Source organism: Mytilus edulis, chromosome 3 (genome assembly GCF_963676685.1).
Source record: "Mytilus edulis chromosome 3, xbMytEdul2.2, whole genome shotgun sequence".
Classification (NCBI taxonomy): domain Eukaryota; kingdom Metazoa; phylum Mollusca; class Bivalvia; order Mytilida; family Mytilidae; genus Mytilus; species Mytilus edulis.
The window spans coordinates 53106594-53167541 of record NC_092346.1 but is presented as its reverse complement, the minus strand read 5'-3'; the positions used below and the strand labels follow the sequence as shown (position 1 = coordinate 53167541).

Below are 60948 nucleotides of genomic sequence, written 5' to 3'. Positions count from 1 at the left end.
TATTCATACTTGTCTTAACCAATAACTACATTTATAAACTTGTTTTAAGGAAATCAATGCTAGCACGGCATGCAATAATCCTATATCTATCAGTCATCAAATTGCCAAATATGAGAGTTCAAGGATAAAGCCTGTGGATTTTCTATAAAAATCTTGATTTATTTGTCACAAAGTCCTCTTTTTCTATTAAATGCAATGGAACAGTAAAAAGTAATGCTTTGCATCAAGTTTCCCCTTGGAATATGTACAAAATGGCCTTTCAACATTCAATTTTTTCTTTTTTTTCTTGTATCCATTTTCAACATTCAACATTCGTTTTCAACATTCAACATTCGTTTTCAACATTCAACTTTCAACTTTCAACATTCGTTTTCAACATTCAACATTCGTTTTCAATATTCAACATTCAACATTCAAATTTTTTTTCTTGTATCCATTTTCAACATTCATTATTCGATTTCAACATTCAACATTCGATTTCAATATTCAACATTCAACATTCAAATTTCTTTTTTTCTTGTATCCATTTTCAACATTTAATAATATTAACGGTACCAATTTTTCTGCACCAGATGCGCATTTCGACAAAACATGTCTCTTCAGTGATGCTCGTGGCCAAAACATTTGAAATCCAAAGTTTATATAAAAGATGAAGAGCTATAATCCAAAAGGTCCAAAAAGTATAGCCAAATTCGTGAAAGGAATCAGAGCTTTGCATGAGGGAGATACATTCCTTAATTTTTAATAATTTCAACACTCGATTTTCAACTTTCAACATTCGTTTTCAACATTTAACATTCGTTTTCAACATTCAACATTCGTTTTTAACATTCGATATTCAACATTCGTTTTCAACATTCGATTTTCAACATTCAACATTCGTTTTCAACTTTCAACATTCGTTTTCAACATTCGTTTTCAACATTCGTTTTCAACATTCAACATTCGTTTTCAACATTCAACATTCGTTTTCAACATTCAACTTTCAACATTCGTTTTCAACATTCTGTTGAATATTGAAATCGAATGTTGAATGTTGAATATTTAAATCGAATGTTGAAAGTTGAAATCGAATGTTGAATGTTGAAAATGAATACAAGAAAAAAAAATTGAATGTTGAATGTTGAATATTGTAATCGAATGTTGAATGTTGAAATCGAATGTTGAATGTTGAAAATGGATACAAGAAAAAAAAAATAAAAAAAAAAATAAAAAAATTTGGGTGTTGACGAATGTTGAATGTTGAATATTGAACCAACTTGACATCCGTCAGAATCTATGACAAACGAAACGATACGATTTTGATTTTGAAATTATAAATTTCCCCCACCGTTCAGCAATATACAAACTTCACCGGCATATGGGATATAAATTACGTATTACAAACTCAACCTGTACAACATTTTACCTTTTCAACTTCAGCAGTCAACCAATATGGCGTCGCATGTACAGCCTCTCTCTGATACACGTACCGTTCCGAACGTGTTTTAAAAGGACCGAAGTGCATCTTTCTTATTCAAGCTAATAATGTACCGTAACGTACTGTGCAGTCTATACAGTATACTTTGTTATAGCTTGAAGAAGACTAACAACATTAACAATTTTCTTCTTCAAGAAGCTAATTAATAAGTATTGTATCGGGTGATTTTTTCCATCAATATGATAGCTTAACATTATCATTTCTATGCAACACGGATGGTTAATTTTACTATATGAGTACTTTTTCTAGACTAAAAAATAATCAATCATATGTCTCCATAGCAAATAGTTAATGCATGTCTGAAGTTCCTAAGCCAGGAACCTGTTGTTTAGTGGTTGTCGTTTGTGGAAGATGTTCATAAGTGTTTCTCATTTATTATATTAGATCCTTGTTTTCCTGTTTGAATGATTTTACAAGTCATTTGATTGGTCCTTTATATCTTCCTGTTCGGTGTGAGCCAATGCTACGCGTTGAAGGCCGTATTATCTATAATGGTGTACTTTTTACACATTGTGGCTTGGGTGTAGAGTTGTCTCGTTGGCACTCATACCACATCTTCTTATTTCTATAGGACATACTAAAATACAGCTATAGTTTTGCAGGAATGTACGATTCCAAGTTGTCTGGGTTAATAAAATGTCAAGCAATTTTCTGTAATGTCATCTTCAAATGAAAAAAATATACACAAGTAATAGCAAAATATATTTTTTTTAAAACATTACAAACTAGAACTATACTACAAGTGAAAACATGTATAAAACAGTGGACGGAATATAAAAAAGAAACCATTACACCAATGAGCATATAAAACATAACTTTGTGTTTAAAAGATTTTAGACATCTGTTTTACAATCCTGCATAATTCTTTGGACGAAACATTTTTTTCTTATATATAAGGATATGTTTTCTATGTATATATATATATATATATATATGTGTATATTAATAATGTTTAATCTTACAAACAAGAGTTATTACAAAAAACGAAATCGGATAACCACATCAATTTGTAATACACAATTATCTATATTGTCTTTTTAAGCAATTCTATGAAAAAAGATAAGACCAATTGTTCCTGCTTTTATTTTATACTGTGTTAATTTCAAATTGAACATTTAAAAATTTATTTATAGACCCAATAAAAAAGATACCAAGGGGACATTCATATTCAGGCTCCCATATTCATAAGTCGAAGAAAATCTTAAAACGAAATTATAAAAAAAAAAACGAAAAACGACAAAAAGACGAAAAGACAAATAAGTCCACAAACGCTGCATAAAAAAACTTAAGACTGAGCAACACAAGCCCTACTAAAGCTCACAGGGACCACAGATGTCTAAATGTTTTATATATTGAAAAAAAAACACAATTGAAAACTCATCAACAAATTTGTTTAAATTACGTTATCTGACTCAAATATACTTCTTCTGTACGTTTCTTTCATTTTTTTTAAGGGGTGTTATTTTATGTATACTTTTAGATAGATCTTTAGATGTGTAACATGGTAGGAAATTTTTTTCAAGACACTTCCCCTTCTTAAAATTTTCATTTGATCCATGATATATTAACATTGTTCCAATAAATCAAATCAGATGGTTATGGTTTTTGTTTTGTTTTGTTTTGCTTTCATTCACAAACTTCCCAATTTCAGCAATAACAAAGAACATGTATTGATATTTGTATTTACATTTATACACATTTTCCTATGACAAAAATCTCTAATCGAATCAAAAAAAAATATGTGAAGTGATTTCAACTACACAAAGTGTAATGTAAATAAAATATTACGTTTCCTTCTTTCACATGCTTCTCAAACTTTTTTAACCGACGGAACAAATAGATGTTATCAAAGAAAAGTATGACATGCATAAAGGAAATTAAAGATCGAATAATGATAGCATGAATAGCATTAGTTATGAAAATTAAAGTCAAAGTGATTAAATGTATCAACTGTTTTTATTTGTACCTATTTTTGGTGTAACTAGGCCAAATAAAACATAAACATTCAAACTCTGATTATTTATATGATATTCTAAAAAATTATAATAAAGTTAGCGTTTTGATTAAATAGATTGTTGGTGTTTGCCTTTAGGAACCGGATCAACAAACGCATGCCTTAACACGGGTTTCTGCACGGAATCCGGTCTTTTAACAGCATCTGGATATGGCCTAAAAATTAAATTGTGTTGAAATAAATCATCTACGTATTTATTCTCAGATTATTAAGATACAATTTATATATATGTCGTGTACATATTATTATTTTGTACAGGTTATTACTTGAACAAAAATGTATACAAGTAATTACAAATTGGTATAGGTACAAAAACAATGATTTGATTAGTAGAAACATGTACTACACCTTACGGAAGCGTATTAGCGCCACACATTATTTTTTTTCTTCCTATGTTTGCGTTAAAACGCAAACCTTTGCGATATAACGCAAAGGTAACGCAAACCTTTGCGATGTAACGCAGACCTTTGCGTTATAACGCAAACATTTTACGTTATAACACAAACCTTTGCGTTATAACGCAAATATCTTGATTTCAATTATTCATTAAGTTTTGTATATATGTCCGTCTGTCATTCATTTCGGATGTGATTTACTAGTAGATAAAAAAAAGAAACTTACATACAAGGCCAAATCATTATACTAAATATGCATAGGAATAATGGAATACTTGAAGTGCAATTATACATGAATTAAGACTGATTTGTGCATCAGAAAAGTATATAATTTAACAAGAAAATAGATATAGTTTAGTATATAGTCATATTTAAATTGAAAGATTAAAAATAATGTCATACAATTGTGAAACCTCCAAGTCAAATAGACAAAATAATCTTTCTGCTTTAAAATGAATTATTAATAAGGGTTCATTTTTTTTAAATCTCAGAATATGCTCAAGATTCTTTGATAGAAAGTCATTGAATTTTCATTTCAATATAATGAAGTATTTTTCAGATGCTTGGGTAGCAATTTGAATAGAGAGAACATAATTTTATTAATAAAACATCTTCATTCTATACATTTACTGCCAAAGGGTAGCTTGTTTGAATCCAACCTACTTTACACAGTTCTCAAACCAGAGCTTACTTTGGAAGTATATTTAACCTCAAGTTACTAAATTTTCTTTGTAATATATATGTAGGACTCTAAAGTGCGATGGGGACGCTAAAGTACGATGGTCACGCTAAAGTGCGATGGTCTACGCTAAAGTGCGATTCCTCCATACGCTTAAGTCCGATGTTCTGCGAAAGGAAGACAACTAACAAATGTTTAATTCATAAGAACTTCAAGTTTTCATCCAAATGTCTAGTTTCTACATTGCAGAAAAATATATCATGGAAGTATAGTCGCTACAAAAAAAGGAGAACATTAAGCTCGGCAAACATCGCTTTTCCCTCTCATTTAAATTAAACAAATAATTGTTACATATTCCGACAATAATCGAATTTTGTATCTGTAATGTAAAAAGGACGATTGTAAGAGGATGTGTTCCCATTAGTGTAATGGCAATCTACACCAATTATCCAAATATTCAATACGATTCATTTCACATAAAATATAATATTTTGCGACACATAAATTACCTTTTTAGCAATTGTTACGTACTTTGGTCAGTCTTTTTAATTTAGAAACAATCACTTTAGCCTATCGGTAAATTATGAAGCCTATCACATATGTTAACGTTATACCTTAGCATACTAGCTTTTGCTTAAAACAAACTATGTTTAAACCTCGATGTTTTGATCCCTCTAATCTTGACTTTTTGTTCCATCGCACTTTAGCGTGAAATACCATCGTACTTTAGCGAACAAACAACCATCGCACTTTAGCGTGAGACACCATCGTATTTTAGCGTAGACCATCCGCCATTAATAACTACTGTTTCCTTTGAATCTTAAATAAGCGCAAAGGTTTGCGTTATAACGTAAAGGTTTGCGTTTTAACGCAAACATAGGAAGAAAAAAATGTGTGGCGCTAATACGCTTCCGTAACATCCCATATCATTTTTATCTTTTCAAATTTCTTAGATATGTATTTTTTCAATCATTTTTAACCAAAAAGTTGAAATGATATGCGTTTTGTTCTTAAAACAGAGAAAAATCACAAATTTACAAAATTGACATCAAAATACGATAAAACTTTTTTATATTAACACCTACCTATAGTTTTTGTAAGTCAGATTTATTCAGATTGGTCATTACAGTAATTACTTGTATGAAATGTTTGTACAAGTAATAACCTGTACAAAATAACAACATGTACACGACAAATATAAACATAATTATCATATTGATAAAAGTCTATATTTTAAATGTTTTCTCAATAACATTCGTCATGTAAGCTTTTATAGCAAAAACTTAATGGAACTAATACAGCAATGTTTATCAGAACTGAAAAACTTTTAAAGTTTTATGAAATTTGAAATAAATATGCTATAAGGTTAAACTTACTTTACTTTCATCTTCTTTGGTTGCATGAATTTGAAGATACTGAAAAGGATAGCCATGACAGCAGCAATTCCTACGATGACGCCGGCAGCTAATTTTGCTTTATCTGGGATCTTTACACTATCAGCTGAAAATACATTTTACAATGCATTCGATCATGCTGTGTATAAAATTAAAACTTTTATGTTATGTTCATGTATAGCCTTGTCAATGTATCACGTTGAGATGTTTATTGCCTTGCAACTAGAAACAAGTGGAATCTTAAAATTCATTTTTTTTTCTAATCCTAATAATGATGTCAGATTTGAAATGCTTTATGTTATTATTTTCTTAGTAAACAATTGTTTACACAAACTAGCAAAATATCAGTTGTACAAATTACTCGTTGATTTCATTTTATAAAACGTCTCATACGGGTATTGGAAGTGAAATCAAGGACAAGAAATTTCTTTTAGTTTTAGTCTCAAGTAGATTAGATAAAATTGAGAATGGAAATTGGGAATATGTCAAAGAGACAACAACCCGACCAATGAGCAGACAACAACCGAAGCAAACGAATGTGTCTTTAACGCAGCGAGAAAATCCCACACCCGGAGGTGCTCCTCAGCTGGCCCCTAAATAACAATGTGTACTAGTTCAATGAATATGGAAGTCACACTAAACTCCAAATGCATGTATATGGACATACATGTTTATCAGTATTTATGCTTTTGCTTAATTAGGATTTAACTGTTTATAATTAAAAAAAATATGTATTCAAAGAAATATAGCCGAATGTTTCTTGAATAAATATTGTCATTAATTTTTTATAAATACTGTTTCTTTTCCATAACACGAACAAAGTTCAATAAGCGGGTCATAAATTAGTTAGAATTAGTTAACGGGCATCAAAACATTAATTTAGAGAAGAAACCATTGTGTTCAATATTAAGATGTAAAATATCAGGCAGATCCATACATAAGTCGCAAATTAGTTTAAATATCTTCTATGTCTTTGGCTGAAATTTTAAGAACATATAGAAATATAATGTGATATATCAGAACCTTTGTTATCGTTAGCAGTAAACAAAATATCTCTAAAAAAAAAATTTTTTTTGCATATACGATTGTCGTAAAAATACCTCAACAAAACGTAGTATGTTTTGCCGATAAAAAGATTTGACCCCATCAAATTTCAACTTGAGAAAACATTTAAAAACATTCTAAGCTGATTTAATAGTGGAAAACTAATGACATGGTTGTCTATGATTTGGCTCGTCACATAAAACGGCTGTTCTGAGCATTTCAAAATGTCGTGTTTTATAAGAACTCTATTTGTGAAGCCACCCCAGATATTACATGTAAAGTTATGAGAAGCATGTTTAATATCAGCATGTTAAGTAGTTTCCATGTTGTACCTTTCAGGTTTATTGTATTGTCTTGTAAGGAATATTTTCCCAATACAAACTATAAACAATGTAATTTTGGTATTCAGTTTAATTTAATAAATGTACTTATTTGTATGTACTATGTTTTGCTATTTATATTTTGGTGGTCCAATGCGGGAGAATAAAAAGAAAAGCTGTAAAAGATTTTAAGAAAAACTCGTTTAATCCATCACATAGATATAAGAAGACATGGTATGAGTGCCAATGAGACAACTCTCCATCCAAATCACAATTTATAAAAGTAAACCATTATAGGTCAAAGTACAGTCTTTAACACGGAGCACTGGCTGACACCGAACAGCAAGCTATAAAATACCCCAAAAATGACCAGTGTAAAATCATTCAAATGGAAAAACCAACGGTCTAATCTATATAAAAAAAAACCAACCATATCAACAAACGACAACTACTGAACATCAGACATGTTTAGTATATAAATTGACAGTACACAAATAATACCTGTACATGATTTTCCATCACTTTGAAGTATATATCCATCTCGGCAACTACACACAAAACTGCCATTTGTATTGAAACACCCGTGTTCGCATTTGAACAATCCATCAGAACATTCATCGATATCTGAAAAGTTTATATAAATGTGTATGCAATTTACTTTTCGCTTTCTTTAACTGTTATAGATTTAATATATCTATAGAGACATGTATAATCAACATATGCCAAAATAATAAAAATTCCAAATAGAAATACAAATATAATAATGGGTTAATTTTTGAATCAAAAGCAGTCAGATGAAGCTATTTTGATTGGTAATTGCATGCATAATTAGTGTTGTTTAAAATATATTTTAAAATATTTCATATCAATGTATTTCAAATATAGACATAGCTATATTAAGAACTAACTATGGTTTAAATATTATTTTCGGACTTTTACTAATTATATTTTAATTAAAATGTAGGTAGTACTTTTTTTTTTATTTATCTGGAATGTGAACCCCATCTGATTTCGGACACAATGAAAGATGGTGTCATCCACAGTTCCATTTTTTTAAAATGATTTGCGACGAATTAGACGAATAATGAAATTGAGAATGGAAATGGGGAATGTGTCAAAGATACAACAACCCGACAACAGACAAGACAACAGCAGAAGGTCGCCAACAGGTCTTCAATGTAGCGAGAAATTCCTGCACCCGGAGGCGTCCTTCAGCTGGCCCCTAAACAATATATACTAGTTCAGTGATAATGAACGCCATACTTAACTCCAAATTTTACATAAGAAACTAAAATAAAAAATAATACAAGACTAACAAAGGCTAGAGGCTCCTGACTTGGGACAGGTGCAAAAGACTATTTACTGGGTTTGTAATAACATGAGCAACACGACGGGTACCGCATGTAAAGCAGGATCTGCTTAACCTTCCGGAGTACCTGAAATCACCCCCAGTTTTTGGTGGGGTTAGTATTGTCTAGTCTTTAGTTTTCTATGTTGTGTCTTGTGTACTATTATTTGTTTGTTTTTGTTTTTTCTTTTTTAGCCATGGCGATGCCAGTTAATTTTCGATCTATGAGTTTGACGGTCCCTCTGTATTCTTTCGCCCCTTTCTTGTATGCCAGCAAAGTATTTCATTTAATAATATTACCTTGTTTGGTATTTCACTATTAATGTTAGTCTCATTTACTTCATATTCTTACAAACGATTTATGTGTGTTTGCTAAATTGTCATCTCATTCGTGATTTATGATTTAAAATAGATCCATACTTGAAATAGGTTTCCCGGGAACGCTCAAAGTTGATGTATACAACCGAAAACAGTTGAAGAGCTTTATAATAAAAACTGACCTAAAATAATAGCCAAATCCTTTTAGCCAACTTTGCTTAAGCGTTAGTTATTTTATAATTTCTAAATTTTTAAACGGGCAAATCTATAAAGGTTTATTATTTATTATGTCATCACAATATACTGACATTTGCGCTGATAAGTAAGGCCACTAAAAACTGAAATTGATTTTAATGAAACTTACATTGTAATTCGCATTTAAACTAACTTTTGCATGTTTGTTTTCTCCAATACCATGCCTTTTAAAAATAAATAGCCAAAAAATAATTCTTTAAATATTTGCACCTTTATAATACTTTTGTAAATATGAATGATACATTACCAACACAACCCGAAATTTCTTTTGATCCCGTTGCAGATGTTTTAAGTCCTGACCGACAAGCAATACATTTTTGCTGATTCTCTTCGGGCTGATACATCCCAATATCGCATAACGAACAAATTCCACTGACAAAAAACGTACCAGGGGGGCATTCTGCGATGACAAAATATAAAATTACATTAGAGTATATGTATTGCCTCTTTAAATAACCTCAAATATCTTTTTAGAGTGCTGGTTGTCGTAACCGTAAGGTCTGCATTAAACAAAATTACCATCTGTTACGAACTAATTGTTCGTGAATTCACTGTGATATTGATTTTAAAATGTATTATTCTTTAGTTACTTATTTGATTTTCTTTAATCTTTGCGCAAAAATACCTATGAGGAGTTTAAGCAGGAAAAAAACTATATGAAGAAATTGCAATTTCACAGTGTTAGTTAAAAATACGTAAATTTACCTTTAACAAAAATCTTGGCGTCATTTGAGGAGATATTAGCAACAACATTTTCTGCTATACAATTGTATATTCCTGCTTGAATTTGTTGAATATTGCTTAGCAGTAGTACATCTTCATTGGCACCTAGAAGGAGAGTTCCATTGTGATACCAGCTAACTTTAGGTCTTGGGTCCCCTGTTACATTACAAATTATATTGATGGATGATCCTAGAAGAGCTATTTGACTCGGATCTTCAATTGAAACATTCGGAGGAGTTGCGCAAAATATGTTAGAATAATTAAGTCTGGTTAACACTTCGGAAACTTCGATAAGAAGTCTGTTTGTATCTTTGATTGATCTACTGCTGTTAAATAGCAGCTCTGCAAACTGATCTTCAAGGATAATTGTGGCATTTCTGCTGTATTCTAAGTCAGGAATTGTACCATCATCGAATAGATCATGTAAATGAGAAAACGAGTATAACACACAGTCCTTAAAATCATAGCATTCTGTTTCGTCAAAATAGTCTCTTGAAGTATTCGTCATGCCATAAATCCAGTGATCAATTACAGATATGGAATCTGCATCTGCCATCTGTGTTTCAAGAAGCTCCGCTGCGAAGCTGGAAGCATTTACCATTTGCGAGAGAGACGAATCATCAGAAGACATATCTGTAGCATTTTCAATAGCATTTAGTATATCCTCATCTGTAAGGTTGAATTCTCTCAGTGCGTAGTCGGTGCTTATTCCAAGAGACTCCGCTGTTAAATTGTCGGCTGTAATTGGGATATTCATGTCATTAATCGTGTTTTGGAACTTAATTACGTCATTGAGAGCAAAGGTGGATTCATTTGTCATCATATAAAGGCTTTCAATTGAGTCTGATAAAAATAAGTACGTGTGACGAAATGATTCACAATTGAAGGCAAAGTATTCAATCTGTGTTTTAAATTTGCTTTTGAAGTGTATTTCAGAACTGTCATCGAAGTGTTGAAAAGATCCATTTATATAATCGGCAGATTTATTGCTATATTCCGACTGATTCATCACATCCCTTTTATAAATTTGTATAATGTGATGCAACTTAGACATTGATTTGTATAAAATTGCTCTTCTTTTGCGTTTTCCAAATATGTCTCCAACGAATTCCAACAATGTTTTGATTGTAGATTTGGCTATTCTCCACATGCTGACTGCTGGATGTCTGAAATCAAATTCAAATTTAAATTTATGCCAATGAAGGTGGAACGCCTGAAGTTCACACGATACCTCAAAGGCAGCTTTGTCTTCAGTTGACAGTTGGAATTCAAATCTACAGTTTCTGACATCAAGTAGGGATTGAAGACCATATTTCACAATTAAATCAAATACATGTAATGCTGCTCCTACAATAAACTTCACGGCATCAATACCAGCCTTTGCAACCTCAAGAACCACTTTAGCCGTTTCTAGACCAAGTTTAACAACTTCGAGGACACCTTCTGCTAGAACTAGAACAACTCTTGATTTGTCTACTACAAATTGAGCAACAGATACTGCAGATTTAGCTATATCTAAAGCAAGCATTGGAACCCGGACAAAAATTTTAGCAGCTTCTAACGCAACATATGCTACTGCACGTACTGCTCTACATGCAACATTAGCAATAATACATGCTATATTTGGTATTCGGAACATACAACTGGTGGTTCTCAAGCATGGATAGCGGAACCATCCCTTTTTACATATTCTGAACTTTAGGCCAGGGACACATACCTTACGGCAAGTTTTTATTTTGCACAAATTATCCAAATGTTTTTGGGCCTTATTTAGTTTTTCGATTGCCCTTTCAAAAGGACCTTTCGCTCGATCTAAAGCGTGTTTTGCTTTGTTCATTGAATAAACAGCCGTATCAAAAGCAGAATTACAATTCCTTATCTTTTGTTGGGCGCCTGTTAGTTTCTCTTGAACTTTGGATATGCCATGTTGTGCAGATGTTAGCTTATCTTTGGCTGCATTGAAACGTTTATTTGCCGCATCAGCTGTCTTTTGTGATATAATTCGCAATCCATCTAGATAACTGCCTCCAAAATCATTCTCTCCTCTTTTTACCACTAGTTCCCCACTAACGGAATAAGTAAGATCGTACCAATGTTTACCTAGTTCTGTGGAAAGAGATAGTCGAGCAAAGTATACGTTCCACAAATTTCCTTCAAGTGCTATAAACAACTTGTTATTGCTTATAAGCAAGTCACCTGATGCCTTCATCCCCAAGACTGAAGCATGTGCATGCAAATGGACAACAAACTTATTCGATGTTATACTCAAAGCAATACCTAAAGAGGCACTGAGTTCAAATTTAAGAAAATACCCTAAATTTTTGTACTTTCCAAAGCTTTGCACTTTCCCCAATCGTTTTTGAATTGTAGGTCTGCCGAGAGCTTTTATAGATTCTTCACCATTCAAAAGTTCATACATCTTTTTAAATTTACTGCACTGACCAAGCCGGTCAACTGAATATATAAACTCAATGTCCATTTGCCCAAATCCCAGTTTTATCAGATACAAATCGACAGAAAATCTTAAGCCGAATCCATTGTAATTCTTAATGGCAGTAAGCACTTGACCACTTACTTTTGACAATAACTTATCGACATTGTGACTAATGAGTCTTTGTTCTTCTTTTATAAACCGTGAGATATTAAAGGCAACAACGTCTTTCTCAAACTCTAACAAATCTAAAACACCCTGTCCTTTCCTTTTAAAACTGTCAATATAAGTCGTCCATATATTACTAGCAATATTAGAAATGTGTTTTATATCAACTTTACCAGTTTTTATAACATTTGTAAGCATTTGAACAAATGACACCGATAATATCTGCAAGTCCCTTAGAAATTTTCGAATAGTATCAGACAAGTCCTTCCCGAATCTTTGAATTAAATCTATTAAAACATCACCAAATCTATGTATTGCTGCACTTAAATCTTCTATATCAGTCAGAATATTTATTGTAGTATTCGTTGTCGGAATATGGTTTGGACTTGAAGTAAAAAATGCATGCAATCTTACATTCATATCAAACACCCAGTCTTTTACAAGCGGAACATTTCGGAATGGATTTAAATTCGTCATGAAAGATAAAAATATCCCTTCTGGATTAGCACCATTTCCACACCAAGTCCGTTCATTTTGTCCTGAAATATATAAAACTCATCAAATTCGTGAAATAGTTCAACACGTTCACATCCTTGATCAGTGAAATAAATTTCTGTTTTAGTTTTGAAATCGGTTCAGTATCATAAATGATCACGAAAAAACCATCCTTTTACATTGTTTAATCCACATTTTTTTCTACATATAAAACGATCTCTTCGAGAAAATGAAATGACATTAGAAGTTCCTGATCATCTCTCTGAAATCTCTCATAAGATTTCATCACAAAAAACTTCAGTCATCGTGCAACATGTCGGAAGTGTTTTACACATACATTTAGAAACATTAAAATTGGAAAGGAACCCGTGATATCATCCATGAAAGTTAATTTTGAATGCACACATCTTATTCTTTAAGAAAAAAAAATGCATGTTATGTCTTCTGAATAATTGACTTAATGAATGAAAATAAAAAGACTTTTTCAGAGAAAGAATTAACAATCACTCATCAACCGCACTAGTACTGTAAAATATTATATACTGTTTCATAAAGTACCTTTTCACAGAAATTCCAGTGATGTGAAAATGATGAAATGAGTGAAAACCTAACTTTTTGATTGTGATTCAACTGTTAATTACCTTAAACCAAATATGATCCTTCAATTGAGTGATAAGGAGTTTTTTTAATCATAATCAGTCGACCTTAATGCTAATTTAAAAGTCAGTAAGAACAAAACATATAGTTGGACAAATCTGCAAAAAACACCTATTCGTATGTTAGAAAATTAAATGAAGTCAATATAAGTCTCTTAAAATTCTTAAAATATGATCATTCACACTTAAATACAGTGGTCGGAACTTTGATATTTCAATATGTATTGAAAAGCATTGGTGGTCTCGTGGTCGAGTGCTCCCTTCGATAGATGGAGGTCTAGGGTTCGATCCCCGGCTTGGTCAAATAAAAGACTTCAAAATAAGTAAGTGTTGCTTCTCTGCTGAGCATGTGACAACAAGGAGATAGAAGGATGACAAGTCTTAATGTGGACTGTAGGCTTGTGAACTAGCACATTCAACAGCCGGAACAGTCTAATATAGTATAAATAAAGGTTTATGTTCATTTCGCATAAACGTGTTCCAACATGTGTGTATATTAGGCAATCAATTTGCCGCTGAACGAATAACAGTAGCACATCAACATTTTAACTATGAATTGTAACTGTTAGTATTAACAAATATATTTTGATTTAACTTATTATTTGATTAACAAGTAAAACTACGAGCTACTTCTCATTGATGATACCCCGCCCAAATACTTGACGATAAACAGGAAGTTGTTTTGTGATGAATCAGAAAACGCATCACACGGTATAGCTGACCAAATTTCAGAAATCCTGGTCATGTAGTTCTTGAGAAAATTGTGATAAAAATTTCCAACTTCGGTGTCATGTGTAAAATGATGTAAGTGTTCGGTAAACATTAAGTTGTTGAGTGATGAATCTGAAAACATATTACACGGTATAGCTGACTTAAATAAATCTTATAATAAACCAAATTTCAGAAATCCCTGTAATGTAGTTCTTGACCAAAATGTGACGAAAATTTTCAAATTGGACGTCATGTGTAAAATGATGTAAGTGTTCGGTAAACAGGAAGTTGTTGAGTGATGAATCTGAAAACGCATCACAGCTGACTGATAAAAACCCTGAAACCAAATTTAAGAAATCCTTGTTAAGTAGTTATGAGAAAATTGTGACGAAAAAAATATTCATGGGACGAACGGACGGATGGACGGACGGATAGATGGATGGACTGACTGACTGACAGATGGACTGACGGACGGATGGACTGATAGATGGACTGACGGATGGATAGATGGACTGACGGACAGACGAATGGATGAACTGACGGCAGGATGGATGGACTGACGGGAGTATAATAATATCATTATCAACATTACAGGAAAAAAGGCTTCTATTTAGGTAGTTTGCCTCAAAATGAATAAATAGATAAAGGATAATACTAGCTTCTTTTCGTTCTAATATAGAGGTTCCTATATGCAAACGGCCCTGTATGAATAGAGGTTTAGTCTTCACGATGAGGGCTATAGTTTGTTCCTACAGGAATATCAATTATTTATAAAAAAAAAACATGTCGTTATGACAAATATATTGTTAATCAATAAATCGATAGAAATGTAAACGAACGGTAAACAAAATTTTAAAATTTGAATCCCGTTTAGATATAATACAAAGAATACTTTCGCACCGACGACTTTAGAGCGAGTATTCTGGGATAACACCTACATATGAGTTCTATCATAAAATACTTTAAAGATCTATTTAAATTGAAGAAATAAAAAAAAATCTCTAAAGAATCCGTTCAAATTGCGTGTTGCTGCTTCTGTTTTACTAAATGAATTTTAACTTTAAACGTTTATGTGTTCTACTTCCAACATCTGCAATGTCAAAGTAATGACTAATTTTGACAACTACAGTCTTTCAGTCAATGTTCACACTTTCAGACTGCAGTCATTTCATTAATAGTTTTCCCACAAGGACGCGGTGTGTCAGTGTAAGATCACCCCCATGGCCGGAGGCCAGAGGGTGATCTAGCACTGACACACCAAGTCCGATTGGGATAACTATTTTACATCCCAGCTGTTTTAGATTAGGCGAAACACCATTTACAATTCATAAAATCTAGTTTAGAACGCCACACAGCCATTATAGTATACTTTTTATATTACTATATGATGTATACCCTTTATGACCCCCGAATACGATGAGTAGATATCAAATAATGTCAACTCGCCCCACTTACCAATCGGCCCACACTATATCGCCACTTTATAAAAAAATCGCCCACTCTTGTTTACCTACTCGTCCCACTTTGAAAAAGTATAAAATCAAATTGAACAATCAGTCTGAAAACTCACTTATTAACGAAAAAGGTGAAAACCCCTCTTATAAAAAGATCTTGCTTCCTTTAAGTATATTAAATTACTGTTAGTTCGTATCCAGTCGTCCTGGTGTAGTGGTATGTGTCGTGGTTTGATATGAGAAAGGCTTGAGTTCGAATCCCAGCATATACACTGGATTTTTTCTACGTGAGTGTTGATAGATAGTCTTTTCTGTATAATTAATTATAAGTTTTATAGTGGATTTGACATTCCCGCCAAAATGTTACAGAACAAAGAAAAGCATGCATAACAAAGAAACTCAAACTGGGGTGATCTGTTAGGGGTGATCTGAGCCGGATCACCCCTAACAGATCACCCCAGTTTGAGTTTCTTTGAACAAAGGAGCTGGGATGTAAGAACAGTTTAGTAGCTATTCTTACAATTCTTTATGCTGTTAATGTTAAAAGGTAAATAACAAAGACTGATCAATCTTAACACAGACTGAACAGATCGTTTTTGACTGCAACCTTGAAATTTCTTGACAGATTAGTACATCATGATAGCGATACATAATAATAAACATAAACAATAACCTCCGATTGACAAGTAAGCTTCGATGCTGGCTGTCACTATGTCGTTCAGCGCTAAGGTTACATTCTGGTTGAACAGTTTGAATGTGAATGCAGGTGTTAGACCGAGTTCTTTTATCTGTACTAAGGCATTCCATTCGTCAACAAATAAACCTGTAAGCAGCTAAAAATAAAATGAAAACTAAATGAAAACGTATTCCACACTGCACACTTTCTGATGCATTTGTTTTAGTGAGACGATTACATATATAAAAGAGTTGGACGGAAGATTTGTGTATGAATAGTGTGTAGTGGGTGCAATCTATCTCTTTCTCAAGGACACGCGCGTAATTAAATTATTTTTTTATTCAGACACAAACTTATCATAATACACTTTATGGTTTTTTCATCTTCATTGGAAACAATGCATTGGATTGTTTTTGGTATTTTCCGCAAGTGTTTTTTATATTGGAAGTTTTCTACCAGCAGGTGGTGGTTTATGCTAAATCATAGCAACGAAGAAGTTAACACTTGCTATGACAGACACGCAAATAAATATCTCAAATTCTGGTCAAATTTTTCGTCTGATAACTTTAACTTTGCTAGTACTATAGTACATGTAGAATGCAATGATCGTAATGCCTTAGTGTGATTAATTTTCATATTTTATTTAATACTTTGATAACGAGCTAGGAAGAGAAGAATCTAATATAAGAATTTAAGAATATATATTTGGAAAGTGTGTATTGGAAAAAACACATATAATTTATACATTGTATGCATTTAATATTGATTAAACCTTATAGTTGCATACATTTGATATACTAGGCCCTGCTAAAAAGAGTTCCATGTCTCCTTCGATTTTCAAGCTGAAGAAGTCTGCCTTAAATCCCCATTCGAAATTACTATGAAGCCATACGTTAGCAGATGGGAAAACGCTGCAAACGTAAAAATCAAATTAAATAAAGAGTACAGCCATGGAAAGCTTTTAATTCAAAAACCAAAGGATAAACAAATTAAAATTGAATTTGTTTCAATAACCTTTTTTGAATGTTTTAGTTATATCATTCCCTATGAAAGTTAATAAAAAAAAAAGCGAGTCGGAAACACTTACATGTAGTCTATAAAGTGTTTTTTCTTACTTCATGGTGAACTGCTGCTAATTAACCGCTATTTCACATGCATTTCACAAGGTCTGTAGTCGGTATTGCGATACTGACATGATTTTTGACATATATGAGCATTTGATAAGATGCCCGTTGCTAAATATAGATTGTTTTTACAAACCATAGTTCAAGCTGCTACAAACAAAGTTACACTTAAATAAAGACAATAATTTCTTGGACACTATTTGTCATATAGCTCATTACCGTGTTTAGCATTGGTTTTAAAATGACTCGCATTGAGCATTGCAGTTGTCTGTCCTACGGCACTTTCATATTTTAAATATTCCTCTCATAAAGTATCCGTTCATTATTTTTTATTTTTGAAGAACTTAGGTTTCAACTCCGTCAGGCATAGTAAGCCAAAATGAAATTAAGTATTCTTGCTATGTCTCTTAGCTTCTCGCTTGTTGAAGTACTCATGCTTTTTGATATTCAAATTTGCTTGTTTATGGTTAACCAAATAAAATATTTCGGAAGCATCAACTGTATCATAGGCTTATATTTATTTTCATCTTAGTTACATGTGAAATGAACACAATAGTTGTTATCCTTTATTTCCCCCCTACCCCCACCCCCCCCCTTACATATTGAGTTACACTTGAGAACAGACATTGCTCCATTACAGCACGTATCTTTTGCTCCCAATAAAACTAATGTTTAGTGAATGCTTGAAACTATGACTGAGTACTCACGGGTATTGAAAGAAATTATCTCCATTCCATGCAATAACTTCTTTTTTACTGTGAGTTACATCTATGTTTTTCGCCAAAGACAACCCTACCCCATAAGGTCTAATGATCACTCCATTATTCTGATGTAAAGATTTGAAGATGTCAAATTTTTCGAGAAAATTCCGCGATTCTGGTGGTATGAGCAGAAATGCTGTTCCTCCATTATCCTGACAAATGTCAACTACAAGGCAAAATCTATTTCCTGCCAAAGGGGATGGTAAATGGATCTTATTCTCAAATAAAGTAATTGACATATTAGTTCCAAACCTAAATACACTGTATAGACGTCCGTCGTAAACTGGAGCCCCTTTACAGTCGGAAAAAATTCTCAATTCTTCTCCTGTCAGCAAATCCGTTTTTAAGTCAGTGATTGATAGTCCTTTTGTCCCAGATTCGCTGAAACGAACCCAATTTGGCAACACTCCATATAGTTTGTCAAATACAGTTGGTACAAAAGATGCAATTAAGGCATGTACATCCCTTGGTGTTGTTTCAAAAAAGAAACACGTATGATTGCGCCTATTGTACAACTCAATTCCATTTACTTTAGAGTACTTCATAGATCCGAAAATTAACTCAAAATTAGAGTTCGTTGAAATTACTTCTAACCCAGATATCGAAACAGGAAATGAGAAATCTCCGGATTCAACAAATACAATTCCCATGCTGAAAAATATGCTTGAATTAGTTGATAATTTGTACCAAGACGACGTGGAAGACAAAACAATATTTTTTGATATTCCTTTTTCCCCACATGATGCTAATTCAAGCACAGCACATCCTTTCGGTAGCAAACGGCGTGCTAGTTTATGAACTTCAAATAAAGTTTGTTGTACTCCACCAGTTGCATCTTTTCCCCCTGATAAAATTGAAAAATAAAATTGCGTAAGCGTTTTTCTATATTTGGGATTCAGGATGAAATAATACGAATTAAAAGGGTTCTTTTGTTTTTTAATGAACACTGCACAATTTTAATGAAAATTTGCGTTTTATACATTCAAATTATAAACACTTATTTGACTACTTTAAAAATTAGTACTATCTGCCGAGTAACCGGCGATGGTACGATACGAATAAAGTTAAATTATGCATTTTGATTATGTTATGCGGTATATAAGAGGCACGAGTAGTTTAATACTATTCAAATCTCATTAGAAAATCATCAAGTTTGTGATCGATTCTAGTTTGAAGTAGCCCATATATGTCAACATCAAGGAAATGACGAAAGTATGAAGCAAATGTTCTTGTTTCTGAAGTATCCTTAATATCTAGTTAACTGTGATATATATAGCACTCATGAAAGTAGACACTTTTAATATATCCGGAAGTGATAATAAATTTGCTTTCAACATTTGTATATAATATCTACCTGAACATCTACCATTAGCATTCAAAGACTGTCCAGTTTGACACTGACACTGAAAGGAACCAGGTGTATTGACACATATGTCATCACAACCACCATTAACAAACAGACATTCGTTGACATCTACAAACAAACTTTTCATTGAAATCGTTTAATACATGCTTTAATGTTAAACTTTGTCAAAAATAAGAATTTGTTATTTGTATGTTTCATTAGCATTGATTAGTGTGTTATCAGGCAAAACTACATATAGATTTTGTGGAAATCTGAACACAATATGTTAGATTTACATACCTCATACATACAGCATTTCATGATTGAGTAATAGCGTCATTTAAGAAGATGTGTGCTCAATTTAACATACAATGCAATCAATTTTGAACAAATTGTAGGATTTCGATGACTACGTGGAATATTTAAAAAAAGGGAGCATAAGAAAAGAAAAGAAGAATCAACACACATAAATCGAAGAGAGATAGACCAAATCATGATGAATGAAATAATGAGAACTATTCGATTTGAAAATAAGAAAATGAAAGTGTAATAAATATAGAGATTTAATAAGGGTATATATTACATATATCGTGTTTGTCTAATGTTTAAAAACGTAACCAATCGTTAAAGACAAAATTATTTCAAAGCAACCTTGTCATAAAGTATGATTATTCTGATCATTAAAGGAGGGGTATAGAATCTCATGCTACCTCTGTTGGAAATATTGCACAGAAATAACGTACACAATAGCATTAAAATGAGCTTAAATTCTGCATCAAATAATCCTTATAAAACATAAAGATGGGTCTGCTATCTAATATCGTTGTTCAATCTTACAATATGCAATAGGATACATAGAGAATAATACATGGCAAAATCCGTATCATATGTCGTATCATCCCGAGACATCAATATCAGCCCAAGGGCCTTTAGGCCCGAGGGATGATATTGGTCGAGGGTGATACGGCATGTGATACGGATTTTGCCATGTATTATACACTTTATCATATATTTTAACAGAAGTGTATTATATTATATGAACTGTTTTCTGATCCATAGCACTGGGTTACCTTCAGTTCTACTTTTGTCTTGTTTCAAAGGCCTAAAAAGAACTGCTCAATTACTTATCCGAAGCACCTGGGTTACCTTACAATTTGCGTGCTGTTGTTTTAAAAATATTTTGTTTATTATTGTATTAATTTGTGTGTTTTGTATTTTTCATAGTTGCATTTAGTATGCCAAAAAATATGAAAACTTGACGTTCGTGACGTCACATACAATTAAAAAAAAAAAAAAAAAAAAAAAAGTAGGGGTGTGATAAAGGGTAGGGGTGTGATAAAGGGTATGCGATAAAGGGTAGGGGTGTGATAAAGGATATGCGATAAAGGGTGCGCATCAAAGTTGCGCGATATGGATTAAACAGCAGGCTATTTATCACATATGTAAAACTACTGTATTTACTACTAAACATATGATAAATAATTAAAACAAGCAAATGGTATGAATAAAACATGAAAAACATACCATTTCCACAGTGTTGTCCGTCAAACCCGGGAGCACATTTACAACTGTAAGATCCAATGTTATCTATACAATGGCCACCGTTGAGACAGTTTACACCAACACAATTATCAATATCTACAATAAATCATACATACTACTGATAAAATAATTGTGTAACATACAATACTGTCTTTTTTTCTAAAAGAATATTCACAAGAACATTAATATCAGGTACGGACATCGGCCGAGTTATACATTTGTGCAAACAATACCCGTGCATTCATTGTATCCGATATTCAATTTGGGTAAAAACAAAATTTTGTCTCACTTGTCATGATATGCATAAATTAACCTACTTGTCTGACTTTAATCTCTTGATCTAACTGTAGATCTAAACTGAGTCTTTGTGTTTACTTTCGTCATCTTCAGTTCAATGTTTAACTTATGATATTTGTACCTCTCAAAAACGGCTTTGAACTTACGATGTTTGTACCTCCCAAAAACTAAATTTGATTTAGGGTTCAAACATGATTGCATTTTCTTCAAAAATCACTATTTTTTTCGGTTTGTGCATGATATCGCTTGCCCAAAAAAGCTAATCCACATTAAAGGATAATTTATATTCCTATAGAAATAGGACCAGTTTTTTTTTTACCCTGAAAGAACATACAAAAAAGAAAGAATATACAAAAACACAGCACATATGTTGAACAAAACAAATACTGTGCATAGCTGTAGCTTTGTGAATTCGTAAAATATTTTGGACATTCAAATACTATTAATGATAGTAATTGTGAAGGAAAACCCGTGCCGACAAAACAAAAAAATAAGATGGAAATTAGGTTATGGCAAATGATTCTGAAAGAAAAAAATGCATACATCAAATTATATAACAATTGATATGGCAAAGTTTAATTAACAAACAGAAATGCATGGCAAAAAATGCATTGCTCTATTGCATGGCTATCATCTCAATTATTGTTTCATGTGCTCCGTGATTCTGTTTTTATTGTTTACTAAGATCATGTTCTGAATTAAAACTCTAAAGTTAAAGAGAATGAAAGCTTTTACAAATCAAAATTTTTGTCGATTATATCTTATGGCTTCGTAATAAATGTACAAAGAAATGTGAGATGAGGACTTAGTAAAGTATATGTACATGCATTGGCTTAATAATTTTCTGATCATTATGAATTCAAAAAACTCGTTTCATATAACTTTAAGGTACTATCATTTTCTCCAATGAAAATGCATAGCCAAAACAAAACATAAACGTATAAACACCTGAGCAAGATAGTCCATCCACTGCAAGTTGGTATCCAGATCTGCAGCTGCACCGATATGAACCAACACTGTTTGAACAGGAATGGGCGCATTTTGAATTCGTTGTACATTCATCAATATCTTTAAAACATTAAAAAAAAAAGATGCTGAAAATAGATTGTATTTAGATATACACAACATTTGATATTAATTTATGAAAAATACAAATACATTAATTTATGACACTCCGGAAACGCTTAAAGCGCCGTTCATAATTAAAAAAAAACGATTTTTGAATGTTGAATATCAACGTTTACCATTAAAGTTCCTTGAAATTTTTGCTTTCCAATTTATTCTTTTCCCTCTAAAAAAAAGCATCCAAAAAATTCAAAAATAACAGTGTCTTTTAAGATTCAATAAAAATAAGAGATGTGAGGATCTTATGTATGTATTTACCGTCGCAACGTTTCCCGTCAGCACCTAATTGAAATCCATTATTACAAGCGCAATGGAAGGACTGATATTCATTCACGCATGTTTGGCTACAACCACCATTTTGTAGTAAACATTCGTTTAAGTCTGGAATATAAAATAATCAAAACATCTTCAAAGATAGAATTTGAAAAAGTATGTTGAGTTCGTCAATTGCACGGAGAAGTAACACATACGATCTTTATTTTATACGTACGGTTTGTCAAATTTTAAATCGGCCCTATTATAAAAAAGGTGTTTTATTTTGCAGATGTTATTATAGATACGTCGTTTCGAAGATGTACAGCACATCCCTTTAATGACATCAAGATATGACTTGCAACAGCTTTGGGCGACGATCCTGATCTGGAATCAACCCTTGAACATGCAGTATTGTAACACTGAATACTGACATTTTATTCTCCACCTCTTTTACTATAACGTATAAATTCATTTTCCTATTGGTATAGATGAAAAACTAATCGTCTAATATAAACAAATAAGGAAATATTGAATGATTTGCATTGAGACAATTACTCAAAAAAGACCAAAGGACAACTTTGATCAAATACAGTGAATATATTACAGCCTTTGGTAAATTTTAAGTAGTACAGTAAAAGAAAGACAAAAGATACCAAAGAGACATTGAAACGCAAAGTCTGAAATAAACTGAAAGCGCCGTTGCAAAAAAGAAAGAATCACAAAGACAAACAACAGTATACTAAACACAATATAGAAAACCCATACAATAATCATAACATACACTGTATGACATTCTAAGTAGTTGTCGTTTGTTGATGTGGTTTATAAGTGTTTCTCATTTCTTGTCTTTTATATAGATCAGACTGTTGGTTTTTCACTAGTATTTTTTGGGGGCCCCTTATAGCTTTCTGTTCAGTGTAAGCCAAGGCTCCATTTGAAGACCGTACTTTGACCTATAATGGTTTACTTTTATAAATTGTGACTTGGATGGAGAGTTGTCTAATTGGCACTCATACCACATCTTCTTATAACTAGATGTCAGTAATTCGAAGCTTAAACGTTTTGTTATATAGTCTAGAAGAGCTGGAATGTAAAATAGTAATCCAACTCGGACCTATTCGAAATACAAGTAACATTACTACTATACATTACCTTAGCCGTATTTGGCACAACCTTTTGGAATTTTTGGTCCTCCATGCTCTTCAACTTTACAGTTGTTTGGCTTTCTAATTATTTTGATCTGAGCGTTACTGATGTGTCCTAGGTGGATGAAACGCCTGTCCGGCGTATCAAATTATAAGCCTGATACCTTTGATAACTATTGGTATGTCAGTGTTAGATCACCCTCCAGCAATCTTACACTGACAAAACGCGTACCCGTGGAATACATGTCACTATGACTGATCTTTCACACCTAATTGTCACTTGTATAGACAGAGGGTTCAAATGATTAACAGATTAAAGACAAACAATGTGTTTATTGAGTCATTTTCGGTGAAGTTTCTTCTAATAAATATTTCATAATGGAGATTATTATTATTTTCAATTTTTAAAATCAATTTTGATTTTGTTTACATCATATAATTTATTTAATTTCGAATTTCAGTTGGTACAGACTTGTGACACTACCACATTCCCCTCGCGGGAATCCGTTACTTCTTGGTGACTTATAAGACACAAATGTTCAAGATTTGGTCCTTAAAGTTCTATCAGTGACAAAATCCGAAAACAATCAATGAATCTCTATATATGAGGAACAAGTGTTACTTTAGTCTCAGCTAAAAATGTTTGAGAATCCTATTGAAGTAGATAAACCTGTACCCATAAAAAATGATACATTCTGTGATGCCACAATTATTTATTTTTTAATCATCAAATCATACCTGAACATGTTTTTCCATCACTGCCAAGAACAAAACCGGGTCTACATTGACACTCAAAAGAACCGCCTTTATTAGTGCATATGTGACTACAACCACCATTTTTATCTAAACATTCGTCAATATCTGGAAATTGAGAAAATAATCAGCTATACAAATAATAACAGTGTACCTGTGCATTGTACAGAGCATACAGAAGTGTATTATATGTACGTCATGTTTATTTTTAATATAGATATTGAAATATTGATTGCTTGATTCATTGGTGTTGAATACAACTTTTAGCATTGTTGTGTAATTTCGTGGCGGCTAGTTCTGATTGTTTGGAAAACGGAGTGCCCAGACAGAATCACCGACTTTTGATAGGAAAACTGACAATCCTAAGATTGAGTCAAGAGTCGGATGTACTAGCCGCGTGCCGGATTTGAACTGACAACATCAGTGTTGACAGGCTAATGATACAGAAGTTTGACTTCTTTGAAAACCCGCTCTCTGTAAATATGGAACATAATGAAAATCACCTGTTCTGTTAAACAAAGAGATATGAAAAAATCATTTGTTTATTAATATGCTGCAACATCTACTTCAAAAATGTCATTGCCATCTTGTAAACAAACAATTCTCATTCCCATGGGAAACAACTGTGATCCTGCATCTTCTCGAGTTGTTCCCTTATTCATATCATGCGGCTGACTTCTTACGAATGACGAAAAGAAGTAAGAAGTATCCTTTAACTTCACTTTCCGGTATATAGATGATGTTCACTTAAAGAATATTCCAAAATTTGGAGACTATGTTGAACGCACCTATCCAATCGAACTTGAGATAAAGTATACAGCAGGCATTGCGGTCATAAAACTTTCGAGCACAATATTTGAACTCAGACTCAAGAATCAACCAATCAAAATGCTGGATTTTATGTTTCGAGTATAATTTTTGTGCTCGGAGCACTGAGCAAAGTTTTATGACTTCAACCCTAGGTACAGGTACAGGTACAGGTGACTGAAATGTATAAATTGGCGAGGAGGGTCGGTTGAAAAACAAACATTTACGATAAAATAAATGATTTTAGCTCCCCAATTATGAACTTTTCATTTTTATGTGGCAACATTCCAGCAGTGCCTGCATACGGAGGTTATATCTCCAAGATGTATGATATTCCAGGGCTTGTATTTCTTGAAAGTTGTTGTTCACAAGGAAACTATTGAACCAAGAATTCCAAGTGGTGAAGTTGAAATTAACCCGTCCTAATTTTTACGGGCGCCATCATGAGTTGGTTGACCGTTGTGAAAAATCTGTTTCACAAATGAAAACGGATATGTTCCAATTGTCGTTATTACGGTTCCGTCCCCTTTCCCCAAATGGTACCTATCCAATTATATTTAGTATAGGATTTGTACTAACATGAGCAACACGACAGGTTCCACGTGTACCGTAGGATCTAAAGCCTCTGAGATCACCCCAACTTTTTTGTGGGGTTTGTCTTGCTATGTCTTTAGTTTTTTGTGTTCTGTTTTGTGAACTGTTTGACCTTTTCTTTTTTTAGCTATTTACATACTTAATTTCAATAAGATAGCAACTAGGAATTGAATTATCTAAAGTTAATATATTTAGCCAAATGTGTCTGTCTGTCCTCTCCGTCTAAAGATATCTGTTCCGATTTTTTGTTCTTAATGACTGAGATAACATTTCTCATTGATTATCACACGGAAAAATACTTTTTTAAATGTATTGTGATAAATTATTTTATGTCCAAGTACAGTTTGTACATTGTTTATATCTAGCAGGTTTTTACAAGGCAATGTTATTATTTTATCATTTTTCATTGAGGAGGGTCGTTTGCAAAACGGCTGCTTTTGCTTCTTCAATATGCAGTGTTCCATAACAATCATAACTTATATAGTTTACCTTTCCATGTTCAAAATTTTGTAAAATCTTCCTTAACCCTGGTTAGGAAATTAATTATAATCGAGATCCGAAGTAGGAAGGACTATTATATAGCAATCAGTTTATCATGAATAAACAAATCAGATGTCAAGTAGACAGTTACAAAAAGAGATTAAGATAATATTCATGACCCTACTTCTTGTAACAGATAATTGCAAAGATTGGTGAAGAAATACTTAAAAATCAACATTTAAGAAAAGAAAAAAGATAGATTTCAGAGACGATGCCTTATTTAGATATTTACAAATAGTTAAGGCCTTGTGTTTTTTTATAAGACTTGTACGACCCTTAAAAAATTAATATTTTAGTCGTTTTATTGATAGAAACCTGTTCTGTTGACTTATAGTTCAAACTTCTTTTCCAATCGAAAGTAATTATGGAGGAAAAATAATGATAGCAATGCTATGGTTCAGAGGTACGATTCGGACGCTAGAGGTTTACACAGGGTTGTATTCCTTATCTTTATATTTAATTTAGTTAATACTTTATCGCGAAAGTATTTAATATATACTGTATGTAATATCCGATACACAAACTTTTTTGTTGGCGTCTTTGTTAGATTTATTTGCATGTTTGCTTGATTGTTTTAGTCAGTTGTGTTTTATTTTTATTTGTTTACACACTTGTGTTCATTCGTCGGTTTTTATATCTTAAAATACAAATATAACCGTCTGAACTGTAACTTTACTAATGGTGCCATATTCCGATGGTGACATTTTAGCTGAATATGGATTCGCATGGTGATTGATGCGTCTTGCTCCTTTTTGGCGTTTTTTTACCTTTCTTCTTTACTTATGATTGACATTTGAGATTTGAAATTGGTAAACTGTTGACGTTTAAGATTTATGATAACTGATGTCGCTTCGTATCACTATCAAGACAATGTATAAAGAATAGATTTTTTTTAGAAAAGAAGCTTGTCATCAATATTCTTTGTTATTGTTTTAATCTTATTGTCCGTCAAAACGCTTCTATCGGATAAAGAACCGACCGCTATGACAAACAAATAATCTTTGAATAAGTTCTGTGTTTCAGGTTTCTTATAAAATGAGACTGAAGGGAGAAAACGAGCTTTTTTGTCATATTTTATTTATACGGATCTTGTCTGTACACCAGCTTTGATTATTTGTAATATCTTCACTTATTCTTACAACATTTGTATAAACTTCAAGATTATAAAAAAACCGGTTTTTTTCTAAAGTGAACATTGATTGGTTAAATATTTCTCAGTCATGTCCTGTTTTTGAATTTGTTTGTTAGCTTTTTGGTCATGAATGTTTGTCTCTAATATTTAATTAACTGTGCATTTGTATTCAGATATCGCAGATCAAATTTATTCGTTCATTGTTTAATCATACGTTTTTTGATTGAGTTAAGTCTGCCAATTGATATTTTATCGTATGTTTTTCTTTGTTGTGATGTTATGCTATTGTTTCAGAAAAAGGGAGAAGGTTTGGATCCATTAAAACGTTTAATCCCGCTGCAAATGTTTGCACCTGTCCTAAGTCAGGAATCTAATGTACAGTAGTTGTCGTTTGTTTATGTAATATATACGTGTTTCTCGTTTCTCGTTTTGTTTATATAGATTAGACCGTTGGTTTTCCCGTTTGAATGGTTTTACACTAGTAATTTTGGGGCCCTTTATAGATTGTTGTTCGGTGTGAGCTAAGGCTCCGTGTTGAAGGCCGTACTTTAACCTATAATGGTTTACTTTTTAAATTGTTATTTGTATGGAGAGTTGTCTCATTGGCACTCACACCACATCTTCCTATATCTATACACCTGTGATACAACTGGTATCGTCGAAATCACAGCTGATGCCGCTTTACCATTATAAACAATTTTGACGGTTTCTTATAGGAATTATTCGCAATAATTCCAGAGAAGTCGTCATTAATGAATTGGAGTTACATAGTTTGTAATATTTACCTTTACAAGTCTTGTTGTCACTGCCTAATATATACCCTTTGTCACAAAAACATGTGTAGGAACCAACTGTGTTTGTACAGTGATGATTGCAACCGCCATTATTTGATAAACATTCGTTTATTTCTACAACAAAACAAAAGCTATTTTAGTTTTTATATTAGCTGGACGCACCAAGTACACGACACCGAGAAGACAATGAATTGGCGACAAAATTACCAATTTATTTACAGACAAAACTTAACAGTCCACTAAGACACTGGTATTAAAGAGATAATCGTAACTGCAATTACGATTATCCCAATATGGCGACGGTAGATATAGGTAAAATCTTTACACTCATTTTTCTTAAATGTAGCATGTTTTTGTCAATAGTTACTCAGCTGCAAGGTTTATCTATACCATTTCATCATATTTGAATCGTAACGGTGCACTGGAATTGTCTAAGCGCTTTGAAAATAGCCGTTGAAAAATTCGGGATGATAATCGTAACTCGGAAAAAAGATAATCGTAATTATGGTATTTAAAAATAAAAAAGATAATCGTAACTGGAAACTGTTTTATTGATATTGACACTAAAAACGTATATCTGATAGCATATTATGAAATTATGGCGATGAATTATTTACGAAACGTCCCAACATCTTATGACATTTCTTTTTATGCATATATGATTAATTGTTCTTATGAAAACAGCTACATACTAGTATATTATAAAATTGGAAGGGTGAACAAGCTTAAAGAAATTTGGAAATGGGAAAACACGAACTTTGTTAATATACAGAAATTTATTGAACTAGGTATGCCACAAAATATGTGAATGAACGATGGAAATTATGATACATGACAATAATTGTCAGGCGACACGCATGTGTCACCTTACATCAGATTTCTGATTACGACAGTAAACAAAAAATAATTTATCCTGAAGTAAATAGTAAATATAGTTAATATTGTTTAAATTATTTTATTGTATGTGGTTATATGTGCTTTTTCTGCCCCCGGGAAGCTACTGCTGATTTAATTCTAGAACATACCCTATTATGCCATAACGAAGTAGGAAAGACATTTAGTATTCGTCAAAAACCGTTTGACGAGAAATTAGTGGCTACAGTTTTCATGTCACTTCGATCATTTTTCATAGATGATATCACAACTTAAAAGTTATGATGAACAAGAGATAACTTTGAAAAGTGTTTTACAGTGTCATTTCTTTTATAGCTGACTATGCGGTATGGGCTTTGTTCATTGTTGAAGACCGTACGGTGACCTATATTTGTTAATTTCTGAGTCATGTTGGTCTCTTATGGAAAGTTGTCTCATTGGCAAACATACCACATCTTCTTATTCATATTAGCTACTTCATGACTGTCACTGAAATTTCAGTATCTCAGATATAAACTATAAACAACACAAATTCAATTTTGAATTATGATAATATGACATCCTTAAAACATTTAATGCTATATAAGACTAGAGAATGTTTGGCCCTAAATGGGATTCTTTGTGTATTATGAAATTAAGTAACGTGGAGTTCATTGACAAACATGGATTTGTGTTCTTTTATAGTTTGGCCAAAAGCCCGAAAATCAAAAAATAAAATTGATGTAGCTTTAAATTTTTTTACAAGAAATACTTATTCAAAGAATGACTGCAAAGATGAGAATAAAATGACGCATATTCCGCAAAATTAGAAACAAACTTATTAAAAATTCATAAATACTCGGTATATGAAAAGTATGCTGCATTGTGGCACCGTTAAAGTCCACAATTCCTCTAAAGTCCACAACACCGCTAAAGTCCACAACAATTTTCCGCTAAAGTCCACAACGCCGCTTAAGTCCACAAAATTTCCGCTAAAGTCCACAAAATGACCTCCGCTAAAGTCCACAAGAAAACACCGTTAAAGTCCGCAACAACAAGTACCGCTAAAGTCCACAAAAAAGCACCGTTAAAGTCCAAACATATTTTTTTTCATTATCAAAAGACAATTTTCTGTTTTTACACCCGATATTATAGATCTAATTAAAAGCACGAACTTTTGTTCTTAGAAAGTATTTCTTGTCAGCATAAATTCTATTTTGATGAATGGAAAAATTATAGTATTTGCTTTATCGATTTTTATGCGATTTTCTATCAATCAAACAGACAACATTTCTGAAAAGTTATCTAACTATTATACTCTTTTTATTCTTTAGTAAATATTTGTTCATCCACAAGAAACTCCAACATAGCGTTCTCTTTATGTATATGCTGGAGACATAATTTGGAGCCTATATTTGATATTTAAATTTCCTTTGTAATATCTATAAAATATAAGTAAGATTTCCATTCAGTGTCTGTTAGGTTCCACAGCAGCCAAAACGGTCCGTAAATCTCAAAAATAGACTTGGATCCATCATGTTCTTTTTTTAAATCAAAATAATGATAAAGAATACCACACATTCATGCATTTTGTGGTGCTCAGCAGATTTCCATCACTCTTTGGTTTGCATATAAAAAAGAAGATATGGTAATGGTATGATTGCCAATGAGACAACTGTCCACAAGAGACCAAAATGACACAGACATTATAAACAACTGTTTGTTTTGTTTTCAAAAAGGAAAATGAATTTGTTCCAGAATGAAATGCATGGAAGATATTGTAGAGAAAAATATTGAAGGTACTAAACAAGGAACATTTTTGTATTTGCATACTTGCCATATAATTAGTACTTTTCTATTAAATGAAAACATAAATTAGCCTTTCCTAATTTTCATGCATTTTTCTGAAGCACAAAATATTTGTTTTAAAATCTATAAAAATCTTTGTAATTAAACCAGTTCCGACTGTGATAATCTACATGTTTGGCCCTTTGATGTAATTTATCAATATACATATTTGTGTTTTTTTTTTCGTCTGTCAAATGCTTCGTAAGACTATAGGTAAGGCTAATAAAAACAAAAAATAAAAGTAACAATAAACAAAAGTAACAATAAACAAAAGTAACAAAAAACAAAAGTGACAATAAACAATAAACTGGTAACTATTCTAGATCCTTTACCATCCACACTGTTTAAAGAAACGTCCTAAAATACATGGGAATTTGATCAAAACATTTGAATTTAATTTTTAAAATCATATATCAGTATAAAATAGAAAAAAGTGAATCCAAAGGAAAAATATGGACGGCTGAATTTATTGATAAGAACTAAATCATCAGCGTATAATAGATATGATATATCATTATCATTTAACTTGGGTGGTTCACATGTTGAGTCAAAAATAGATGGTAAATCATTAATATATAAAGAAAATAATGTAGGGCTTAAAATACACCCTTGTTTTACCCCAACTGAGGAATTAAAAAATCAGTGATACCTTCCGAGATCTTTACCAAGTACAAAACCTCTTTATACATATCTTTCATTATACTAAAAAAAAAGGACCATCTATGTTGTAATAAGACAATTTGTAAAAGAGGGCATCTCTATTAATAGTATCAAATGCCTTCCTGAAATCAATGAAACAGGCATATATCTTTTTTGACATATGAAAATGTGGTATACGTGACTTTCATTTTGAGCAATGAATTGAAAGGATTGCACTTTTGGAATATGGGATATAGCTAATCCATCCTTTTTCTCATCAATTAGAGATATATAGGTAAATTTATCCTAGATATTAACCTGTAAGTTTCTTCATTTATTTTTATATACGTTCATATCATCGTTTAACTGGGCATTTACATTTTTAACACACAAAATACCATTGAAATGCTGAAAGACACATTTATTATGTTTCAGTTACTATTATCATATAAAGAAAATTACGATTATCAAAGAAGAAAAATGCCATAGAGTTACGATTATCATCACGAATTTTTCAACGGCTATTTTCACAGCTCTTAGACAATTCCAGTGCACCGTTACGATTCAAATATGATGTAATGGTATAGATAAACCTTGCAGCTGAGTAACTATTGACAAAAACGTGCTACATTTAAGAAAAACGAGTGTAAAGATTTTACCTATATCTACCGTCGCCATATTGGGATAATCGTAATTGCAGTTACTAATATCTCTTTAATACCAGTGTAAGAGATATGTATAAGCGTACTAGAACACTTGCACCAATATGTAACCAATATACGGACTAAATAAGTTAAACCGACGAATATATCGACCAGGTGTTGTTAGCCAATGCAGTTTAGTCAATAATGCATTGACCTGTAATTCAGTGGTTGTCGTTTGTTGCTGTATATCATATTTGTATTTCATTTTTTACATAAATCAGACCGTAAGTTTCCTCGTTTGAATTGTTATTACTGTTTTCATTTCGGGGTCTTTTGACTGACTATGCGGTGTGAGTTTTGCTCATCGTTGAAGAATTTACGATGATTTATAGTTGTTAATATTCATCAAAGGTACCAGGCTTATAATTTAATACGCCAGACGCGCGTTTCGTCTACATAAGACTCATCAGTGATGCTCAGTTCAAAATAATTAGAAAGCCAAACAAGTACAAAGTTAGCGAGCATTGGGGACCTAAAATGCCAAAAAGTTGTGCCAAATACGTGTCACCATGACAAAAAAAAAAAGATACGCTACCTTGTTAAACTGACGAATAATTGGGGAAGTTGATGTCACTCTATCATTTAAAAATGGCAGTTCAATACATGTTAATTGTGGATTTGATGATAAATTTTAGCCGATACAATTGGGGGTTGTAAAACGATTGCATTCGAGTATACCAGTATGGTTACCAGATCTTTGCAATTAGTTAGCTTAAAAATATATAAAATCAATTGCCTCAAACCGTAATATTTTATGACAGCGAGCATTATTAGGACCATTATACATTAACAATAAATTTGCAGTCGATATCTTAAGTTAAAAAGAAGATAATACATTTTTAATACATATTTTTAGTTGCATCAATTTTCATTTGACTTTATTGTTAAGAATATGAGAAAAAAAGAGAAAAAACAGACCCAAACAACTACAGTTATAAAGGGAACAATACCAATCAAAAATTAGCCTTACCATTACAAACTGGACTTGAAAATCCTAGCCTACAAGAACAGTAGTTGGGTGACGTGCATGTCCCTCCATTTGGGCAACTTGTTGATCCATGACAAACAGCTGAAAATTGAACGATGTAGGAAGAAATGAATAATTTGCATTTATCTGTCTTGTTATTTAAGAAATTCCTGCATAGTAAACAAAATGATTCAGTTTGTTATTAGTGATGAGACGGTTAAATCTTTTTTTTCTTCATGAATACGAAATTTCAAATAAAACGTTACGACGACTATGGTTGTTCTGTAAAATTTAGAACCAAGATCTTTTTTGTATGAAGTCGTGAAGACTCTATTCACCACACTTAGTTTAACCCTTTAGTCGCTCAATTAACATATATGTCCCTTGTCGGCAGACTGCGCTACGTGTCCTTCGTTTCAAAATCAAACCACGTTCACTCAACTTGACGTAATCTCTGGAGGCATAAAATCTTTGCTACATATATCCTCTGTCGATGTTAAGTGCCATTTTCAACGAGTTAAAATTGTGAATAACCTTCTTTTTTTTTTTTTTTAAATTATCTCATTACTGTTTTTTTATCTAGCTAACTATACATCTGTTGTTTAAAAAACCATCTTATTACTGTTTGTTAATGCTGTTAATCATTTTCAAACTACACCTCTTTGTGCTATCTAACCATAAAATTATTGTTGACATTTTTTTTTTAACTATTTACCCTGTGTACATGATTGTCCCGTGTATCCATCGCAGCATTTCGTTTTCTTGCACCTCTGGTAATATGAATTCTGTTTTTGTCTAAGGAAAGTCATAAACTTAAATTATGTATGCATTGACCTTATTTTAACATTTTTGTATCATTCATCAGTGAGTAATCGATAAGCTAAATTCAAAGGACATGATCGAATTCTTTCTATGAAAATGTTTTACTTGGAACTACGTGTTGAAAGGTGCATACAATGTGTGAATTGTATGAAGTCCTTATAATCTGAAACTGCATGCAGCTGTCAAACGTTTGTTTTTAAGAATAATTACATTTAAAATGTTCTGAGGGATCCAAAAATAAAAATCAATATGTCATATAATTGAGCAGACACTGTAATCTTTACTTTGAAATTTAAAGCTGTACTTAATTCATGTTAGAATGGACTGAAATATAAAGATTATACATTAAAGAAAATGCTGATAATATGTATTAAATAAAACAGATATAATATTTAAAGGATATAAAGAAGAGCAGCCTAGTATATAATTCGACTCGACAGTATATTGTATTTAATTTCATAAACGGTGACAGATCACCAAAGGACAACTGAAAAGTAGAATGTCTGTTGGCTTATTTTGCAATTCTTATGTTATAGTAGAATATAAATGTGCATATCACTATTTTCGATTGTGAAATACATATGAAATAAAACATTTTATATAAAGGTTCTAGATGACTCTCCATCCAAGTCACAATTTGTAAAAGAAACACCAAAGGTCAAAGTAAGGTATTCAACACGGAGCCTTGTCTCACAGCGAACAGATAGCTATAAAGGGCCCCAAAATATGACTAGTGTAAAACCATTTAAACGGAAAAAAACAACTACTGAACATCAGGTTCCTGACTAAGGACAGGTGCAATAAATGCAGCGGGTTTAAACGTTTAAATAGGTACCAACCTTCACCATTACCCGATACAATAGTGTAACATCTCAACATAGTAGGACATACTATAAAATATCATTTGAAATAGCTTAACTCATTCAAAAGACATGTAAACACAAGTGGACATACACTGAACGAATAAATTTGATCTTTTACACAATGTAAAAACAAAATCAATAGAATAAGGGGCGAATAAATAAAGTCAACAGTAGTATACAGCTGTGAAATATTAAATAATTACAGAAAGTATAACCTTGAACAAATAACCCTGCCGCCAAACAGACAATTGCTCACAGATGAAAGAAAATAATTTTGTTGTAAGGTGGAGAACGGAAATATTTTTTACAAAATTAAAAATGTTGGTGTTCATAGTACGAGAAACAGAAGTGAAAATTTATAGTCATACTAAACACTTATCAAAGCTGGTATATATTAAAAATAGAGAAACATTAGATGACAAAAAAACATTACAATTGTATAAACAGATCAAATTAACATGAAAGTACGATTTGAGAATACTCGCAGTTACCGAAAGCTAGTTTAAAGCCAAAATCAATTAATAAAAAAAAAAATCATGCATCAAAGACTTAATTAAATCAACTAAAACACAGAAATTTAGTATTTTAACGTCATGGACAGTCAAAGAATACATGACTTGTGCAATGACAACAATAAAAGTATCGACAGGATATAGGAGTAAACCTCTATATAGAAACATTGAACGTGGATGTGTATTTATACATCCCGCTTGTAAAAGAGGGACGAAAGATACCAAAGGGACAGTCAAACTCATAAATCTAAAACAAACTGACAACGCCATGGCCAAAAATAAAAAAGACAAACAGAAAAACAATAGTACACACGACACAACATAGAAAACTAAAGAATAAACAACACGAACCCCAATATACACAATTAATTATTTTTTAATTTGTTGATGATAGAATCGATATTAGTTCCAATGTAAACTATATTTAAAGATCTAATTACAACATTTGTGAGATAACCTTTACTAATAACTTTCTTTAAAGGTTCGAGGAGTTTACACGGTTCACACCACGATTTCCGCGCTTTAAGTACAATATCACCGTAAAATTTAGGATGTGATATACTGTTTTTTACAGGTACGTCCAAATTTACTTATCAAATCTTTCTATCTATGAAAGAATTTAGTTCAAGTTTTAAGTAATTTATGGTAACGAAAAGCCCGACATAATAATTTACCAGTGATGCATGGATTATGTTCGATAACATATATCACATCACCACACAAACGGGCATAACGAACGAGTTGGGATATATAAACACCGTATGATGTAGCCAAAAGATCATCGCCTTTTAAAACAGGAAAATTAACAATAGGGAATGAAAAAGCGTCTCTTTTGTCGTAAATTTGAGTATGGAGTTTCACTAGAAATTGAAATGCCTAAATCTAGAAAAGGACAACTACTGTTGTTTATGTTAGATTTAGTTAAAGTAAGTTGGTTAAATTTCTGTAGTTTATTTAGAGAACTCTGGATTATTTAACGAAACAATATCATCAAGGTAACGGTAGGCATTCTTGAATGCATGTTTTAATTTGTTCTTCATTAATCAACAACCATTATTGAAAATGTTATATATCATAATAGAAAGAATGTAATACGTGCATGCACTTTTGTTTTACAATATAAAAATTAAGATGTGGTATGATTGCCAATGAGACAACTCTCCACAAGAGAACAAAATGACACAGAAATTAACAACTATAGGTCACCGTACGGCCTTCAACAATGAGCAAAGCCCATACTGCATAGTCAGCTATAAAAAGCCCCGAAATGACAATGTAAAACAATTCAAACGAGAAAAACTAACGGCCTTATTTATGTACAAAAAATGAACGGAATACAAATATGTAACACATAAACATATGACAACCACTGAAATACAGGCTCCTGACTTGGGACAGGCAGATACATACATAATGTGGCGGGGATAAACATGTTAGCGGGATCCAAACACTCCCCCTAACCTGGGCCAATGATATAACAGTACAACATAAGATCGAACTATAAAAATCAGTTGAAAAAGGCCTAACTCATCAGATGGACAAAAATACAAGTGGACGTAGCCGGGTACTTGTACATCCCAACAACAAAAAGACACTAGGTACAGATCTGAGAGTACTCGCAGTTAACTGACAGCTAGTTCAAAGCCACTAACAACTAATAAAAAAAATCATGCATCTAAGACTAAATAACACGTTAAAAACAAATATGTATTGCGGTTACTTTGACTCCATCATCATTCTTAAAATTTGCAAGCTACCCATTAGAACTAGACTTGACAAGATTCTTAATTCAAAAGTACTTTACATATTTCAGGTTTTTTGTGAAAAAATTCAAAATAACTCCAGGGCCGAATACTGTTTTATTGAATGACATTCCAAAGATCCTCTAAAAATTAAATTTGCTTATTGAAATTGGATTGTGTAGGAATGATCAATGGGTGATATTTCACATATGTTTATTATTCGGTCCATATTCCAAATCCAAATTGACTATATATACTATAAAACGTTGGTTTACATAAAGAACTATGTGAACAATGCATTTGTGGTGCCAATTTGAAATCCAAAAATTGGCAAATGAACTTGGATTACAATAGAACTAGAAAGACATACACACAGCTTGTCTCAGAAAACATTTGATCGTAAACTTGCACGAATGATACAAGGGTGTGATTCTTAAATGTAGTTGATTCTTAAACAATGTATAATAAGGTTAAAAAAACGTTACTCGATAACATTGACCTCTAATGGTTTACCAAACTTTGATCGAAACTGATTTATAAGTTTTTAAAAGACAATATAAAAAAATATCGTCCAGAAAAATATTATTATAAAGAACACGTCAAATGCATAAGAGGGCCCTCTGTGGCCGAATAGTATAACATGGGAGCTTAACTTCTGTATTGATAGCTTTCAATACTTAGGTCGTGATTTTCAATCCCGTACGTGGCAGTTGTCCTCGATTCCAACCTTATCTGACTATATGTTTATTAGTTTTCCTACCGAATCTCAGTGGTTCTCCTCGGGCACTCTAGCTTCTTCCTCCAATAAAAGCAAACTATCACAATAGTAATGAAAGTGTCGTTAAACACCAATCAACCAATTAATACATTAATCAATCAATTAAATACATAAGATATATATACATGCAACTCTTCCTTTCAATGGAGATGAAATTATATACAAATAACAAGTTACATTGACATTCCGCGCAAAATCTTTTTTTTCAAAACCAATTTGTAACAATTTGGGGAGACATGGACACTTGATGACAATCGATATATGAGTGAGCATTTCTCAAACTTGATGACTAAAACAAAACTTTAATATAATCACATTTTGAAAACAAATTTAAAAGAAGAGACGTGGCATGATTGCCAATGAGACAAAACTCCACCAGAGACCAAATGACATTGGAATTAACAACTATAGGTCTTTATACGATATTCACCAACAGTCAAAACCAATACCACATAGTACGCTATAAAAACATCGAAATGACAAATGTAAAACTATTAAAACGAAAAAAATTTACGGCCTGTTTGAAGTGCAAAACAATGAATGAAAAACAAATATGATATACAGCAACAAACGATAACCAATGAATTACAGGCTTAAGTCAGGCAAATAGAAACTGTACCGAGGTTTAACGTGTTTCCTGTCGGCATATCCGACATAGGGGTGTAAAAGTACAACTTAAGAATAAAGAATAACGTTTGTACAAACTTGTTTGAAACCCATTCAGCAGTATTTGTTTATGTTTCGTTGTAAATGTTTGGCTCTTGTTAATTCTTACAGGGCAAAACGTCATGATGAACACGGAATTATCGGTTAATCATATGACAGGACAAACCATTTAAACCATTGTGGTGACGTCAGCCTATTCATTTACCGTGGATTCTTTTTCTAAATCTGTAGCTGAAATGGACTCACCAGATTATATTCTATTGTTTTCTTTGTGTGCTTAATTTTATTAAGTTTGAATTGACTAATTTACTGATTTCTGTTCACTAATGGAATTATTTTAAAAACTTGCCTTTATTTTTTGTAATTTCCATATGACTTCCCTGGGAATCGAAACCGGGAATTCTGATACGTGTTTCTGATATCAACATATACACGAAACCTCTGGGCTACCAATCGGTTCCGATATATTGTCTTTTTATATATATAAATGAATATATGATATACATCGGTACAATGGAAACACCCGACTTGTACCTTTATATATACATAATAGGCAAATGTATAGTATGAGTTGGTAGCCACGAGGTTTCATGGTTAATATCAATGAGTTAAAGTTAAGAACTTGTCTCTTTAGGTTCTCGAATCTCTGAATTGTCATTGTTGCCCCTATTCCCTTGTTTTTCTGTTTTTGTTCTTGTTTTGCATTTTATTGTGGATATTATGTGTAATAAAAACGAGTTTGGTCGTTTATTATTGGATTATTGTTGGATATTCCACATATTTGTCCATTTTTGTTTTATATAATAGAATTAATATATTTATTAATATGATTATATCTGTTTTATTTTATACTTTTACAAACGTTTATTTGCACAAATTCCTATGCTAGAAAAACGTGATGTGCATAGAATTCGATTCTTGTTAGAAATTTAGGAAACATATTTATTATATGCACTATATATATGTTCTGTGTCGGGTTGTTGTCCCTTTGACACATTCTCCATTTCCATATTTAATTTTAATAGCAATAAGTTCGAATCTATATTTTGTAAAAACAGATAATATGCAGATGCCTGATAATATGAAGATCTTAAAGGACCGACGTTATAATATTTTTTTAAATTTTTTAACCATTTAATTGTGATATTTAATTTATTGAAATGGAGCGTTTGACACGATAGCATGGTTATTGAAACTCACAATACCTTCTAATTAAGAATAGGCGTTAATTTTTAAAAGACATTAACACAAAAGTTTACGTTATAGATACAATGGATAAGCATTGATTCATAAAAAACAAACCATTCGCACTCCGGGCTCATGGTTTCTTTTTCAAGAATCAACGCTTATCCATTGTATATGTTCCAGACCGTATGAGTATTTGGACCGTACGCGTACGGTCTGGACCGTATGCGTACTTTTTCAAAATACGTATACGGTCGGACCGTACGCGTACGGTCTGACTAATATTAAGAAGTTGGCCAAGTTTATTAGATACAAATGTATATACATGTAACAGATCAACATAACTTATATCTCAAATTAATATAAAAAGTTCAATAGTAATTGAAATAAAAACTTAATATTTTAACTATTTAAAAAAAACACGCTTATTTAATCTGTTAATCTCCTGTATTTAGCATGTCAGTAATTCATTAATTGCAGCCCATTATGCTCATTGAAATTGAAGTTATCGGAAGTAAACATAATGTGGGAGGACAATTGTCATAGAATATTTAGGAACTTTACAAAAAAAATGCATATGCAAAGGAACATGCATGAACAAAACATGTTGATGTAAAAAAAAATATGACGTTCGTTGTGGTAGCAAGACTAGTGTCACCTTGGGCCAGAGTAACAAAATAGGATTCAGATATACAATTAAACAAATATTTAATGTCAATTGTTAGCTTATTCACTTCATCCATCTATTTGTAATAATAACGATTTGTATAACTAAAAATAAAGATTTTGATAAATATTTGTTTTTAACCCATTTGATCTCAAATCATGTCTGGTCAGCTGGACCGTACGCGTACGGTCCAAATACTCATATGGTCTTGAACATATCTACATCACTGAATCTATTGAAAATCAGTTTTTATTTGATTTTGATTGTAATAATATATCAATACTTGATTTGTAATAAATGCTAAAATTGCTTACAATGTTATCCCCACAGAGATTATTTACACCCAAATATATGTACAAAAAGTAAGATGTTACCTATATCTTGTACATCTCCCCCATTTCCAAAAGCTGCAGTCTACTGAATACTTTTCTTGTGAATAATAAACTCTTCTACATGGGTAATACACATCGCAATAGCCGGCTTCGGAAAAGCTAAAATCATAACCAAACTATCAAAAAACAACAAAAAAACACTCGCATATAACACGGAAAAGATAATGTTTGTCTTTCAACTTTGACTTTAACTTCCTATACACAGTTGCGGCTTGCCCAAATGAATCTCTTTTAAATTATTGCTATTAATTCAGAAAAGAATTGTTCACATGTATGTCTGTTTCCATTTAAAAAATGTAGATGTTTCCAAAATCTATCGCAGGTAAGTCTTTTAATATAATAACTCTTTATATACTTTATATTCAAAACTATTTGCGAAAAGTTGATGAGATTCGCAAAATAAAATCTCGCAAATTTCAATTTGATAGTAGTATTTGTATATGGACTTTATTTTACCTTTTTACCTTTTTTTTCGATCCTGGTATCTATGGTGAGTTTATTTATGCCTCATTATCTAAAATCGCAATAATGATTCAATAATCGCAATAATAAATGCATGCACAATTTGTTTTAAATATGGTATATCTTTATATGAATGAAAAACATAATAATATGAAACATATAAATGCACAACCCTAAAATATACTGTGAAGAAAAAGTACGTCTGAACATAAAAAGTAATCTTGGAGTAATGTTCTTAGAAGTAAAGATCACAATTATGGCCTTTTAAAAGTGTGCTTTTGACTACATATTATTGAAAACTTTATTAAATGTACTTTTTTCTAATGCATACGAAAAATTTGTATATGCTAATTTTACCTCCTGAAGAAAGAATACCAAACAAGGACTACAAGCGTGAGCAGCTCCATTGTATGTCACATAATTATTTATAAGTAAGTGGTATGACTGTTTTGATTATAAACTATATATAAATAATATTTTCAAAGAGGAAGTCGACCCTTGGAAACGAAAAACTTTTAATACATGTAAATTCTTCCACCCAATCAGTGTTCGACGTATTTTAAAATCTCTTATCGAGATTGAAGTACATTGTATTTGACAACCAATCAAGAATTCGATAGCAGTCTTTAAATTTAAGCTGTTATTTTCTACTTCTTAGTGTTTATCATAGTATATATCGTGATTTTTGATATCTTTGTATTTTATCACTAACCTCTTCAATACAAATGTATTTGTGTGTCAATGTTGTGGAATAGTTTTTATAACAAATCAGGTACAGATCAATCAAGCTAATCTGTTAGGTTATATAAATTGACATTAAATTACAATGAAAATAGAAACTTGAAACGAACACCTTGGTGAAAGTAAAAAAAAAAAATAAGACCCTCGCGTAAATTCCACACTTAACATCATTAAAAATAAGTAAAAACAACTTATTTTACCTTCTATCAGCCAAACAATACTGACCTCAGTCATTTTATTAGTCTGTTACCTTGGTTTATATCTAAAACAAACTACAAACATATGCGTTTAGAAAAGATTAACTTAAAGGTATTCGTATGAAGTATGAAGTATATCAAACCTTATTATTGGAGAAATCCATCAGTATTTAAACTTATACAATTGTTATCTGTTCGTAATATAAAATAACTTAATAATTTTGGAAAGTATTTATGTATTGCCGAAAAAATTCGTAATCGTTGAATGTGTATATCATACTTTAACTGAGATTGTTAAATAATGCTAATTAATATCATGCTCCTACATTTGTTTTTAATTGTATTAATTGCATATTAATGAATTACCTTATTGTAATATTTGTTGCTTATTATATTTAATGTAATATTTATTGTACTTGATACCTATAAGCATTATTGCTTTTGGAATAAAGAATATATTAATGAGGGTGTATCTTTGATTATTGGATAGATCTTTTTACAGTTATAAATACGATGAATTTGTGTACTACCAATAGCAAATTATTTTATGCAAACAATATTTAAATCGATGTAGTCTAGAATTGGTGTAAAAAAAAAATATGCATTGACTTCAAAATGGAACTCACAAATTTCAATAATTAAGCGTTGAATATCTTTCTATTTTCGACCAGTTTTAACGCAAAATATTTAAATGTTCTTCATCATACTCATCTGATTGAATGATATTGTATAGACATTTCATTTGTCTTCTTTTACAAAAGAAAAATGTTACAACACCGGATCCTTCATTTGAAGTCTCTTAAAAAAACAAAAATCATATATTTGTTTGGAATCCCACGACTGTCAACTTCAAACCTTATCAAAGGCGAAATCAAACTTTTTACAATGAGTGTTTTGCCAACGAAAGTCAGGTTTCTGGTTTTTCACACCCTCAGAAATCTTATTTTTTCAAATATCGAGAAGTTATTTAGAAAATATAACATTTGACAATCGAAAACAGTAATATGTGTAAATATATTTAATGATTTCATACAAATAACAAACACATAAACAGAAATCTATTCTTTTCTCTGTCTGTAGGAAGTCCGTCATCGTACTGGATATTTATAGATTATCGTTGATCATGTCAACCAGATTGATTTTCTCGCTTGAGCTGGGACAACGAAAGTGAAAAAAGAAATCGATTTGAGATGACCAATGATATTCTGTTTTTCGCTATTTTACCTATGACGACGTTGTTCATTTCGTTGTCAACGGTCACATGAGCCTCAGTTCATAGCGATAGTTATTCATATCACTCTACTGTGCTGAGAAAGAAAATTTTCAGTCAGTAAGAACAATGAAAATTTCGTAATAGATTTTTTTGTAAATGAAGCTGTCAAAAACAAAGTACAATGTTCACTAAGAAAAACTAATAAATCTTAAAAACAATTCTGACGATCTAACAATAAAGTGATATCATATAACATACTCTGCATGGACCTTTCCTTATATCATGATGAACACACTAACAACGAAATGTCATTCACTATTCCTTATTATATGGTTAACATCGATCCTAGTCGATACAGAAGTGTCTTGTTTCGAATATAAATCTCCTTTTAGCGTGATCATGTTGTCTATTGTCATTTTCAAAATACTCACTGGATTACTCCGACTGAACAAGTCATGCTGTATTAAGCTTGCTACAATGATATAAAACTTCATTGCTACAAAGTAGAGGAGAATGTTTGCTAAGAAATAAGTGTATTAAAAACTTTTGAAATTGTAGCCTAGATATATTAAGGTATGTGCATATTTACACTGTCAAGAAACTGCTAAGTGTTTGAAATAAAATGAATATTTATGGAGAGTATGCGGTCAAAAAAATGCAAAGATCAATTTTAATACAATTTTCATATTGTCAAATGTGTGTTACTGTTAAATATTTAGCGCATACATGAACAACAAATATATTTGCATGAACGATTTTATTGATAGAGAAAACCATTCTGGTAATTTGTTAAGTTGGTTCTTACACGTATCCTATTTTTGCAAGTCCACAAACTATCGGAAGCATGACCAAAATCTCTATATTTTTTCACGAAAACATGAAAAGGTCTTAACTGTGAAAATTGAAAGTCCCTCCTACGTGATTGCAGTTTTTGTACGTCATGGACCTTAATCTATTTGTTTTAAATTTTGCATAACATTGACTTTATAATAAACATTATTCTAAATTAAAAGTTAAAATCTGATCTTTGTCGCTTAGGTTCAAATGTTTTACGTTTTTAGATGGACTCGTAAGTCTAAGAATTGTACAAAAATAACTTTTTACTAAAGTTTCCACTTTTGTAGTTTTTTTTTGTCTAGAAAGCTGTCCATTTCTTAAAATATAAAAGCGAACAGTAGAGCCAATCCATCATTTCCCCCAAAAGTTACTTGTTGAATGAACATATTTTAACGATATTAACTACAGAATACTTTTCATATTAAATGAGAAGGCTTTCGGTTAGAATAAACAAGTTGACAGAAATTAATTAAGATTTATTCTAGAAAACAACTCTCTTTATTACTGAAAGCAATCAAGCAGTTATCATGAAATATTCATTACCTAATAGTATTTTTTCCTGTAAGAATTTACGTAAGATTGACTGCAGATATTTTACAATTATTGTAAAATAATTTCAACCACAGAATAACATTCGTTGTTGTTAAAACAATTTAGCCTTTTCAGCGTTCATTTCAGGATATTTGCGCTGACAAATATTTGTTATTGGTAATTTCTCCAAACTGTTCATTTATCTATGGATAGATTAAGGCAAACTTTTTTTTGTGTTTTTTGTTTTCAAAGTTTTCAACTTCGTATTGGTTTTGCTTCCAAACTTCCTCTGATGATTAGTGTGTAGACAACATTGACATACATCTCACATACATGATTTTAAGCCTGGTATCTTTTATGGATTTTACATGTTACTTTTAATATAGTTTTATATTCATTTTATGTATAATGTGTAACAGTTGTATCGTCAAGTAGTTTTCCAAGTATTCCACATTCCAAACTAAAAGACAAATTGAAAGAGTTGATATTACTTTGCTTCATAAAAAAGAATGGCCAACGTAGATACAAGTATCTTGTCTTAGGGAGGGATAAATCCTACTTTGTAAAGAATCACTCTGATTCAAACAAAAAATTCTCTGAAACTGATATTATCAAGATGCTAGATTTCTTGATTGACAACATATTTGTTACGTTCGGAGGACGTGTTTTTCAACAGACTGTCGGCATTCCAATGGGAACAAACTGTACCCCTCTACTCGCCGACTTGTTTCTTTATTATTATGAGGCTGACTTCATGCAGGAACTTCTTTGGAAGAAAGATAAGAAGTTAGCAATATCCTTTAACTCTACTTTCCGCTATATAGATGATGTTCTTTCACTAAACAATTCAAAATTTGGTGACTATGTGGAACGCATCCATCCAATCGAACTAGAGATAAAGGATACTACAGTTAAGTCGGCTTCATATCTTGACTTACATCTAGAAATTGACAATGAGGGTCGGTTGAAAACAAAACTTTACGACAAAAGAGATGATTTCAGCTTTCCAATTGTGAACTTTCCATTTCTAAGTAGCAACATTCCAGCAGCACCTTCATACGGGGTATATATCTCCCAATTGATACGATATTCCCGTGCTTGCATTTCCTATCATGATTTTCTTGATAGAGGTTTGCTGCTCACAAGGAAGCTATTAAACCAAGAGTTCCAAATGGTGAAGTTGAAATCATCCCTTCGTAAATTTTACGGACGCCATCACAAGTTGGTTAACCGTTATGGAATAACCGTTTCACAAATGATATCGGATATGTTCCTTACGTCGTAACTACAATCCCCTTCCATTTCATGAATATGACCTACCGAATTAGACTATTTACCGGATTTGTAATCACTTAAGCAACACGACGGGTGCCACATGTGGAGCAGGATCTGCTTACCCTTCCGGAGCACCTGAGATCACCCCTAGTTTTTGGTGGGGTTCGTGTTGTTTATTCTTTAGTTTTCTATGTTGTATCGTGTGTACTATTGTTTTTCTGTTTGTCTTTTTTATTTTTAGCCATGGCGTTGTCAGTTTGTTTTAGATTTATGAGTTTGACTGTCCCTTTGGTATTTTTCGTCCCTCTTTCGATACATAAGACCTAAATTACTTAAACAAGCATTAACTCCATTAATTTCTTTTTTAAGTAGAAATTTCTATTTATTTAACATTTAAAAAGCTATGGAAATAAGCCAATATTGTAACACAATATATCAAACAAACAAAACCCTAAAACAACATGATTATTGCACAAATTGAACTCACATGTGACATTTATTATGACGATTATTGAATAACGAACTTGCATGTGAGGATTATTATTGCGATTGTTGATCAATGAACCTGCATGTGATATTTATTATTGCGATTTCATACAAAGATGCATTAAACCTCTGCTCTCAAATTAAAATTGCGAGCTTTTATTTTGCAAATCCCATCCACTCGCAATTTTTGAAAACACTTTTAAATATAAAGCCAAAAAAGAGGGTCGAAACATACCAGAGGGACAGTCAAAATCATTAATCGGAAATAAACTGACAACGCCATGGTTAAAAAAACATAGAAAACTAAAGACTAAGCAACACGAACCCCACCAAAAACTGGGGTTGATCTCAGGTGGTCCAAAAGGGAACGCCTATCCTGCTCCACATGTGACACCCGTCGTGTTGCTCGTGTTATTACAAACCCAGTAAATAGTCTAATTCGGTAGGTCACATTCGTGGTGAAACTTGCATGCGAGATTAATTATTGCGATTATTGCACAATTTGAACTAATACTACTACTACTACTAATATCTTTATTGAAGAGAGCAACTCATTTGGATTAAACCAATTTTCAATAAGGCTCTCTACATGCAATTTCAACTACTTGAATAAAACATAATAAATCTACTATTTCACACATATAAATACACTTATGTGCAGCATAGGTGACTTTATGGTACAATGAAAGACTAAATTTTAATTGTATTCAGTCTTGTGTTATCATGTTTTGTAAATTTTAGAAATATGTAGAAAAATTTACGGATGGTACATATGTGATTATCTAACCTGAAACTCTTTGGAATTTTGCAATTGATAAGGGGGCGCTACTTCAAGCACATGTTCAATTTTCATAAAATATTTTAATTTCAAATTTAAGAAAGATGGATACAACCGAGAAAATACAAGTGTCAGAGATGGGGCATACAAGAATATGTTTTTCGGAAAAGCACAAGAAATAAATAAAATGATACAAAACGAGGTTGAAAAATCATCGAAATTTATCTTTCGGGATCACGACATGACACATAAATATTATATTCATGAAAAGATAAATTTATTTCCGATGGAGTACATATGAATACGAAAGGTCAATACCATTTATACAAGTCAATAAGAGGAGCAATTATCAATACCTGCAAATATATTAAATTAGAGAACGGAAATTTACACGTATCTGAACCGCACTCGAAAATTTTGTAATATTTTGTAAAATTCCGGTGGACAATCGCAACAAAATGACAATGATGCATAACCATGGTTCAAGTGGCACTAACCATAAATTAATACAAGATAACAACACAAAGCAGAAACTTGCATTATTGAATACAAACAAACAATTTAACGGATGAGTATCGTCCAGGATTTATTTAATTATTCAAACAGGTTAACAATAACATGAATAATCAAGCTGAAATACAAAGAAAAATGAATAGACACATTCAATAAAACAAAATAGTCCTATTATAATATTATTTATGATTGAAAGTATCCGACTATCGTATTAAGTTTTCATTAGTATATTCCAGACAATGCCTCCAAAAAGACAATCCTCGTACGGAGTGGCAGGTGCCATTAAGAAAATGAAGACTGCTGCCCAGAGGAAGAAAAGTCCAACCGCTATACAAAGTGGGCCTTCAATCCCCCCAAATAATATAACAGTTATATCACCAGATGTCATGGAGGAGTTGACCAATAGGGTAACAGAAAGGGTAGCTAGCAGTATGGAAAGGAGGATGGAGGAAATTTTTGACAAGATAGCTTCAAAAAATAATGGCAATTCAGATGTTCAGGCGGCTGAGGTCCAAAGTCATGTGGACAATCTGAACAGAAACATCCAAGGTAATGAAGAGCAAAACAATGACAGTAACAATGAAGTTGTCAGCCCAGAGGTTCTGGCTGTACAACCAAATGTTAATAAACAAATTGTTGGGGGACAATCAGCCTTTGTTAGTTGCTCACTCAAACCAGGGGGAAACATAGCAGTTAAAATGAAACAACAGATCTGGGCCGGACAGTATATTAACTTCAATTCCCTATTGGAAAATGATGAGACAAAAAATAGATTACAACTGGTTCATGGGGCGGACAACCCTGAATTGTCCATTACAGAAGAACAAAACAAGAAAACATTAACTCTAAACCAATGGCTATCAGCCTGGAATACATTTACATCAATAATTTGCACTAAAACCCCTGAATTAGGGTTTGTAATTCCCCATCATATGGAATTAATCATGGAAATGTCACGAGAAGGGGAGAACTGGCAATTTTATGATATTGAATTTAGGAAATTAATAGAAAGAGGAGAAGCGCAATGGGGGAGTACACACCTAGAACTATATTTAAGAGGAAAATTACAAGGAAAGGTTATAAATGGGAATGACAATAACAATAGTGGAAATACTCGCTGGCCAAGTAGAGTATGTTTTTCTTTTCATAAGGGTTTAGGATGTATGTTTGGTGATAAATGCAAGTTTCAACACAGATGTTTCAACTGCGGTTTCAACCACTCATTTTCAACATGCAAAAAATCCGTTCAGCTCCCTTATAAGTTCACACAAAACAGTAATTAACAATTGGCCTGATCCAACTGATTCATTCATTATCAATAAGGTACTGAAATCAGTGCACTAGGGAAGAAATCAAGATATGAGACTTCCAATCACTAGTACGAATTTGAATCAATTAATAGATGCATTGAAACAGACAATATCTAATAGGAATGATCAACTTCTATTCAAAGCAATGTTCACCCTAGCTAAACATACTTTTTTAAGAATGGGGGGGATGACAGTCAACAACAAAAACTACAATTTTCTAACCTTCAGTCATGTTTATTTGTCTCACAACTGATCATGTAATGACATATTTTGAGAATGAATTACTGCCGTTTATTATTTTATATTTTGTACAGGGCTTGTGGGTCACAGCTCATTACATATCGCATAAAGACTAACAGTTCGTATTATATGGAAACAGTGGACAAATGGGAAAGGTGAATTATGACGCTCATTTAAACTGATACCAGGACAACCTAAAACCAGGAAATCATGTGTTTACCATTGAGAGGATCAACTATTACTCAGAGGAAGTTGACAGAAGCTAGCTTGCCAGGACTGTTATCTTAAAATTTCCCATTTGCATTTAGTTATATGAGACAGTAAAATTATAAGAATATATTAGGAAATACAGTTATTTGTGAAACAATTTCTGTAAATTGTTTTCTTTATCATATGTTGGTTTGTATTAAGGAGATACACTTTTCATGCTGTAAGGACACACCGTCTGTAAATTGTGTCTTTTTATTATTTTTTGACTTGTGTCAAGAAGATACATTGATAGGACACAGTGTCTGTTAATTGTGTGTTTTTAGTGTCTGTTAATTGTGTATTTTTAGTATATTTTTGTTTTGTATCGAGAAGATACGTTGATAGGACTTAATGTCTGTAAATTGTGTCTTTTTAGGATAATTTAGTTTGTATCAAGTAGATACATTACTAGGACACAGTGTCTGTAAATTGTGTCTTTCTATGATAATTTAGTTTTTATCAAGTAGATATGTTGATAGGACACAGTGTCTGTAAATTGTGTCTTTTAAGTATACGTTGATAGGACACAGTGTCTGTAAATTGTGTCTTTTTAGTATACGTTGATAGGACACAGTGTCTGTAAATTGTGTCTTTTTAGTATACGTTGATAGGACACAGTGTCTGTAAATTGTGTCTTTTTAGTATACGTTGATAGGACACAGTGTCTGTAAATTGTGTCTTTTTAGTATACGTTGATAGGACACATTGTCTGTAAATTGTGTCTTTTTAGTATACGTTGATAGGACACAGTGTCTGTAAATTGTGTCTTTTTAGTATACGTTGGTATGACACAGTGTCTGTAAATTGTGTCTTTATAGTACAAGTTGATAGGACACAGTGTCTGTAAATTGTGTCTTTTAAGTATATTTGTTTGGTATCGAGTAGATACGTTGTTAGGACACAATGTCTGTAAATTGTGTCCTTTAGGATAATTTAGTTTGTATCAAGTAGATACATTGATAGGACACAGTGTCTGTAAATTGTGTCTCTTTAGGATAATTCAGTTTTTATTAAGTAGATATGTTGATAGGACACAGTGTCTGTAAATTGTGTCTTTTAAGTATATGTTGATAGGACACAGTGTCTGTAAATTGTGTCTTTTTATTATACGTTGATAGGACACAGTGTCTGTAAATTGTGTCTTTTAAGTATATTTGTTTGGTATCGAGTAGATACGTTGTTAGGACACAATGTCTGTAAATTGTGTCTTTTTAGGATAATTTAGTTTGTATCAAGTAGATACATTGATAGGACACAGTGTCTGTAATTTGTGTCTTTTTAGGATAATTCAGTTTTTATTAAGTAGATATATTGATTGGACACAGCGTCTGTAAATTGTGTCTTTTTAGTATACGTTGATAGGACACAGTGTCTGTAAATTGTGTCTTTTTAGTATACGTTGATAGGACACAGTGTCTGTAAATTGTGTCTTTTTAGTATACGGTCCGAGTACACAGTTATTTCGTAGTGCATTTCTTTTAGACAATAAATGAAAATAAAAAAAATCCCACCTGCGCTTTCTCAATAATATTTTTACAGTGTGTTGTACTACTTTTGGGACAAATTATATCAAAATTATAGAAAACTTCATCAGCTCTAACTCAAAATATGGACAATTTTATGTTAAGGGGGTCTTGAAATCTTTTGATAGCTTCCGAAGTGCTAATTTTTGACCTTTTTCAGCTGGACCTAATCACTACTTTACTTAAATATTTATGACCCAAATTTTTTTACAGTGTCATTTCATCCCCCAACTTGCTATATGAGGCATAAAACATGAAGAAATAAATTTGGAAGGGGTATAACAAAAATTGACAAGTAACACACTGTCCACACTAAGGACTATATTCGTGGACAACGAAAATCAAAGGACGATAACTGTGTACTCGGACCATACGTTGCTAGGACACATTGTCTGTAAATTGTGTCTTTTTAGTATACGTTGATAGGACACAGTGTCTGTAAATTGTGTCTTTTTAGTATACGTTGATAGAACACAGTGTCTGTAAATTGTGTCTTTTTAGTATATGTTGATAGGACACAGTGTCTGTAAATTGTGTCTTTTTAGTATATTTTGATTGGTATCAAGTAGATACATCGATAGGACACAATGTCTGTAAATTGTTCCTTTTTTAGTATTTTTGATTCGTATCAAGTAGATTTTTTAGGATAACGACATTCGAGGGACTCAATGTCTGTATATAGAATCATAAGTTTTATCATTTGCATAAGTAGGATGATAGATGATGCAGGTTTACTTTGGGGCAGCGTTTTCAGCTCCATAAGAGCTTCATACGTCATGGCGGTATCTGCTCCCAAAAGTTGAAATGTTACACTATTATTAACAAATTTATAGTCAAGGGGAGATAACTCTAAATTGATTGACTTTTCAAAAAATTCAATTTCAATAATTGATGACATTTGTCTTTTCATTTATTACATAATATGCTCATTGGTTCAGACTGTAATGTCTAATGATAGTATTGTATATTTAAATTCATAATTGGTACTTATAATTGTAGTGTATGCAAATTTATACATGTATCTTTTGATATGATTGATTTTGAATTATAAACTGTCACATCTGTGGCCTGCATCATCATAATATGTGTTAGTTGTTATTTTGACTTTAGCGGACCATAAATACACTTATGTGCAGCATAGGTGACTTTATGGTACAATGAAAGACTAAATTTTAATTGTATTCAGTCTTGTGTTATCATGTTTTGTAAATTTTAGAAATATGTAGAAAAATTTACGGATGGTACATATGTGATTATCTAACCTAAAACTCTTTGGAATTTTGCAATTGATAAGGGGGCGCTACTTCAAGCACATGTTTTAATTTCCAGCCTCTTTTCCAAATAACTGCCAAAGGAAGAACACACAGAAATTTGGTGACATTCAATTTTCATAAAATATTTTAATCCCCTCCCCCTCCCCCTTCTTCCACCTTGAAAAGAGGTTTGTTAATTGTTGAATTGGATGAAGACAAAAAGAGCGGTATCTGCTCCCAAAAGTTGAAATGTTACCTATTATTAACAAATTTATAGTTAAGGGGAGATAACTCTAAATTGATTGACTTTTCAAAAAATTCAATTTCAATAATTGATGACATTTGTCTTTTCATTTATTACATAATATGCTCATTGGTTCAGACTGTAATGTCTAATGATAGTATTGTATATTTAAATTCATAATTGGTACTTATAATTGTAGTGTATGCAAATTTATACATGTATCTTTTGATATGATTGATTTTGAAACATAAACTGTCACATCTGTGGCCTGCATCATCATAATATGTGTTAGTTGTTATTTTGACTTTAGCGGACCATAAACAATTAAAAACCAATTGTTCAGAGAACAATTGAAGGTCTTTCCACTAGTAAAGATCTATTTTGATATCGAAATATGAAAAATTAGTTTAAAATGTTAGTTCCTATGGCTTTATGATGTATTTATATGAATTTAAAGCAAAGGTCAAAATCTAGAACGTCCTATTAACCTTTGACCTTGACCTCAATTTCAAGGTCACCAACAAAGGACCTAAAATAAAAAGACCCTAGGTCTGTAATATGTATGGTTAATGAGTTATATCACTTTAGGCATGATTTTAAATATAAGATGGGCGAAAACTCTCATTTATTGTTTATGCAACCTTCCAACCAAAATTTATAAGATACAACATCTCACAACTCACAATTTAGTAAAAATAATTTGTCAATATCTTTCACGGTTGTTGAAAATAAGAGAAAATAAGCCAAAATCAAAATTTAGAATATGACCTTGACCTTTGACCTTGACCTTATTTTCATTTTTTTGGACCGAGGAACTTAAGTCCAAAGACCCTAGGCCTATATCACTGATGGTTTACCAGTTAGAAACGCATGTCACTTATATCAAATAAATAAGGGGAAATAACTCTCATATGGAGTCTCCAGATAACTTCAGTCCAAATGAATATCCTAATCCTGAAGAAGTAACGAGCAATTTGGTAAAATAAATTTGTCGTAATCTTTTACGGTTGCGAAGGAGTAGTGGCCACAAGAAAAACAGTGTTTGGGGAGATAACTCTTACAACATAAAGTATTTTGTTACGCAGTTGTAAATTTTTAAAGCGTATAAACTATATGACATCATATTCCAAATATCAAAGCGACATCTTTTTAAACATCAATACTACGCAAGAAAAAAAATTAGGCGGAAGAAAAAAAAAAAAAAAAAAATAATAATCAGAACAAAGTCAATAGGTCTTTCCACGGAAAGGTTGAAAGACCTAATTATTATAGATGTAAACATAACAACAACAAGAAAATAGTACACCTATAATATACATTGTTGTTTAACCTACGAATTCGCATGTGATTACTTTTGCGATTGTTGAACAACGAACTTGCATGTGATTTTTTTTTTGTGATTATTGCACAAATCGAACTCGCATGTGATATTACTTTTGCGATGGTTGAACAACGAACTTGCATGTGAATTTTTTTTTCGTGATTATTGCACAAATCGAACTCGCATGTGAGATTACTTTTGCGATTGTTGACCAACGAACTTGCATGTGAATTTTTTTTTGGTGATTATTGCACAAATCGAACTCGCATGTGAGATTACTTTTGCGATGGTTGAAAAACGAACTTGCATGTGAATTTTTTTTGGTGATTATTGCACAAATCGAACTCGCATGTGAGATTACTTTTGCGATGGTTGTACAACGAACTTGCATGTGAATTTTTTTTCGTGATTATTGCACAAATCGAACTCGCATGTGAGATTACTTTTGCGATGGTTGAAAAACGAACTTGCATGTGAGATTTATTATTGTGATTATTACACAAATTGAACTCGCATGTAACATTCAATATTTCCTTAATAAATAGCAAGCATTTGAGATTATTTTTAGCTAAAAGTACATATGCCTTGGTCATAAAAATAAAATTTAAAGGATCAACTGATAATGCATGTTCTTCACAGTGTAACCATTATCGACATATTTAGCACAAATGTTACCGTAATATTAGATAAGGCATTAATATTTCAATTAAAACCTCTTTTTTTTATATAAAAAACACAACGAAAATTAATAGACACCAGCTTGCAATTATATAAAACGCTTAGATTTCTATCCTAATTCTATTTTATTTTTGGGAAATCTTTTTAAAAATTCAAATGTGACGTCACTTTGTGCGTTGATGGCTTTGGCTAACTCGGCTGTGTATTTTTATGTGCTGGTTTAGGTTGTTTTTTGTAATGTATCCGTTTTATTCTGTAGTTAGTCACCACTTCGGTTTTATCATGTATATCGATTATATAGTCATTTTATAAAATTTACTGTTTGCAAAAGTATGAATTATTTTTAATAATAAGGATGTTCTTACCCCAGTCAGAAAACCATAGCCCTATTGGTCACAACTTTTTGGAACTTTTGGTCATCAGTGCTCTTCAACTTTGTAATTGTTTTGTTTTGGCCTTCGAACTTTTTTCATCTGGGCGTCGCTGGTTGGTCTTGTGTGGACGAGGCGCGCGTCTGGCGTATTCAATTTTAAACCTGGTACCTTTTGTTAGCTATTATTCGTGTGTTTTTCTGTCCTACATGTTCTCCCATTTATTTGTATTGTAGTCCTGTCATGTAATATTGTCATTTTAATGTTATATTTAACATTGCCACAAAAGCGGGAGGTTTGGCATGCCACAAAACCAGGTTCAACCCACCATTTTTGCCTTAAAATGTCCTGTACCAAGTCAGGAAAATGGCCATTGTTATATTATAGTTCGTTTCTGTGTGTGTTACATTTTAATGTTGTGTTTCTGTTGTGTCTTATATTTGATGCGTTTCCCTCTATTTTAGTTTGTAACTCGGATTTGTTTTTTTCTCAATCGATTTATGAATTTCGAACAGCGGTATACTACTGTTGCCTTTATTTAGTACATGTACATGTAGTAAGTGATCTCTTTGGCGAGGTATTTTGAACTTAAGGCATCTATTCATGACGGAAAAGTTGAATATAGATGATTAACAAATGGGGATGGTGGATATAGAGGGTTACACCCCAGTTCTATTGTTATATTTCATAGTTTCTATTTCTGAAACAAGTGTAATTTGATTAGATCTATTGTTACGAATAACAATGGATTTTGACCACAGGGTGTGCCGAGTGGGGTTTCTGGAAATCCCTTCTTCTATATCCCGAAATCATAGTCCATTGTTATTCATAATAATAGACATTGATTATTTTTAAATAGCATGAATATAAAAATAACTAATAGCGTTTACAAGTTGTTTCTAGATATTAAAATAAAAACAGTTTAGGAAATTCCAATATCCAAAAAAAAATTAACCCTTTCACGTTCCGTCAAATTGGACCTAGACCTATTGAAAAGACACTGTCAAAATTCAATCAAATCTAGCATTCGCATCAAAGCTCACACATAGGTCCTTTTGAATCCATTTGAATGATAATTGATTAGATATTTAAAAAAAAAAAAAATTCAGAAAAATTTGTTTTTTAAAGACACGTGGTATCTTTCCAAAAGTCATGCTGGAAAAAAGTGAAAAATACAAAATTCCTTCGAAAAAAGTCGTGTGGAGACATTTTTATGCGCCAATAGGGTATACTTTTGGTGTCGAAGCAATGCCTATAGTCTGATAGACAAATAAAAGTTGTCATTATGCTATAGACGGAGGAAATACATGCCATATGCCTCAAAAGTTGATGCCCGCAACATACAAAATAATGAACTTCAGCCGTATTTTTCGTCTAAATCTAACTCATGACACAAATTTCTGTCTTAATCATGTTCATTTAAGCAGAAATAGAAACTAGACTTTAAAAGTCAAGATGATTCAATGACTTACCAATAATAACTTGATGTTGTGGCCCATACTGTTTGTGTCTGTGGCGGAGGGGGTGCATTTTTTAATCATAATTTGAATAGTTTTCTTCCAAACAACACGGCATAGTTATTACACAAAAGTCGTATTACCCCCGAAATCAATAGTATACTTCACCTTACTGTATGGAATAATTGTGTCCAAATTAAAAAAAAAACTGGGGTTCATAAGTATAAGTACATGTATAAGGCACAATGAATCACAATGCTATGACATCGAGCATTCATTAGGGCCCTCAACCATTGCTGTACGTAGACAAATGACAAAGATTCAATACTTCACGTAAGCAAGTTGTCATAAAACTTAGCTCATCGGTACGAAAGTACCGATGGGAACGTGAAGGGGTTAAGGACTCTCTTTTGAAATTGAAAGTTAAATCAAGTTAAGTTAAGTTAAGTTACATTTAATTTTATTTTTCACCTCCGGCTTTGAGATTCTAACATGCAAAGTTCTTGATGTGAGTTAGTACAGCTTTCCACTGCACCACTGGAATAACATTTAATGTCAAAATTAAAAAAAAAACTCTACCATTAACAAAGTGTGAGTAAAAAAAAACCAGCCTGTTTTCGTTAAGAAATTAAATGTCGAGATAACATATGATTGTTGTCAATTTCATCATTTTAAGCAAAAATAGGAGGATATCGTACCTTAGTCTGCCATTTTTTCATGACTTATGTCTGTTCCTTGATTTTAATGAAAGTGTTTTCGGCATTTCCATAAGCAAGCACTTAGAAACAATTTTGTTGCATCTATATCAACTAGGCTAAACAAAAATCAGGTTATTTTGTGGGGTTTTTGTATCTTTCTCAATCAATTTGGTAAGAAATTACAACAAATTTTAGTGCATTTCAAGTTTATGAATGTGTTGGTATATTTTAAGTCATTTATGTAACTAGTGTTCAAGTTTTAATCATAATTTGAATGCTTTTCTTCCAAACTACACGGCATAGTTATTACACAAAAGTCATATTACTCCCGAAATCAACAGTATACTTATAATAATATATAATAGGATCCAGTCACACCTATCTCTCATTATGTTCGAATATGAATGTTTTTTTTATTCTTGAGAAGAAAGGGGCCATAAAACCGTAACATATAAAATACATGCATTTATGATTACCTTCATTAAACTGTTACAGGTAAGTACTTTGGGTAATAAAATTGCCTTTATCTTTAGTCTCTTCTTCCAATTCCAACACTTGACACAAAAAGTCATCCGTCTTACAACCGTCCATATTGACAACTGCATACAAGGATCATGATGTTTTTTTTTAAATGAGAATGCATTAAACGGTCAACCTTGACCTGCTAATCCGTATTAGCACATAGATTTAACAAGAATATGTAAAATAGCAACCTGTACATTTGTAAAACTATTCAATGGTCAAAACGTGAACGAAGATAGTCAAAGTAAGATTTAATGTAAAAAATAAAACATTTTTTATAAATTATGGTTTTATATTGTCAATAAATATGCTATTCGTTCTTTTGCATTTAAAAATCAATGTTAAAATATATAGGGTTTAGCATCGGGTGTAAGTTAGTTATATACCTCGGGATACGACGTGTCTAGATAATAAACCCCTCTGGTCTTCGGCCGACGGTGTTTCTTATCCAGAAACACCTTCCCCTCGGTGTATAACTATTACTGAAAAGTACGATCTGGGCAAAGGAGGGGAAAAAAGTGGAAATTAGAAAAAGTTCAAAATGTTTTCCCTTATTTTGCTTATAGCCCACCTGTTTATTATCACATATTTAGGAAAAAATAAAAAGGAGGGTTTGGAAATGAGTACCAATGGTTACACCTTAATGTATTATACAACATCGCAAACAGTGCATAATAATAAACTCATCGTTGATACCAGGGGTAATAATTGTACGTCATAACACTTTTTAAAATCAGCTATTTGATTATCTCATATAGACGTGATGGAATTAGTTGACATCGAAAATGATTTTGCGTTTCTCACTAGTATACTGTTGCAATTACAACATCGAACACCCCTGTTATCTATAATAATACAAAATAATAAGAAAAATGCCCCTTTTTATTAATTGACACTTTATTTGTTTTATTGAAACTTATAAAATGCTTGATACTTTTAAACCTAAACAACGGAAAATATGATAAAGTTTTATATGGAAACTATTGCATTTAATCAGTCAGTTAAGTTAACTTTTCCTGCGTTGTTGTGGGTTTTTTTTTACAATAAAAAGGCGTTTCTTTTTCAAATCAGGTGTTTTTTTACTCTCTAATTCAAGTAGTACTGCATCTTAGGTTGATCCATGTGTTTAAACGTTTAAATGTTACATAATAATAATAGAAGATATTTTCTATTGAATAAGTTATTTTTCTCGTTTTTGATTGATAAATTCAATGAAACCTTTATCGTTTATTGTGTGAACATAAATTTTGAAAATCATTGATATTCAGATATTTTACAAATTTTGAAGCATTCATTTGTGACCAGTGTACCCGTTCGATACGCATTATAAAGCAGCTATGCATTTTTGATAGGGTCATCATGAAAATATATTCATTACAATGTCTTTCATTGTGTAATTACCCGCACTATTTTTGGAGAACGACAACCGTCTGTCATATAATAGTAAATTACATAAGTCTGGATATCAACACTAAAAACAGAACTAAGTAAGTATTTTGTTCTATCCTATTTAGAATTAATTGTATTAAGCGTACATGTTATGCACAATGAAATAAACTACTGTGTTTGTTATCATAAAGCATCAACTCTAATTGGTTATTCCATTACTTTTGGAACACTAAACCCTCAAGTGTTTTTTGTAAAAGTTTAAAAAGATTTCAAAATCGGACCGTTTTAAAATGAAATAAATTAATCTTTTTTGCAGCATATGGCATACTCTTTGCATTTATCAAACTTGATGCCCCAAGAGAGAAAAACTGAATTTATAGAATATAGAAATATTTAGAACGACCTATTCCCATTTATAAGAATATACTGTAATATGAAGTCAGCGAAAGGTACGACAAATTAAATGTTTTTGAAAAATATCATTTCCAGAAAACTGACGGAATATGAAATAATTCAATAACTGGTGCAAGCATGTCCGTTTTAATCAGTCTTAAAACATTCATTAAAATGAGATTTCGAAAGGATAGAAAAAATAATATACCTTCTAAGATTTTTGGTGATTTTAATGTTTGTTACTGTGTTAAAACACACATGGCGCAAAGTCGCAAAAGATATTTCGAACGTTTATTGAGAAATGAATTATCCGTGGTCATTTTGTACTGGTAGTAACTTGACTAACATAATATGACTTGAAAATAAAGCTAACAAATTAAAGTATTCCAAAGCAGCTAATGTATTAACGGTAAAATTATAACTGCCAATAAGTGTTTTGTTCTCAACCAGATCGCTATTCTAAAGTTAGTAATATGGGGATACAATACATTCACATTTAAACATACTGTGTTACTTCGGCGTAATGCTTTACTGTTACAATGGTTAGTATGACATATATTTATGGCTCAGTGACTGTTAACCGCGAGGGAATTTTTTTCATAGGAGAAACATTTTTTATTTTCTGTACTTGAAGCTTACAACAATCGATTTTCCTTCATTCTTTAATATGCAATACAAACCTTATCATGGTGGTTATCAAACCCCTAATCATATATGCACAGTCAATATTTTTATGAGTTTACATGGGTACATTTTCACTTTTAATGGTTTATCTTTCTATATTAAACTTAGAAGAAGAAAAACTTTATTGGACGTGGGAGTTTTCAAATGTATAAACTTCCATTTAATTTCACA

The 60948-nt window shown here is 31.9% G+C and overlaps 1 protein-coding gene across 1 annotated transcript; it reads right to left on the bottom strand.

The window, feature by feature from the left end:
• Positions 1-3491: 3491 nt before the first annotated feature.
• Positions 3492-41495, bottom strand: LOC139516821 (uncharacterized). The gene is made up of 17 exons (XM_071307151.1): positions 41395-41495; positions 34501-34580; positions 33789-33887; positions 28767-28889; positions 24894-25016; positions 23014-23136; positions 22579-22698; positions 21316-21429; positions 19801-19920; positions 18393-19290; positions 17349-17472; positions 16559-16718; positions 9953-13108; positions 9495-9647; positions 7828-7950; positions 5945-6068; positions 3492-3649 (listed from the first exon to the last, which is right to left on the bottom strand). Exons 10-17 carry the CDS (start codon positions 19094-19096, stop codon positions 3544-3546), a joined length of 4650 nt encoding a protein of 1549 aa, XP_071163252.1. The 5' UTR covers positions 19097-19290; positions 19801-19920; positions 21316-21429; positions 22579-22698; positions 23014-23136; positions 24894-25016; positions 28767-28889; positions 33789-33887; positions 34501-34580; positions 41395-41495; the 3' UTR covers positions 3492-3543.
• Between the last annotated feature and the right edge of the window lie 19453 nt (positions 41496-60948).

Excerpts from the sequence above, each read along its gene's own strand:
- LOC139516821 (XM_071307151.1), bottom strand. The coding sequence starts at position 19,096 with ATGGGAATTGTATTTGTTGAATCCGGAGATTTCTCATTTCCTGTTTCG. Across the intron at positions 16,719-17,348 it reads CAGGGCCTAGTATATCAAAT|CTGCTTACAGGTTTATTTGT; the intron begins GTATGCAACTAT and ends TTTTATTTTTAG. Across the intron at positions 13,109-16,558 it reads AGCTTACTTGTCAATCGGAG|GACAAAATGAACGGACTTGG; the intron begins GTTATTGTTTAT and ends TATATATTTCAG.